Below are 60,948 nucleotides of genomic sequence, written 5' to 3'. Positions count from 1 at the left end.
CAGCGGCAATACTTAACATCCACCTCTGACTTTGTCACTCTTTCTTTTTCTCCGTTTGTTTTCTATTGCAAATCAAAGGAGCGAGATAAATGTTCAAGTGTGGCTGCCACCATAATATTGCCACCACATCTTTTATCATTTCAACGTGATATCATTTCATCAGCAATGACCAAGGAGTCACAATATGGCAAAGAAAAGGAGGATTTCGTATTAGTGATAAAGCTCTAATTATCACCTCAAAAAAATTAAGGTGGGACCATAAGGCTTAATGATTGAATGGTTTTACTGCAGAATCCGTCAGCATATTCTCAGTTCAAATATAACAAATTTCCTTGAGAGAGAAATGCCCTGTCCACAAATAAACAAGGTTATAAAAAGAATCGCCCGTTCGAAACTGAGCTTTTCTTATATGGTATGCGGCTGACTATAGATGAAGAGCAGCAGGCAGGTTCCATATTCCCGTAAAGCATATGACACTGTGTTACACTGCCGACTATTCGAAGGTACGAGCATATGGAAGAGCTTCCCAGATATGTGAATGACTCAAAGACTTGTTAAGTAACAGAACACAGTACGTTGTCCTCGAAAGTGAGTGTTCAGCGGAGACAATGGTGTCGTCAGGAGTGTTCCAGGGAAGTGTGATAAGACCGCTGTTATTCTCTATATACGTAAGTTATCTGGCGGACAGGTTAAGCAGCAGCCTGTGGCTGTTTTGCTGGTGATGCTGTGGTGTGGGGAAAGGTGTCGGTTTTGATTGACTGTAAGAGGATGCAAAATGACTGAAACAAAATTTTTTGTTGGTATGGTGGATGGCAGCCAGCTCTAAAAGTAGAAACATGTAAGGTTATGCAGATGAGTAGGAAAAAAAACTCTAATGTTCGAATACAGCATTAGTAGTGGGTTGCTTGACACAGTCGCGTGGATTAAATATCTATGCGTAACTTTGCAAAGCAGTGTAGACTGGAATGAGCGTGTAAGGATTGTAGTAGGCAAAGTGAACAGACGACTTCGGTTTATTTGGAGAATTTTGGGAAAGTGAGGTTCCTCTGTAAAGGAGATCGCAAATAGGACACTCGTGGGATCCATTTCTGAATACTGCTCGAGTGCTTTGGATCCGCGCCAGGCCGAATTGAAGGAAGACGTCGAAGCAACTACAAGGCGGGCTTGTACATTTGTTACCGGTAGGTTCGGAGAACATGCAGGTATTACGGAGATGTTTCGGGAACTGAAATGTGAACCACTGGATGGAAGGTGACGTAGTTTCGAGGGTCACTCTTGAGAAAATTTAGAGAAACGGGACTGGAAGCATACTGCAGAACAATTCTACTGCCATCGACGAATATTTCGCTGAGTACTATGAAAATAAGGTTAGAGAGGTTAGGGCTAGTACCGAAGCTCGTAGACAGTCGATTTTCCCTCCCCCTTTTCGCGAGTGAAACAGAAAAGGAAATGGCTAGTGTGGTACCGTGCTGTGTCTCGCGGAGCATGCATGTAGATGCAGATGTAGCTGTAGATGTAGACTGGTCATTCTCTACACATTCACTTAAGTTTTACTTGACTCATTTGGCAATGATAATTGACCTGAAGGAGGCATTGTAGATGGCTGCATCTTGGGCGCAAGGAAACGTTTCACAACGAGAAGTATTTCATCGCCGTTCTGTAATCACCTGGCATATTTCTTCAACCGAGAAGGGAGAAAGGAGATACTAGGTGCCATGTCAGGTAAGGGCGGTGGAAAAAAAATGGAAATGAGCGTATGGCATGGGTGGCAGGGAGGCCCTAGCCAGGGAAGTTCGGCCACCAAGTGCAAGTCTTATTTGAGTCGACGCCACATTGAGCGACTCGCGCCGGTTATGTGTGTAAAATGATGATGAGGACAACAGAAAACCCAATCCCCGAGCGGAGAAAATCTCCAGCCCGGCCGGGAACCGAACCCGGGCCCGCTTGCATGGGAGGCGAGCACGTAACCACCCAGCTAAACAGGCTAAATTATTTGATAGCCAAAGAAGCTACGTGTGTTAAATATCACTGTGATGGACTGTGCGGCTGGTCCCGGCGGAGATTCGAGTCCTCCCTCGGGCATGGGTGTGTGTGTTTGTCCTTAGGATAATTTAGGTTAAGTAATGTGTAAGCTTAGGGTTCAAAAAATGGTTCAAATGGCTCTGAGCACTATGGGACTCAACTGCTGTGGTCATCAGTCCCCTAGAACTTAGAACTACTTAAACCTAACTAACCTAAGGACATCACACACATCCATGCCCGAGGCAGGATTCGAACCTGCGACCGTAGCAGTCGGACGGTTCCGGACTGCGCGCCTAGAACCGCGAGACCACTGCGGCCGGCTGTAAGCTTAGGGACTGATGACCTTAGCAGTTAAATCCCATAAGACTTCACACACATTTGAACATTTTATCACTGTGTCTGGGGTATTGTCGTGGAGTGAAAACAGCCCATGACGCTTCATCTTGTCATCCTTTCCCAGCGTCTTCGGGACATTTCTGTAGTGTGGTCCGATGATGGTTATCCACTTTCAAGCATGATCTGTTGGCATCACACGGTGGCAATCCCAATATAACGCTCAGTATTATCTTGGATACATATTTGCTTTTACGGCGGCTTGGAAGTCACATATTTCCACTCTTTGTTTTGCTTGTTCGTTTCGCAGTCATAGCGATACAAGGAGCGCTCATCTCTTGTGGTCAGGCACCTGAAGCACTCATCTGGATTGGCATGCGACTGCTGCAACATTCCCGCCGCTTCTTCCTATTGGAAAGGATATTAGCGGTTGCAGAACTCACTGGGACAGCGACCTCATTCGCATTCGAAGAGTCGTGCAACGCAGACTGACCTACCACCGATCTTCTCTTCTTCCAGAACACGCCTGGCCAAACAGGGCTCCGCGAGCGTGACCGCCCTGGCCTCGCTTGTGGCTAGAGCTCCGAGAGCGGCGGCTGGTTGGGCTCCGAGGCGAGGGGGGAGAGAAAAATGAAGGCTCCAGCCGGACGCCGCTAAGGCTGAAGACTGATATCTCACCATCAGTGCCCGTAGATGGCCACAGAGTACTGCAGGTAGCCTTGCTTGGGATCTTACCACAGTCACTACAACAGTTATCTCCAGACGCACAGTCTACAGACAACTGAACAGACATGGTTTATTCGCCCAGAGACCTGCAAGGTGCATTCCATTGACCCCTGGTCACAAGAAAGCCCGTAAAGCCTGGTGTCAAGAACACAGTACATGGTCATTGGGACAGTGGTCCCAGATTATGTCCACAGACGAGTCTAGGTATAGTCTGAACAGTGATTCTCGCCGGGTTTTCATCTGGTGTGAAGCAGGAACCAGATACCAACCCCTTAATGTACTTGAAAGGGACATGTATGGAGGTCATGGTAAGATTAGGTGGGATTATGATTGGAGTACGTACGCCCCAGTATGTCTTTGACAAAGGAACTGTAACAGATCTGGTGTATCGGGACATCATTTTACACCAGTATGTCCGCCTTTCCAGGGGCGCAGTGGGTCCCACCTTCCTCCTGATGGAAGATAACGCACAGCCAAACCGAGCTGCCATCGTGGAGGAGTACCTTGAAACAGAAGATATCAGGCGAATGGAGCGGCCTGCCTGTACTCCAGACGTAAACTACATCGAGCGTGTCTGGGACGCTCTCAGTCGACGTATCACTGCACGTCTTCAAACCCTTACGACGCTTCAGGAACTCCAACAGGTACTGGTGCAAGAATGGGAGGCTATTCACCAGCAGCTGCTCGACCACCTGATCCAGAGTCGGTTTATCAGGCGCCAAGGAGTTTGCTCAGAAACTTGCGTTACAGTAGATTTACGTTCTTCTTTATGAGTACTATGGCGTCTACGCGTTTGTCCAAAAACGAAAAAAAAAAAAAACAAAAACTGAAGAACCACTCGTTCAGTGCCGAATAGGAATCGCTTTACTTTTCGTGTTGCTTAAGAGCCAAACAAAGGGTGTAATATACCATTGCACTACTATGAGCTAGGAAAACATATATTGGAACGTAATTACGTCAGCCACAAAGACGATACCATGTACTTGCTTTCTGATGAACAACGGTGAATGCTGGCTGAACTGAAGGCGGCCAATAGGTAATAAATCTGAGTTAAGTCTAAATAGAGAGTAGACAAAACCTTCTATTGTTGACATCTACAATTATTTGAATTCTTCAAATGTCTGATAAGGGGAGAATCATTTGGTAAAGGATGATGCAGACAATACTGATGATTTTGTTGAAGGTTTCTCGGGTCTCCAGCCGGGTGGTAGCGTTGATATCTCACAACGTTTCGGGAAGTGTCATACTACCCATCTTCTGGCGAAGTGTCGAGATTCGCGGAGGGCGGGCTATTTATATGCGCGGTCACCCCCTTCCACTAGACCCTGCAGTGGACCAGCGGCGTGCGCGCGGTGGTGGGGATGGCGGTCGCCCCGGCGGCGTAAGCCTTCTGTCAGCGTCCGTGGCGAAGGAAGTTGACGAGCGACGGATTGCCGCTATCGCAGGGTTCCATGCTGCGCTAAGTTTGTATCCCTCATGTCTGTTGACCAGATTGTTGTGAATCCTTATTTCTATGGATTCTTTGATAAATTTTTCCCAGAAGCCAGATGCTCGGCACAGTGTTTTCGTGTTTTCGAAGTAGAAGGTGTGTTCTTCATTTATGCAAAAATTCGAAAGGGCAACAGCTCCTTGACAGCTGTACTGTGGGGCAGAGACAAGATGGCAGCGGCTCCATTATGCTCTGGGGAACATTCCCGCCAGCATCCACGGGTCCAGAGGAACTCGTGCATGGCACTATGGCGGTCAAGAAGAATCGTACGCTGATTGCAGACAATGTACACCCCTTCAAGACGATCATATTCCCCGGCGGTAGTGGCATTTTCAGCAAAACAATGGGCCATATCACAAGACGGAGTGTGATGGAGTGGTTCGAGGAATGCAGTGGCGAGTCACAATTGATGTGCTGGCCCTCCAGCTCGCCAGGTCTGAATCCGATAGAGCATATCTGGGATGTAATTGAACTTGGCGTCAGAGCTCTTCGTCTTCCTTCCTGGAATTTACGTGAATTGTGTAACTCGTGTGTGCATATGTGGTGCCAACTCCCCCCAGCGACCTGCCAAGACCTTGTTGCATCCGTGCTACGAAACATCGCCGCTATTATTCGTGCCAGAGCTGGACCTAGGTAGGTGGTCATAATGTTCTGGTTGGTCAGTGTAAGGAGTCTACCACGCCATCCAACAAATCATTTCCTGCCACTAGGGGGCATTGATATCTGTCCTCCTTGAAAATATTTTATTTAAAATTTTTGTAATGATTGTTTACTGAACATTCCTAACTTTTTTCTAAACAAACAGTTTCAAGATAAGTGCTGATTACACTAGTTCGTCCGCAATAAAGGAATCAACACTGCGGCCCGACACCCCTCCCACTTTTATAACAGCTCTCTTTTTTTAGGTGTCTAATGTGCTCGTAATAGAACCGCAGGAAAGTAATGTTTTCCTTTTCCCCTCTCACTGCGTCACACACGGGTAAGACGCAGTGTCAGAAAGTTTTAGAGAAGTGAAGGAACACTTTCAGAGGATCGACTTATGCCGAGACCGACATTTGGTCAGCGGTGAAGACAAATGTAGCTTACTACATGGGAATATGCAGTAGGACCAATTAGTAATTACACTATTGGCGATCATTCATTGGAAAGTCATGACTGTAAGTAACTAACAGTATGTCTTCGGAATCATTCAAAACGAAACATCGACACGCAGTAACTTGTAGAAAGAAAGATGCCATAACTTGATTCTATGGGAATTTCGTAAGTAAAAGTGTTTGATACAGATAAATTATATTACAAAAACCTTTTTTGAATGGTTTCATCGTTATGGATTCCTTGCTATGTAGGACCGGTATAGGAGACACAGACTAGGCAAATGAGTGTTGTGCTTTTCGTCGCACGATTGAATATTTGTTGAATGGTAGTAGATGCGGCATAGACTACAAAAGATGCGTTGCCCGTCACGGAGAGGTGTATTGTTGAAATTGTGCGAAGTCATGTGAGAAGAAGAATCCATACCCCTGCTACGCTTATCTAATGAAATACGTATGATTTCAAAATAAATTTGTAGAAAATATGCCGGCCGGAGTGGCCGAGCGGTTCTGGGCGCTACGGTCTGGAACCGCGCGACCGTTACGGTCGCAGGTTCGAATCCTGCCTTGGTCATGGATGTGTGTGATGTCCTTAGGTTAGTTAGGTTTAAGTAGTTCTAAGTTCTAGGGGACTTATGACCACAGCAGTTGAGTCCCATAGTGCTCAGAGCCATTTGAACCTTTTTTTTCTTTTTTGTAGAAAATATACTGAGGATTATCAAAAGTAATTCTTCTCGCACAACAACGGCGAATGAAACAAGAGGAGGAACGGGGATCAGCGTTTAAAGTCTCGTCGACGACAGAATCTTTAGAGGCAGAGCCTATGCTCGAACACGGGAAAGATATCTGTCGTATACTTTATTTCGTAAGATCAGTTTGGATGTTAGGCCGTGTCATTACAGAACACTAAAGCAGCTATGCAGCCGAGGTTCTACCGAAAGAAGTGCCGCGTAATAACACAGAATCGAACGGCGCTGTCTGCTGCACCCATGAGTCACGGCCGCGTCCCTCCAGCCCAGCGAGCGATAACTCATTTGTGTCTATTGGTTTAGTCGTGACTCCCTGCGTCTGAGATGGCGGCCATTTTCCACGTATTGTTTAAGATCCTGAGTCGAGCCAGTATCGTGCGCGGAGGCGAGGTGACACTGGGACGCAGTTGAAAATTCCCGGACGCGATCCTTGTTGACATGGGCCCTCGAGTCACTGCGGCCGCTAGCAGTCAGCGGAAGGCACTTAACCTCGTGACACGCGGACGGCTACAGAACGGCTGCTAAAGGGCAGGAGGCAGCAGCCGTGCGATCACGCTAAACTTCGAGTTTCAACAAGCGGGGCAGTCATAGGTAGGTGGTCTGTGGTGGAACACTTGAGTCAGGATTTCGTAGCATCGTATACAATTTCCCATTAATGGAACTCTAATTGTGGTCGCCTTTCTCTCGTATTGGTTGCAGTGTGTTTCGTTTTCCTTTCCATTTGTGTTTACCTTTCCTTATGTCAACGTCTATAATTTTGCTGTCTATGTTCTCGCTACGATGTCGATCGAGTCAACCTGTGCTAAATGAGGGTTCGTGCTGAGTACTACTATTAAAACTGCATCTACGTTTAAACTTACTAACTGAAACAGTATTATGGTTCAGTGATTGAGTCACGGCTCTCGTATTCGGGAGGAGCTGGATTCAAATTCTTGCCTCGTTCTGCAATCTTAGGACCCCATTGGTTCCCTTATATCGAATCCCAAAATTTTTCCTCTCTTTCTAATGATTTTGTTCTCGACGGTGTCAAATAACCCCCAGTATTCCTTATTGCGTGCGTGCGTGCGCACTCTCTCTCTCTCTCTCTCTCTCTCTCTCTCTCTCTCTCTCTCTCTCTCTCTCACACACACACACACATTTATTTTATTTTTTAATGAAAGATGTCTGACGGCTTGACCTGTGCCCTAGCCCGTGGTCTGGGTTAAGTTCTAAGGTCATTATTTAGTGGTGAGTTGGCGAAGCCAGCGAATGATTCCTGCAATGTTTTTTATTCAGTCTACATTGCTCGGTTGAACCTGTTCATAACGTACATCGGGTAGAATTGTGGCGTAATAGTGAGGAGTAGCGTCATAGACGCGCAACCAGAGATAGAACAAAAGTTTCATAATGTTTATTTTGCTGCTACATTATTTATTTGGAATATATGTTGTTGCCACATTGGCATACAGCGTAGCCAGAGGTCTAGTGGCCTGTGACAGTCTGTTGTAAGTTGCCGAAGTCAACGATGGAATGTCCCGAAAATTACTAGGATATTTTTATATTTTCTACCGGTACTGGATTTCGATATGGTGTTTATTTGCACCCTGTTGAATCTTTGGTCCACAACAGTAAGTGGGTATTAATGCCAGTTTAAATATTTCCCTTCACATCTAGAGAAGGGATCACCGAAGAAAACTATTTTCTTACTGTGGCCTTACGTTTTCCAATAGTGTTGGAGAAGTCAGTAAAAAAAAAAGAGCATCACCTCCCACACTAGCCCGACTTCCCCAGACTTTCGTAGTTAAAATAGGCAAGACTGTGACAGCATAGTCGCCAAACTACTTGATCTCATCATTGATCAAACCTGAGGTTGTGTATCGTATTCTTCGAAATGTAAAACAAATCATAAATGATTAAATTTTTTTAAAACTTGTTCATGTATATTAGCACCTTTAATATACTGGAGAGGATTGCGTGTAATTTGGCTGGGTCTGATGCGGGAACAAGGTTTCCAACCATGGAAGTACTATTTATTCGTAGCATCGAACTAATGGAAAAACATTATTTGAAGTTCTCGATTATTCCTAATGACAAATTCCTGAAGTTCATTTCCTGTGAAAATATTTACAGGAGACGTAGCTGATTCAACAAATTTCCTCAGGATGTCCACGTTTCACCTTTATAACATTTTTTTGTACAGCACTCATGCGGAAGTGAAGAGTTGTACTAGAGAACTGTACCATTCTGCGTTAACAGATTTAAGTAAACAACTGTTAAACGAAATTTATTTCGACCACAGAAACCTCCAATAAAATGCAGAACAAGAGTTCGTGAACCTACTTGTCGGTAATGTCGTTTCGTGTTAACTTCACGTGAGTATACAAATAGCCTACAGGTACTTAAAGCATCATAACATATTACCTTTACTCCATAGCCTGTCATTATCGAAATTGTTTCGACTTTCACGGAGCTTCTTGAACCGTGTTTTATTTAAAGTATAGTAAATTCACAGAAAGCTATTGTAAATATCATTATTAGTCGTTTGGCGATGAATCTTTGCCAGACTTAATTGTGATACTTGTATCTTAGGGAAATAGTTTTACTTGATCCATGTAAAATAGGAGACGAAACAAACCTAAATGTAAACATTTTGTCGTGTTCTGTGTGGTATCCTTGTTGGTGAGTGTGTCCACATTTCACCAATAGCGAAGTTGTACACGGAAATATTTCTGAAGCACAGCTTGATGTATTTTACAAATCAGAACTATTTAGTACCATAATTCTCTCGAGTATCAAAAAATTATGTGTCCATGTTAAGTCATTATTCCGTTTCCATCAAAGTATCCAACACGATGTTTCAGCCACAGTGTTACAGGGTTTAGAACCTTAGTCTTCTGCGAAAGCCTTTCCAACGAAATACTGCTTCAGCTCGGGAAACACGCGTAGGGAAAAGAAAATGCTTGAGGGAGAACGTGTCTCATAGTGACTGTGATAAGCTCCCAACGAGAAGAACTGAAACAGTTACACGAGTTATGGGGACGGGCGTTAAGTTCTAGGTAATAAAATCCCAGCCACAGCGTTCCTGAGCGTTTGTTTTAAATATCGTGACAACCTTTTCCTGGTATTTCACAGTAGATAACAGAAATTAATGTGCCATCGAAGGAAAAAATCTACGAGAAATGATGCAAAGATAAAGATTTCTTTAGCTCTTTGGCGTGAATTGAAACTTTTGCATCCAAGTGGGGAGACAACCCGCAATCGGAGACAAACGGGGTTCAAATCCGTGCCCGCCCATCCTGAATTACGTTTCCCGTAGTTTCCGTAAATCGATTAAAGTGAATACTGTAATGTTTCCTCGTAAAAGGACACTACCTATTCCATCCCATTGTAGGCCTTTCACGCTTAAGCTTCGATTCTAATGAGTAACAAATCATTGGAACTATAAACCTTAATATTTTTTCTTCCCTGAATGTTTTAGCGTTTTTCGTTTCTAAGCGTCAGCGTATGTGGCACAAAGCCATTGTCACATATTCTTAAGTGTGTGATGTCCGCCCCCGGTCAGCCGGCACGGTAGCTAAGCGTGTTCGGTCAGAGGGTTACCTGCCCTCTGTAATAAAAAAACTGAGTGACTGGATCAGAAACGAACTTCAATGGGCGTCAGGTGACGTCCGCCACGAACAATTGAAACGAACAATAACGAACAAAATGAGATTACAAAAAAAAAAGTGGTCAGTGCGACAGACTGTCAACCAAAGGGCCCGGGTTCGATTCCCGGCTCGGTCGAAGATTTTCTCCGCTCAGGGACTGAGTGTTGTGTTGTCTCAATCATCATCATTTCATCCCCATCGACGCGCAAATCGCCGAAGTGGCGTCAAATCGAAAAACTTGCACCAGGCGAATGGTGTACCCGACGGGAGGCCCTCGTCACACGACATTTTTTTTAAATTGTAGAACTGCCACAAATATTGCACTCTAAGTATAGAAGCGAATTTTTTTTACCGAGTAGCTATTTGAAGAAAGAAATGATCGTCAAAAATCAGAGGAGAGGCAGCAATGAAAACATTATTGTTAAGATTCCAGAATGAGATTTTCACTCTGCAGCGGAGTGTGCGCTGATATGAAACTTCCTAGCAGACTAAAACTGTGTGCCCCACCGAGACTCGAGTCTCAAGGGCACACAGTTTTAATCTGCCACGAAGTTTCATTATTGTTAAGAGTTACAAGTGACGTCGATCAGACATTTAGTCATATGAATAAAGTACCTGACTTTCCTTACTTTACTACACATACATATGAATAACGAGTCACGATGTAAAACACTTGTGGTGTTTTAAGCGGATAAATTTGAACTGGGGACGGCGTCATTCCGTATATTACGTTAAAAATTAAAAGTCATGTTACTTGCGAAACATTGAACAGTGTCGCTTACGAAGGCCGATCACAGAACTACGTTAGTATTCATCATGGAATTAAGCATTATTTGTCACAGCTGTTAGCAGTGCCTTTGGGTATACAGGGTTTTTCACAGTTTCTATGGCAGGCTTCGAAGGGTTGTAGAGGGGATTAACCCTCGAGTGTGTGATGAGGTTCTGTAGTGTGATGGCTCATGTAAAGAAATTCCATAAAAATATTTCTATCATTTACACCATGAAGGTCGCTTTGGACGAGATTTGCATTTTAAAATTCCATAATGCACTATCTTCTCAGATCAACGACTCCCACACTGCAGTTGGGTATAGAGGGTGTTCCGCAGTTCCCGTTACAGGCCTCTAGAGGCTGTTGAAAGGCCTTAGTAGATACACTTATTGGATATATATGTTACGCCTTTTATACAAAACACTGTTCTTTTCGTGTTACCCAAACATGCTTCAGTGTCCCTGTGCCATCATCACTGATTTTTTTTATTTTTTATTGAAAATGTGAGCATATTTTAGATTGCAACTGGTCTAACGAAATGAGGCATAAAGACATTTTCTTTTTCGTTTTTGTTCTTACTTGGCTTTTACATTATATGGTTTTGCAGGACCATGTTTACTGTGTCCTGCGCTGATAGCAAATCAGGCGAGGTAAATACGAATTTTATCAGCGAGTTAACACATCCCTTGATTTTTTAAAACGTGTTTTTGGTGTTACTACTCACAAACACGGCACAGAGGAGCTCAAATATATTTGCATAACAAGCAAAAAGTGTTTTGCAAATAATGCGGTACCTCTATCAAATAATTTTAACTGCTGACACGAAAAAAAATTACATGGCCTGCAAACTCCAAAGATGAACGTTGATACAGTTATGATAAAGAAGCCATGTCGACAAATGTACTGTTTGGTTCTAAAATAAGCTTGAAGACAGGACCACTTTCAAATCTCTATTCGCGGTACCCCTACAATGGGGTCAATAATCTCTTACCTGTGTACTCACCTTTGTCCATGGCAATGACAATGTTTCGCGTAGCTGCTCGCCGTCGGATTCTCTTACGCGTGACGAAGGGCGTGCTCTTCAAAGTCAGTGTGACGCGCCTGTGGAGCACCGCAATCAACCCTCCGGGTTGCGAACGTACTAATTTCTCGGAGTCGTGGTTAGCCGGATGAAAATGGTACGTGATGTCATAACAGTGGCTCACGACGGGACCCACTTCTAGGCGCTTCAGTCCGGAACCAAGGGGCAGCTACGGTCGCAGGTTCGAATCCTGTCTCGGGCATAATGTGTGCAAAAAAAAAAACTATGGTACTTAACTTCTGAGGACATCACACACATCCATGCCCGAGGCAGGATTCGAACCTGCGACCGTAGCGTTCACGCGGTTCCAGACTGTAGCGCCTAGAACCGCTCGGCCACTCCGGCCGGATGTGTGGTGTCCTTAGGTTAGGTTTAAGCAGTTCTAAATCTAGGGGACTGATGACCTCGTATGTTAAGTCCCATAGTGCTTAGAGCTATTTGAACCATTTTTAAAGTTTCCTTATCAGAGCTTCGTGTATTAACCCTCGAGCAGGCGCGCCGTTTTATAACACGCGCGGATGCGTGGCGAACTTAGTACACCCGTGAAGAATAGCTGCCTTTGTGTTACCAGAGTAAACATAACCGAGCAAAATCACAGTTCAATCTTAGTTTACTTAAATAATGATAAAATAAACTTACTCCATACAAGTTAAATCGTTGTTTCATTTAACCATAACATAAACGTTCATTGTTTCACTCTGTTGCCGCATATGTGACCCAATCGAAGCATTAAATAGCGCAGCTGCATCAGATACCAGCCAGTGTCTAATTCGATTGCTTATTATGTCGTAGAAAACTGCCTCATTGTGGGATTGCGCTGCTAGCTTGGGATCTGGGCCATTTCCCTGCACGAATCTTAAATTTTGTTCCTCACGTAGCTCGCTGTTAATTTTGTATTACTGCTGCTCACTTTCACGTATGACGGCACAACCTATCACTGAGTTAGCTGAAGCAATAATGAAGGAATAGCTACGGACCCGCATTTGTAAAACAATAATGGAACGGTACCGGACAATGTCACGTGCAGTTGGCGTACTTTGTATACAGGCGTACCAGCTCGAAGGTTAATCCCTTCTACAACCCTTCGAACCCTGCCATAGAAACTGTGAAAAACCCTGTATACCCAAAAGCACTGCTAACAGCTGTGACAAAAATGCTTAATTCCATGATGAATACTAACGTTGTTCTGTGATCGGCCTTCGTAAGCGACACTGTTCAATGTTTCGCAAATAACATGACTTTTAATTTTAACGTAATATACGGAATGACGCCGTCCCCAGTTCAAATTTATCCGCTTAAAACACCACAAGTGTTTAACATTGTGACTCGTTATTCATATGTATGTGTGGTCATGTAAGGAAAGTCAGGTACTTTATTCATATGACTAAATGTCTGATCGACGTCACTTGTAACTCTTAGCAATAATGAAACTTCCTGGCAGATTAAAACTGCGTGCCCGACAGAGACTCGAACTCGGGATCTTTGCCGAGTTCGAGTCTCGGTCGGGCACACAGTTTTAGTCTGCTAGGAAGTTTCATATCAGCGCACAGTCCGCTGCAGAGTGAAAATCTCATTCTGAAATCTTAACAATAATGTTTTCATTGCTGCCTCTCCTCTGCTTTTTAACGAACATTTCTTTCTTCAAATAGCTACTCGGTAAAAAAAATTCGCTTCTATACTTAGAGTGCAATATTTGTGGCAGTTCTACAATTAAAAAAAAATTTCGTATGACTAGGGCCTCCCGTCGGGGAGACCGTTCGCCGGGTGCAAGTCTTTAGATTTGACGCCACTTCGGCGACTTACGCGTCGATGGGGATGAAATGATGATTAGGACAACACAACACCCAGTCCCGGAGCGGAGAAAGTCTCCCGACCCAGCCTTAGGATTGACATTCTGTCGCGCTGACCACTTTTTAATTTTTTTTAATAATCTCATTTTGTTCGCTTCATCTGCTCGGGGCGGACGTCGTAAGACACCCGTATAAGTTCGTTGTTGATCGATTAACTCAGTTTTTTTATTACTGAGAGCAGCTGACCCTCTGACCGAACACGCTGAGCTACTGTGCCGGCATACTCAGCTACCGGGAGCGGACAGTTCTACAATGAAATACTGCTATGTGGAGTGAGTGTAATATACAAGAAAAATGTTTAATCTGTTATCTACCAGTGACAACGAAAGGATGATTTCTTCCCGTATCATTCGTGGACGGAATGTAGAAGATTGATGACATACTCTCGTCTTAGCGAGCTGTTACTGCTTCACTTTCATTTTCATTGTTAAGGGACAAAAAAATTTCACAGACTGCACCCTGAAAGACTTAATTAGTCTAAAAATGTAAGTGTGGTTTTGGTTGTTGCTTTTGTTTTTCTCTTCTAGAGGAGCTTGTAATGTCTGCCTTTCTGTTATTCGTATGTGAACAGGGCTCCGTCGTCTTCGAGCACATCGTTATAGGGGAACAAATATCGTACAAAGAGATGAACCTGAGCGACCAAAATGGTCGCATAATCCTTGGCAGTAGTACGAACTTTCCCAGTACCCATGTCACCAGTAAATTACCACGCTATGGCTGCCTAATCATCACCGAACCCCGCCATGTTTACTCTTGGGATATAAACGCGGCCAGCAGTCTGAAACAGTGTGAAGCAAGACTCAAGAGCAAATGACTTTCTTCCACTGCTACACTGATCAGCTTCCCAGGCCTCGGAACCACGTTTTTCTGTTACGAGCACCTACGTCACTGATGAGTGGTGTTAGAATCTCAGCTCATCCCGAAATTCTCTATTGAAGAAGCTTCCTTCGTGTTGTTTTGGCACTGACAGGATTCACGAGTGCGACATTCAGTTCTGCGATGACTTTTGCTGTTGTCCTCTCATTTTTCGTCACAATCCTCTTCAAAAACAGTCTGTCACAAACCCTCAACACACTTTCGTGCATGCTGTGATTTAGCGGATTTCCGCTTTCCTGAAAGTGGTGTAAATCTTCGACACGGTACCTCACGAAATACCAAACACTTCGGCTACCTTGGTTATGGAAGCACTCACCATACGATCACCAACAGTTTGTCCACGTTCGAATTCAAATAGGTCCGGCATAGTGCACTCAGAACTACACAGAACGCTATTCTCACCACGACTGACACTTGCAGGGAATTGAGGACGTTGTACATGTGCCGTCCTTGGTCAAATGCAGCAGCGCAACCAACAAGCTTGGCTAAAATCTGCGTTCATGATCAAGCACACACTTCTCGCGGCGTTTCCACGATTTTGTCAAAACCTTTTGTATTTCCACACGCCGATACTCTTTGTTCATTTGGAATTAATCATGCAAACTGCCACTCATCAATCGTCAGCCCTGTTACTGATTCACATTTCATGACGAATACAATATTCTGAAAATAACCGCTTGGCTGTTCTTGTAGATAATTTATTTAACGATCTGTTTCGATGCATAGGAGGAAGTACAAAAATTTTCCGGGAAAATCAGTAATACAGAATTACAAGTGGCTGCGAAATGAAATAGTAAGTGCCGGGAAGCTAAGACGAAATGGCTGCATGAAAAATGTGAAGAAATCAAAAAAGAAATGATTGTTGGAAGAACAGACTCAGTACATAGCAAAGTCAAAACAACCTTCGCTGACATTAAAAGCAAGGGTAGTAACATTAAGAGCGTAACGGTAATTCCACTGCTATATGCGGAGGAGAGAGCAGATATGTGGAAAGAATACATAGAAGGCCTCTATGCGGGGGGAAGATTTGAATGACGTGCCAGAAGAGGAAACAGGAGTCGATTTAGAGTAGATACGGGATCCAGTATTAGAATCAGAATTTAAAAGAGTTTTGGAGGACTTACGATCAAATAAGGTTGAAGGGACATATAACATTCCCTCAGAATTTCTAAAATCATTGGGGGAAGTGACAACAAAACGACTATTCACATTGGTGTGTGTAGAATGTATGAGTGTTGAGACATATCATGAGAATTTCGGAAAAATACCATCCACACAATTCCGAAGAGTGCAAGAGCTGAAAAGTGCAAGAATTATCGCACAATCGTCTTAACCTCATCCATCCAAGTTGCCGACAAGAACAGTACACAGAAGAATGGAAAAGAAATTTGAGGATGTGCTAGATGTCTATCAGTTTGGCTCCAGGAAAGGTAAACGGACGCAAGACGCAATTCTGACGTTGCGGTTCATAATGGAAGCAAGTCTAATAAAAAATGAAGACCTGGAGAAAGCCTTCGACAATGTAAAGTAGTGCAAGATGTCCGAAATTCGGAGGAATATGAAGGTAAGCTATAGGGAGAAGCGCGTAATATGCAATGTGTACAATAGCCAAGAGGGAATAATAAGAGTGGACGACCAAGAACGAAGTGCTCGGATTAAAAAGGGTGTTAAGACAGGGCTGTAGTCTTTTCCCCTTACTGTTCAATCTATACATCGAAGAAGCAATGATGGAAGTGAAAGAAAGATTCAGAAGTGGTATTAAAACTCAAGGTGAAAGGACATCAATGACAAGATTCGCTGATGACATTGCTATCCTGAGTGAAAGTGAAGAATTACATCATACGCTGTACGAAATTAACAATCTGAGGAGTACAGAATATCGATTGAGACAAAATCGAAGAAAAACGAAAGTAATGAGAAGCAGCAGAAATGAGAACAACTAGAAACTTAACATCAGGATTGATGGTCACGAAGTAGATGAAGTTAAGGAACTCAGCTACCTGGGCAGTGAAATAACCAATGACGGACGGAGCAAGGAGGACATCAAAAGCAGGCTAGTTATTGGAAAAAGGGAATTCGTGGCCAAGAGAAGTCTTTTAGTATCAAACATAGGCCTTAATTCGAGGAAGAAATTTCTGAGGACATAAGTTTGGAGCACAGAATTGTAGTGTAATGAAACGTGGGCTGTAGGGAAACTGGAACAGAAGAGAATCTAAGCATTTGAGATGTGATGCTACAGACTAACATTAAAAATTCGGTGGACTTACAATGTAAGGAATGAAGAGGTCCTGCGCAAAAGCGGAGAGGAACGAAATAAGTGGAAGAAAACGCTGATAAGGAGAAGGGACAGAGTGATATGATATCTTTAAATACACGAGAGAATGACTTCCTTGGTACTAAAGGTAAATGCAAAGGGCAAAAACAGTAGAGGAAGACAGAGATTGGAATGCATCCAGTAAATAATTGAGGACGTAGCTTGCAAGCGCTACCCTGGGATGAAGAGTTTGGCACAGGTGAGGAATTCGTGGCCTGCCGCATCAAACCTGTCAGGAGACTAATGACACAAAAAAAGCCACATAATCAGGTTACATCTGTTAAATTATCGTATTTCTACAGTTCTTATTACTCAATTGGTTCTTGTCGATACTTTCCACATTTTAATAATTTTTAGACGCACTGGATGAATTGTGCCACTATATATAATGGCTAAGGGGAAACGACAGGGGGACCCTCGAAAAAATACTTGGAACTTTATATTACGGAATTCGAATGTATGTTGATATTATGCGCGAATTCAAAAAAGTAACGATTCTGTGAGTGTTTGAAGCCGAGCGTGCACGGAACGCCTCGGAGTTAAACTGCTCCGAGCTCACGCTCCTTTCGTTGCGTCGGTGAGATGTTTAGGTTTTGAGTAAACCTAATTTACTGTAGCGTTGTTTGGGCGATTTTACTTAAAATGTCAATGAAAGTTTAAATAGTCTCATTTGGAGATACGCTCGAAAAATAACATCCAGCCGAAGCGAAATTGTCAACATTGCTTCAAATTTGGTAATATGTCTATTTAGTGGAAGCCATACTGCATTAACGCACGTAGCACATGCCCTTCAAATCAAAATCGGCGATGAAACGCTTCGAGGACGAAAATGAGGGCTTATCAAGTCAAAGTAGCAGAATGCGGTCATCGACTAGCGGCGGCGATAGTTGTTATAGACCAGGTATCGAAAAATATCCCATAAGTGTCCAGCATTGTCTCTTTTTTTAAAATAAATACTTGTCAACATATAAACGCGTTTTTCTCGGAACCATGTTTTTCGACATGGTTGTCGTGGCCCACGCTACAAGTTTCATTAGATATTAATGGCCAACCGGAGTGGCCATGCGGTTCTAGGAGCTACAGTTTGGAACCGAGCGACCGCTATGGTCGCACGTTCGAATCCTGCCTCGGGCATGGATGTGTGTGATATTCCTAGATTAGTTAAGTTTAATTAGTTCTAAGTTCTAGGCGACTGATGACCTCAGAAGTTAAGTCGCATAGTGGTTCAAATGGCTCTGAGCACTATGGGACTCAACTGCAGTGTGCTGTGGTCATCAATCCCCTAGAACTTAGAACTACTTAAACTTAACTAACCTAAGGACATCACACACATCCATGCCCGCGGCAGGATTCGAGCCTGTGAGAGTAGCAGTCGCAGGGTTCCGGGCTGCGCGCCTAGAACCGCGAGACCACCGCGGCCGGCAGTCGCATAGTGCTCAGAGCCATTAGAAACATTTTGAGATATTAATGAGATTTGGTCTCCCTTGAAGGAAATTGAATTCTCTTCAGTTCATCGCAATCAATTTGTTGATATTGATATTTAGTATTTCTCGACCAAAAAGACGTCATTGTTTCAAATGTATATAATTTCGCCAAAAAAATTTTCTTTCGGACCCTACGGTGAACTAAAATGCATATGCAAGGATCAGGGTTATATGTTAATTTCAGGTTTCAGGTAACCACAACAGGAGTTACAGCGACAACCGTCGATATGCCTCCTTTCAGTTGCTGTCTCCGGAAAATTCCAGTGACAGTGAAGATATTAATATTTTTCAATAAAAAATACCAATGAAAACTTCAATGTATGCTTTATTAATTGCAGCACACATTCCACTAGAGAGAAAAAAAATCCTGAATTTGAGCAATATTTTCGTCTGTCACCCTGTCGTTCCCTCTTAATCGGTTATACGCAGCCTATCGTCGTTCGTACTGGATTCATGGTAGATTTTTGAGTTCTGAGCTGGATGTTCTAGCCTCAGCCCCATCATTAGCCTTTCATCGTATTAGGTTGAAAGGATATTTGTTGACGGATTTTACAGCCTTTTTTCTTAAAAAAAGGCGCTCTTCGGGAATCGTGGACACACGTTTTCAGCTTACATGACGATCCGCTGGATGAATCATTTATTCACAGACAAGGACTGTTCTGACATGTCCATGTTGTAACCTTGTCATGCCTAACCATGTAACAATCCCGCGTCCGGCCATCCTGATTTAGGTTTTCCGTGATTTCTCTAAATAGCTCCAGGCAAATGCCGGGATGGTTCCTTTGAAAGGATACAGCCGACCTCCTTCCCCCTCCTTCCCCCTCCTTCCCTAATACAATGAGACCGATGACCTCGCTGTTTGATCTCTTCCCCCAAATAACCCAACCCAACCCCACCCCCCTAACCATGTAACTAATTTGCTCCATTTCTTACTACTGATTATGACCATAATTCGACCACAATTCTAGCGAACTCGTTTTTTCTAATTTAACATATGTCTTGATCATATGGCTTATAGGCTATGAAATCGACCATTAAATAAATTATTTACAGGAGCAGCCAAGCGATCACAATTCATATCGTCTCCTTATGGCTGTGGCTGTACCTCACACTAAATAGTGTGGAACACATGCTGTATTTGTACATGGACGACGCGAGCAGGATATGGAAAGATTTGAACATGTCGGAGGCGTTTAGAAACTTAATGGCATTGAAAGAAAATGTATGTTTTTATTGCAATATAGATTTTTCACTGAGGCCCTCCAGGAAGGATGTAATTATAGTATACGAGGTGTTCAACTGGGTCATTGTTCAGTCTTATTTCATGTCAGCGATGCCACTGGTTGTTGGGACCAGGAATACTAGTAAAAGAAATGGGTGAGTCGGCTGCTGTGTGGCAAAAATTTAAGACATTAAAAAGGGCGAACGTTGAACAGGGGAATGGGCAGATGCAAGTTGCAAAAGAGGAAGGCAAACGAAAAGGTGTATTAAGAGGGAGACAGGAACAGGTAACTCAAGTCATCTGATCTGTAGGAGAGGTGTGGAGAACAAGAGACACAGCCGTCAGAGAGTCGTCTTTCCGTGAAGCATGTGTCAGACACAAGAGTGGATTTTACGTCTCTCGCACTGTAGGCAGACGTGAGAGGGAGTCATGTGATATTTCCCACGAATTTTGATTGGTTATTCAAAGAAATCTGGGCTATCTTCGTACTGGCTCTGTGATGCCCTTGGACTTCGGTCATAGATTGAGCAATCTTGTTGAAGCACATACAGCTGTCTAGGACTGGGTGGTCACTATTAAATCTTACTACAATAAGGCAATAGATACTATCACTTTATTGAGTTCCACGTTGCAATTGACCACAAAGGTTCTACACATTTCTCTATGTTAATACAACTAGTCGGTCTTTGAATGCTAATACGAGGCGTGTTTTTAAGTAAGCACCGTGTTGAAATTTAAAACAAGACGTGCTAAGATATCTGAATAATTTTATTTTTACATGAAAGCCTGTATCTCAATGTACTTTTCTACATAATTTCCGTCAATATTGAGGCACTTGTCATAACGTTGTATCAGTTTTTGAATATGCTCCTCATGTAAGTCTGCCGCCTGACTTTTGTTAACCACTCCATCACCACTTTTTTGACTTCGTCATCTTCTTGAAGACGCTGACCGCCCAGGTGTTTCTTCAAGATGAAACGTGGGTGGCCTACGTCACACCAGAATCAGAGTAGCAGTCCATGGAATGGCGGCATTCAGATTCATCCACAAAAGTGAAGTTCAAGCAAACAATTACTGTCCGGAAAATCATGTGCACAATTTTATGGGGCAGAAAATGAGTATTGCTAGTGGAATTTCTGCCTCGTAATGGGACAATCAAAGCAGCAGCTTACTGTAAGGCATTGCACAATCTGCGCCGATCAATTCAGAACAAAAAGACGTGGCAAGTTGAGCAAGGGCATCGTTTTTGCTGCAAGACAATGCCCGTCCGCATGTGGCAAATCAGACCAAAGATCTCATTACATCTTTTCGATGGGAAACTCTAGATCATTCTCCGTACAGCCCCCATCTTCGCGCCCAGTGACTACCATCTCTTCCTGCACTTGAAGAAAGACCTAGGCGGTCACCGTCTTCATGACTAAGTCAAAACAGTGTTGATACAGCGGTTAACAAGTCAGGCGGCGGACTTCTATGAGGAGCGTATTCAAAAACTGGTACAACGGTATGACAGGTGCCTCAATATTGACGGTAATTATGTAGAAAAGTAGATTAAGGTAAAGGCTTTCATGTAAAAATAAAATTATTTAGATTTTTTAGCACGTGTTGTTTTTAGTTTCAAAACGGTACTTACTTAAAGAACACGCCTTGTATTTTGCCTGGATAGAACTTGATATAGCTTGGTAGATGACTGCTTCAGCTACAAAAGAGTCACATATTGCAGCTTAGTAGTATCCTACAGAGTTTTACTCTGCCAGGAAGTTTCAGAGTTAATCCTTTCACACTTAGCTGGGACACACTTGAAATTACCGATCTGTCTACAAACGAATATCCTTCAGAAATTAAGTACTGTCTGCTGCCTGTTAAGTTTTTAAATATGCACAAAAATTTGGTTATGTCTGCCGTACGTTTATAGTCGTCAGTGTTCTTCTGAAGTTTTACGAATTGTTGAGACAAGGAACCCACCAGGTTACCTTACCTCTTCCCATGCGAATAGCACGAGATGAGTGTCACACTACCAGCGTTTCCGCAATCCCTGTTGATTGCAACGTTTTAATCTTCGATGTTTTCTGGTAGTTACTTCCTATATATACATGGTAGGCGAGAAGTCCCTGCACCTTGTAACCTCTATTTAGTATCAAGTGTTGTTATGAAGGTTGGTAGCTGTGATACTTCTCAATTACTGAAATTCATATTTACGTGTTTTCGTAGTCGCTGCCAAGTTTTAATTTGAGGGCATGGCAGATGTGAGCCGTAATAGATATATTATTGAGGAGTGCTTAGCGACAAGTGTGTGGTTGCTCAATGAGACTGATTATGGGAGCATTCCGCGAAAGATTTAATAAGTCTCCATCGCGATAGGCAACATTTCTGGATTGGGAAAGACATGCTTTTGCTTTTGGCAACGCAGGCCGCGGAGTGGCAGGAGAAAGATCCAAGAAGTAGCACGTGAAGTGTCTGCTTCGATTGAACAATCTCGTATGAAATCGACACGCAAAATTGCTTCTGAAATCGGTACACGGAGGACAACAATGCCAGATCAAATGGGGTAAAAAAGCCGTAAGGTCAGATCTTTTCGCCTGGAGTTCCTACAGGAGTTGTCGGGTACAGACCGGTTTCAGCACGTTTTAGTACGGCGTGCTTTGTTAACTCAGTTTCAAAATGCAGTGAACCATACCAAGATTTTGTTTTCAGATGAATGTACCATTTTTATCGCAGCTCACAAGCTAGAAATATTGTTATTTGGGTCATAGAAAATTTTCGTTACACATCAGATTTAGAAAGGAACCCGCCTCACGAAATGGCATGGGCAACCATGGCATCTCATCTGCGTGGACCATACATTTTTAAAGCGATTGTGAATTGTGTAAATTTACAGATTTCACAAACATGTTTAACACCTCAGCTTGAGGAAAAGAACCGCACACAACGAATATGGTTGCAGCAAGACGGAGCCCCTCACTCGATACAAGTGGATACGGCGTCTTCTCGTCCAGCCTGTATTGTACAACGCTGGCACAAATAGACTTGGGTTATCTCTGAGAACACTAATTATTGTGATCCTGATCGTCTTTAAATGTTGCCATAACTGCTTTTCCTAGATGGCCTGCGATTATATTATGTTATGGTAGTTACTAAAGGCTTCACACATTGCTCTTCTGAGTGCGAAGCTTTTCTAATTTACCTATAAAAAGTATTATGCTTTTATTTATAATGTCGTAGAACCTCGATCTATTTCTTAAGACGCTTCGTAAAATTGTCTGTGTTCAGAAAAGAATATCTACTATCTTCATTCTACTAGCTAGGCCTAAATGTTTGTCTGGGCTTTATCAACCACCCAGTTGAATTTGAGCCACAGCATTTCTACGTCTTAATTATCCATATTGGTTCTGGTTCAAACTCTTGAGGGGGAAGGGGTAGGTTTCGACACTATTCATTTTAGGCAATTTCAAAAAATTAAAAATATCATCGTTCGCCACTTGCAACTGGAAATTCAAAATATGTAGCACGATTGCTTATGGATAATAGGGAAAAATTGGCACTGGGAAAAATGGTATTAGAGAAAGTAAATCATCCCGTTAGCGGTCCTAGTTCCCTCCTCCCCCTTTCCCCAAATTCTTGGGGCTTTATGATTCGGTCACCCTGGATTCAAGATTTGGTGGCGGAATATTTCGAAAGTTTTGATGTTTCCAGTAATTTTCACTTTGTCTACTTTAATATCGTGACTATTGAACAGGCCCGTAAGAATAGAAACACTCACATCCAACGACATAGCGTTCCAGAAGTCGGGTTGATCCAGCAGGTGTCATTTTTTTCTTACAGATTCCACACCTGGGCGAGCATCTGTCCAAAACATACCTCTCGAAACAGGGTTTAGTATTTTTGCAGATTTGTTAGCCACCCTCGTCTATTTAAAGTATTATTGTCATTTACCATAAAATTTAGAACCTGCAAGTCTCGATGCTTCACTGGTCTTGGCTTAGTTTCCTTGTTGAGTAATGTTGCTGTTTTCGCTACTTTGTTGGATATACAAGCCTTCCATGTCTTTCAACAAACAATGGGCTTCAGTCCCAGTAACATAATTTCCAATTGTTGTCCGTCCTTAATCCTCGGATTTCACACAGACACGTATCAGTAATATAGTGAAAGCAAAGAATTAGTACAATCAGTTAGCTGCCACCCCTCCTCCCCCTTAGAAGATACCGTGTACGTCTCGGGCATGGATGTGAGTGATGCCCTTAGGTTAGTTAGGTTTAAGTAGTTCTAAGTTCTAGGGGACTGATGACCTCAGATGTTAAGTCCCATAGTGCTCAGAGCCATTTGAACCAATACCGTGTAACAATGCCTCCACCCAGACTTTTCTCTTGGATTGAGAGCCAGTGATTTACCGATCCAGTCGCTGTGCCGAAGTGTTAGGTAAACCAGGTGCATACATATACGTGCAGCCGCGTACACCCCCGTGGTGTGTGCCTCGCCCTTGCCTTCGGCTTGACTTGGCACATGGCCCGAAGGACTCAGTCCCTCCGGAGGCCTTCCGACGCCGCTTTTATTCCCTCCTGGCCACGTATCAGGGCTGTGGCGTTGTCTACACCGACGGTTCGATGGTTGCTGGTCTAGTCGGTTATGCACTAACTCTAGGGGACCATTCTGAACAACGTTCGTTGCCGGCTGGCGGCAGTGTTTACACTGCTGAGCTGGTCGCCAACTTTCCTGCCCTAGAGTATATCCGCTCCTGCTCAGGTGAGTCCTTCGTTATCTGTAGCGATTCCCTGAGCGGTTTACGAGCTCTCGACCAGTGTTTCCCTCGTTCTCGTCTGGTGATGGCTATCCTGGAGTCCCTGCATACTCTCGCCCGTAGCGGCAGGTCTGTGGTCTTTGTTTGGACCCCAGGCCATGTTGGTATAGCCGGCAATGAAACTGTTGACCGCCTGGCGAAAGAGGCCACCAGTGCGCCATCTCTGGAGATTGGCCTCCTGGCGGCTGATTTGCGGGCAGTCTTACGCCGCAAAGTTCTCTCGTTTTGGGATGCTGAATGGCGCGGTCTGACCACCCCTAACAAACTCCGTGCCGTCAAGCACACGACGACTGTGTGGCGGTCATCCATGCGAGCCAAACGCAGGGACTCAGTCGTCCTTTGTCGGCTCCGCATTGGCCACCCCCGACTCACGCACAGTTATTTACTGTGTAGTGAGGATCCCCCTCTTTGTCGTTGTGGGGCGTCCTTGACGGTGGTCCATATTCTGTCGGAGTGCGCCCTTTTAACCGTGCTCAGGCAGACTTTTGCAGTGCCTGACACGCTCTCTGCTCTTTTATCAGATGACTCTGCCATGGTGGACTTGGTTTTGTGTTTTATTCGGGCAGGGGTTTTTATCCTTTAATCTGAGTTTTTTAGCGTTGATTCTGGCTTTTAGCCTCTGATTTTAAACTGAGTTTTTAAAGTGTCCTTGGTGGTTGGCTTTTCCTCTTTTTCTCTACGGTCGGCCAACCACCGTCACACTGTGTGTTTTAATTTGTTTTGTCTGGTCTCTGTCAGAGTATTCATGTCCTGTTTTCGTCTGCTGTCTTTCCTGTTGTTCGTTTTTTATTCTCTTCGGGTGGTTTTAGTTTTTATGGAACAAGGGACCGATGACCATAGTAGTCTGGTCCCTTTAATCCCACAAACCAACCAACCAACCTACGTACAGCCTCGTGAGGACGAATGTTGTCACGTCAGAACACGGGAATGGGCACGGCATAAAATGCAGGGGACAGGGCAACCCTTGGTGACCGACAATGTTTAATTAAATACCTTGGTTAATGTTCAAGGCGACGTGAATGAATGGATCGATGTCATGGTACGATAAGTGTCCTCAAACCGTCACAGAACCCCCACCGACCTGAACTGTACTTTCCACACACTGCCAGTTCAAAACCTCATTCGGCCGTCGATAAGCGGGTCGCCTTACTTACTGTTAGTTTTAATATAGGCAACATCGCGATTCGTCCGACTACGCTATACCACTGCAGTTAGGCCCAGCTACTTCCATTTTCTATGTCTTTGGGCTCATTGAAGACCCACATGTTATTGTGCTACTGTGAGCTATGGCCTTCTGCAAGGTATCGGACACAAAGCACGCGTTGCATGCACCCGTCCTCAGTCCCCCTCGGTGAAGACTCATTTAGGAGCACTTACTTCATGTCGTGTTTTTGTTACAGACGCACAGACGCACAGAGTGCGCGCTCGCTATCACTTCACTACCAAGGCTTACGTCAACTGTAGTCAGTCCTACACTGTCTATAGCGTCGTAATGTGACGCGTGTGTATTTTAATATGTAGTCAGGTGAGCTTATTTCGCACTGCGTCACTGTCACTGCCCTTTCCAGCAGGAATGGGCACGGAGCCGCGCGCCACGTCGAGCGGCCTGCAGCGGCAGTTCGTGTCTCTGGTGCTGCGCGAGCTGTGGCAGGCGCTTGACTGGAAGTGCGAGGACCGCATGGCGCTGGACGTGGGCTGCGGCTCCGGTGACTTCTCCGCCTGCGACCTGCTGTCGCGCCTGCCGGAAGACATGGTCATCCTCGCCACCGACTCCTGCCCCTCGGCGGTCTCCAGAGCCGCCGACAAGTACGACGGCACGAGATTGTGTTTCCTTGAGCTGGACATAGGCGCTGCACACATCGAAGATACCGGTGTGTGGCGGCTAGCACCGTTCCCAAAGATCTTCTCCTTCTTCAGTCTGCACTGGGTTCAGAATCAAAGGTAAGCAGCTGACCTATTGGAGGTAGCATTTGGAACGATATGGTGTTGGTGATACGGTGAGATGATGATGATGATGATGATGGTAAGGCAACATAGTTACATGGATAGGATGATATGACAATGTCTGATTTAATACAGGTTTCCTCACTAGCTAATCATGTCTGAATCTCTTCATCTTTCCATGGTTACTTCATTTACACACATTTCTCTCTGCTTACTGCAGTCAAGCCTTGGACTCCCTCTACAATTTACCATCTCCCCACAACCCTTCCATTACCAAACAGGTGATTTATTGATGCCTGACGTTGAGTCCTATCACCCGATTCCTTCTTTTAATCAAGTTGTGGAATTTATTTCCTCATTTTCATTGATCACTCGATCTCTCCATTTAATCTTCATTTTTTTTCTCCATTTCCACACTTCAAAAGCTACTCTCATACTCTTGTACCGTTTTTCCTTAAGTCTTCGCATCTACATCATCTCTTTTAAGAGTCGATATTTTTCCCAGTTGTTTCATCTCTGCTTTCGCTAGTTGTTCTGCACCACATCTCAGCCACATAGACGCCATTATGTATATCCCTGGTCATATAGAATACTGCCTTCATCATCATTCTCTGTTGTTCTCCGACTGAATCTGTTCCTTCCTGTTACGTATTCTCTTAGGTGTTTACATTAGTCAACATTTTCCACTGTGCTTTATTGTATTCTCCCATGTGTTCCAATTTGTCAACATTTTAAACTGTGCTTTCCAATCCGCAGTGGTATTCAGTGACTCGTTTTGGGCAGAAGAGAGAGAGAGAGAGAGAGAGAGAGAGAGAGAGAGAGAGAGAGAGAGAGAGAGAGAGAGAGAGAGATTTTCTTCTGTAACGTGGTGAAAATTATTTCTTTTAGATGTCAGTACTTACATTCGACATGAACGTAATGAGGAAATTTCTTAATACGTTGTTACTAAGGCTGGCGCTTCTTAATTTAGATAGATACTGTACTACTTGTAAATAATTATTACAGTAATAATAATAATAATAATAATAATAATAATAATAATAATAATAGATGATGATCCGTCCTTTTCCTGTGGAGCACTATCTAGGGATTCATATAGTGGCTATTCGTTCAGAGACCTATCATACGAGTTGCAACAGCATAGGTAGACGGCTGGAGACTTTCTTATGAAGTATAAATGTCTGGAAAGAGCTTAATCCAATCGTCACTCAGGTGTGGGTAAGAAATTAACTCATATTGAAACCATATATTTATTTATTTTTATCATTTATGCTCTGACCTACAGAATTTTCCCTGAAAAAGACAACTCAGACTATTCATTCATTACCCACAATATACAAGCCCAACGCAGTCTGACTGCTACACAATGACAACATGATTTCCAATAATTACCACAAATGAATGGCCCAGAATTGCAAAAAATCCTAACAGTAACCCATACTTTCTCATAAGTCACCTACCTCACAAAAATCTTCATAACACGAACTACAGCAACTACAGCCAGCTAGATAAAGACATTCTAACTACTATAGAATCTGCTAGGTGCATATGGTTAGCAAAACAAAGATTTTGTTGAGTAAACAAAATATTTAGGAAATTTTACCTTATTCATATGACGACCAGTTATAAAAATTATGTAGTTGTCAATAATTTCACTACCCAAACATTACCAACAAAAATCCTCATACATTTCTTAGCGGTATCACTTTACAATGCATGACCTACAAACACAGTCTCCACTAAGAATATCATGTCCGTACACGTCCCTATCCACTCGCTAGCTGCTAGTCCGTCCAACCACAGAACCTCTTGCCGAGGGCGCAGAGCGCCGTCGGGATATTAACAGAGTCTACAACGCTGCCAGCATACAAACCGCTACTTATAATATGGACTACCCAGCTGTGGTGGGTACTAGCGCGCACGATCGCCTAACATGTTACCCGTCGAATATTTCTGGAAGATTGTTCTTAGGCGAATTACTCGTCACCGTGCAGCGATTGTTGCTATCTACACCCATTCGAACCTGCATGCTGCAGTCAAGCAATGGTCTTCCTCTAAACATTTTTCTAATCTTCCCCAGAAACGCTCACGCACGCATTCACTATACTTCAAACTGAGGATGCCTGGATGCTTCATAATGTGTAGTACCATCTCAACTGATCCCTTCTTTTATTCGGTTTGTGCCATAGTTTTTCCCCCTCCAAATTCGATCCAGCACCATATCATCAGTCACTCCATTTACCTTCTAATCTTCAGCAGTCTTCTGTAGCATGACTTCTCAAAAAGTTGTATTCTCTTTTTATCGGGACTGTTTATCGTCCACGGTTCACATCCACACTCTCCAGAAAAATACTTTCAGAAAGACTAATACGCACTTGAACTTTTATGAGACGAGTGAATCCCAATTGCTTCTCGTATGTGTGAGCACTTCATGTAAGCCCTCATCTCCGTCTTCCCCCTCTCTCTGTCCTTTTCCTCCACCCCCCTCTATGTGCATCTCCTCCCCCCTCCCCCTCTCTGTCCATGGCCTATTCATCCATCTCTGTTGTTCTCCTCCTTCCCTCCTCTCCCTATTCATCCCCTCCTACTGTTTTCGTTCCTCTGCCCCCCCCCCTCCCACCCTCTCGGTCCACCTCCTCGTCCCCCCTCTCTCTGACTTTGAACCTTTTTTATTGGCGTTGCAAATGAAACCTTGACTGGAAATTGCAGTAGCTTAACATCAATAGGTAAATCGGTTGGGATCATTGGTATATGGAGTAAGGCAGGGTGAGGATAGTAGCTTCAACAGTATTTAGCATGGTTGTACCAACTGCGAGTGGTTAGGATTACAAAGTTTCGGGTGATTGATTCTGTAGTGGTACTCTAACCATAAGCATATAACCCCTAAACATAACTTTCCTCTTCTCTGTTGGTTGCCATTTGCCCCAACATATTGAGTCTGTCATCATTACGGACCTTTTTATCACTACGTCGTGACAAGAAACAGTTTCATCCCGATTTTGCCAAATACTGTTACGAGATCAGCTCAAGTACAAAAGTAACGCCACCTGTTAGCGCAACATGTAAATGCAGTGTCAGTTATATTTATGTCAACAAGTTTATGCTGACAAGGTCGTCTCACAGATAGCATATCATGTTGCGTATCCTGCATCGACGATGCTAGCATCTTCTAGATCTATGGCATCATTCGAGAAAATACCAGACTTCTTCAGTAGTACGTGGCTGCCATTACACACATCGAAAAAAGTTTTGTACCACCCCAGTTCCCAGAATTACTGAAGATTGACGTTGACTGTGGATACTGTATCACAGACAGTCCCTTTGACTGTTAAGAGATGTCACTAAAACTGCCCAAAGATGTAAGCAACCATGCATGACCAGCGCCTATTAGACGGAGGGGGTCCGACAGCGATCAGTCCCAGTCATTCCACCAGGAAGGAGGTACACGGCTAGTGTTGCTGTAATTCAACCATGTCTAGACGGTCAATACCGCGGTTCGATTACGTCCGCGTTGTTACTTTGTGCCAGGAAGGGCTCTCAACGAGGAAAGTCTCAGAGTGAACCAAAGTGATGCTTTTCGGACATGGAGGACATACAGAGAGAGACAGGAACTGTCGATGACATGCCTCGCTCAGGCCGCCCAAGGGCTACTACTGCAGTCGATGATGGCTCTGAGGAACTCTGCCAGCAACACCACCATGTTGAAGATGCTTTTCGTGCAGCCAGGGATGTCGTGTTAAGACTCAAACTGTGTGCAATAGACAGCATGATGCGCAACTTGACTCCCGACGTCTATAGCAAGGCCCATCTTTGCAACCACGACACCATGCAGCGTGGTACAGATGGGCCCAACAACATGCCGAATGGACCACTCAGAATTGGCATCACGTTCTCTTCACCGATGAGTGTCGCATACGCCTTCAACCAGACAATTGTCTGAGACGTGTTTGGAGGCAACCCGGTCAGGCTGTCACACTGTCCAGCGTGTGCAGCAAGGTTGAAGTTCCCTGCGGTTTTGAGGTGGCATTGTCAGGCCGACATACGGCGCTCGTGGTCATGGGAGGCGTCGTAACAGCTATACTATACGTGAATGCCATCCTCCCACCTGTAGTGCAACCATATCGGCAGCATACTGGCGAGGCATTCGTCTCCATATACGACAATTCGCGCCCTCTTCGTGCACATCTTGTGAAAGACTTCCTTCAGGATAACTACCCCGCTCGACTAGTGTGGCCAGCATGTTCTCCACGCATGAACCCTATCGTACATGCCTGAGATAGATTGAAAAGGGCTGTTTATGGACGATATGACCCACCAACCACTCAGAAAGGATCTACGCCGAATCACCGTTGAGGAGTGGGACAATCTGGACCAACAGTGCCTTGATTAACTTGTGAATACTATGCCACGACGAATGCAGGCATACGTCAATGCAAGAGGACGTGCTACTGGGTATTAGAGGTACCGGTGCGTACAGCAATATGGACCATCACCACTGACGGTCTCGCTGTATGATGGTACAACATGCAATGTGTGGTTTTCATGAGCAATAAAAAGGGCGGAAATGATGTTTGTTGATCACTATTCCAATTTTCGTAACAGGTTCCGGAACTCTCGGAACCGAGGCGATGCAAAACTTTTTGTTTGGTGTGTTTATTATTCTGCTTAACATCACTGGTTGAACTAAATTCTTTATTCCTTTACTTGCTACTGAGAATCGTATTTGTAAAACGCTATTTTGTTTTAATGGTAGAAACTAATATTTCCTCTACGTTCGAAATGGATTGCCGGTAACATTGCGTTTCTCCATTGCAGAGTCGCCTTCCAGAACATCAATAAACTTCTGTCTCCAGGCGGTGAAGCAGTTTTTATCATCATCAGTCACTCTCGTTTGTTTACAATGTATGAGACGATGGCGAAGTCCCCTCGATGGAGTACCTACATGGAGGTAAGGCGGGAAGTACGCACTCCAAAGCGACTTGTGAGGAATTTGATCTTTTCACGATTTTTCACTGAAGCTGTGGTGTTCCACGAAAAACGGTACTACTGAAGATATTAACTTTCCCGTCCTCAAACACCACGACATTACTTTATGCTGGAATCCGCAGCTTAATGTGGAATCCGAACAATGGCGTAGGTTGCATGTCTTACACAGATCAGACAACGTAGGAAGCTCCACGTGCCTGTACGCGGACGATTACCTTCAGGGGATAGGCAAAATAATGTGCACTCCAATACTTATTTGGGAATAGGTTGTTAATAAGAGGCTGGAGCCCAATTTGCTAGTAATATAGCTGCGATTCTTCTTGGAATATTGGCATATAATGATTGTATAGTCTTCAGTGGAATGTTACGCCACTCTTCGATCAGAAGCTCTTCTATCTCCTGTAGTGACAAGGTATGTGGAAATCTGCTCTGGAGTCTGCGCTCCAATAGCTCCCACAGGGATTCGAACATGTTCACATCCAGGGACTGTGCTGGACAGGAAAGACGTTACAGTTCGGTTGCATGCTCCTCAGACCATGATTGTACTGGCCTGGCTGTGTGAATGGGTGCATTATCCTCCTGAAATATGGCATAGTTTTTGGGGAACAACACCTGATCACCAGAAATGTTCACATAATCGTTGGCTGTAACATGACCTTTGAGACTAATGGTGGGATCAGTAGAATGTCATGATATGGCTGCTCACACCATCACACTTCCACCTCCCTGCTTAAACGTTGGAATCAAGCAATCAGTATTTTATGTTTCTTTTGACATTCTCCAGACGTAAACCCGATCCGATGTTGGAAACAACGATAACGTTGATTCGTCGGACCATATGTCGTGTTTCCACTGATCAGCTGTCCAGGGTTTATACTCCTGACACCATGTTTTACGCTTCTTTGCGTTGGTTGTCATCACTAATGGTTTCCGTGTAGCAGCTCGTCCATGAATATTGGCTTTATGGAGTTTTCGGCGAACAATGTCGATAGATACGGGGTCTCGAAGGTGGCTATTGAGCTCTGCAGTCACTTTAGCCGCCGTAGTTTTGTGTTGTTTTGACAGAATTCGTGTTAGCGTACAGCGATCTCTGTCATTCAGTTTCCATTTGCGCTCACTGTTACGTTTACACGATGTTGTCTTTCCATGTTTTTTGTAGCCTGTCATGACAGTTGAAACAGTTGCTCTTGAAACATTCAGTAAGTTCGCTGTCTTGGTTACTGATGCTGCAGCTAATCGGGTCCGCACAACCTGCCCTCTTTGGGTAGGTATTTCATTGCACGCCGACATCGGCCTCTGAATGCAAGTGAGAAGTGTGCACTACAAGCATCCCATTACTACCACTGTTCACATTATTTTTCTTATCCCCTGTGTATGTTAAACAGATGTTGCAGCGAAATACAGTCGTTGCTGAATACAACAAGAACTCCAGAGGATCGATTCTTGCTGCATGGACTGACAGTTGAGACTCGACATAAGCAAATACAACGTATTACGTATAAACTAGCGGAGACACTCCTTATTCTTGAATCACTTAATAAACGCAAGGCCTCCGGTCCAGACTGTATACCGGTCACGTTCCTCTCAAAGTATGCTGATACAATAGCTCCATATTTAGCAATTACATAGAACCGCTCGCTCACAGATTGATCTGTACCTAAAAACTGGAAAATTGCTAAAGTCACAGCAATACCCAAAAAGGGAATTAAGAGTAATCCGCTGGAATTACAGGCCCACATCACTAACGTCGATTTGCAGCAGGGTTTTGGAACATATACCGTATTCTAGCATCATGAAGTACCTCGAAGAAAATTTATTGACACAGTCAGCACGGATTCAGAAACACAACTAGCTCTTTATACTCATGAAGTAATGAATACTATCGACAGGGGATGTCAAATTTGATTCCATATTTTTATATTTCCAGAAGGCTTTCGACACTGTTCCTTACAAGCGTCTTATAGCCAAACTGCGTGCCTACGGAGTGTCGCCTCGTGATTTCCTGTCAGAAAAGTCACAGTTCGTAGTAATAGACGTAAAGTCATCGAGTAATACAGAAGTAATATCCGGCGTTCCCCAAGGAAGTGTTATAAGCCCTCTAATGTTCCTATTCTATATTAACGACGTAGGAGACAATCTGAGTAGCCGTCTTAGACTGTTTGTAGATGATGCTGTCATTTACCGTCTCGTAAAGCAATCAGATGGCCAAAACGAATTGCAAAATGGTTTAGATAAGATGGTGTGGTGCGAAAATTGGCAACTGACCCTGAATAAAGAAAAGTGTGAAGTTATTCACATGAGTACTAAAATAAATCCGCTAAATTTCGATTACACGATAAGTCACGCAAATCTGAAGGTTGTAAATTCAACTAAATACTTAGGGATTACAATTACAAGTAAATTAAATTGGAGCGATCACATAGATAATGTTGTGGGTAGAGTAAACCAAAGACTGCGATTCATTGGCAGAACACTTAGAAGGTGCAACAGATCTAATAGAGACTGCTTACACCACGCTTGTCCGCCCTATTCTGGAGTATAGCCTTACTGTGTGGGATCCGCATCAGGTGGGACTTACAGATAACATCGAAAAAGTAAAAGGACAGCTCGTTTTGTACTACCGCGAAATAAGGGAGATAGTGTCAGAGATGTGATACGCGAATTTGAGTGACAGTCAGTAAAGCAAAGGCGTTTTTCGTTGCTTCGGGATCTTATCATGAAATTTCAGTCATCAGTTTTATCCTCCGATTGCGAAAACATTCTATTGGCACTCACCTACACAGGGAGAAATGATAATCACGATAAAATAAAGTTTTGGCCCGCACAGAAAAATTTAAGTGCTCGTTTTTCCCTTGCGCCGGTAGAGAGACAGCGTGAAGGTGGTTCATTGAAACCTCTGCCAGGCACTTTATTGTGAATAGCAGAGGAATCACGTAGATGTAGACGCAATTGCAAAAGAGACCTTGAAAACAGTCACATATCATTGTCTAATGAGATAGAGGAACGACCACATAAAGTTCAACTTAGGAAAGTCTGATTCCACACTGAGACCCATTAGAAGAAGCCTCAGGAAGTGTAGAGCACCCACAAAAGAGGCGAACTACACAAAAGTTTTCCAACCAACACTTGAATACCGCTCGTCACTCTCGGACCTTTGCCGAATAGGATTGACAGTGCCTTAACAAAATGTCGTAATAAGGCCCATGTGGCCCGCCACGGGTTTGTTTACCAATCTCAAAATAGTCATGGAAAAGTTCAACCGACTGCATGCTAGATGCTGCATCGCGGCTTGGTTTACTGATATGCTTGCTTTCCTTAGAAGAACCAACCACTCATTGCTCTCTGCCAAAGGCAAACCTACGTTTATAGCATTTGTAGACTTTAGAGAAAGCTTTTGACAATGTTGACTGATATACTCTCTTTTCAATTCTGAAAGTGGCAGGGGTAAAATACAGGGAGCGAAAGGCTATTTACAATTTGTACAGAAACCAGATAGCAGTTACGAGTCGAGGGACATGAAAGGAAGCAGTGGTTGAGAAGGGAGTGAGACAGGGTTGTAGCCTCTCACCGATGTTATTCAATCTGTATATTGAGCAAGCAGTAAAGGAAACAACAAAAATTCGGAGTAGGTATTAAAATCCATGGAGAAGAAATAAAAACTTTGAGGTTCGCCGATGACATTGTAATTCTGTGCGAGACAGCAAAAGACTTGGAAGAGCAGTTGAACAGAATGGACAGTGTCTTGAAATGAGCATATAAGCAAAACGAGGATAATGGAATGTAGTGGAATTACGTCGGTTGATACTGAGGGAATTAGATTAGGTAATGACACACTTCAAGTAGTGAAGGAGTTTTGCTATTTGGAGAGCAAAATAACTGATGATGGTCGAAGTAGAGAGGATATAAAATGTAGACTGGCAATGGCAAGGAAAGCGTTTCTGAAGAAGAGATATTTGTTAACATCGAGTATAGATTTAAGGGTCATGAAGTCGTTTCTGAAAGTATTTGTATGGAGTGTAGCAATGTATGGAAGTGAAACATGGAAGATAAATAGTTTGGACAATGAGAGAATAGAAGCTTTCGAAATGTGGTGCTACAAAAGACTGCTGAAGATTAGATGGGTAGATTACATAACTAATGAGGAGGTATTGAATAGGATTGGGGAGAGGAGAAGTTTGTGGCACAACTTGACTAGAAGAAGGGATCGCTTGGTAGGACATATTCTGAGGCATGAAGGGATCACCAGTTTAGTATAGGAGGGCAGCACGGAGGGCAAAAATCGTCGAGGGAGACCAAGAGATGAATACAGTAAGCAGATTCAGAAGGATGCAGGTTGCAGTAGGTACTGGAGGATTAAGCTTGCACAGGATAGAGTAGCATGGAGAGGTGCATAAAACCAGTCTCAGGACTGAAGGCCTCGACAACAACATCTCACGAAAGGTCACGAAGATAAAATTATAGAGATACAAGCTGATACGGATACTTACAAGTAGTTGTTAATCACGCGCGTCATTCGCGTATGGGATATCATATGGTGGCTGGCGGAGTAAATAAATTGGGCCCGAAATCCACAACTAAAATTTCCGACGTTTCAGGGATGTTTTCCGAGTATTTTGCTATAAGGGCCAAGTGACCTTGTAACCTAATTAATTTTATTTGTTTTGTTACCCTCGCCTATTGTCTTATGTCTGTTGCGCTACCTATAAAACATTTCAATTCTCGGCAGTATGCGCTAAGTCTAAGTGTTTCATTCATTCATTGTAAAGGGCAACTATAAATGCTTCACTCGGTTTCGAAGTTCTGTATTTTCCGTAGTATTACAAGCACAAATATGACTGATGCATGAATGGACTCACAAACCCACAGAGTTTGCATTGTGCCCATTAATTGGCGTTAAGAGTGCAGTGCCGTGACAAAATGGAGACAAAGCATGAAAATGGTTTGTGGGTGTTGGAATTTGCGAGATGTTTGTCTGTTAAGAGTATGCAGTATGCATTCAGAAGTAATCATGGCAGAGAACCACTATGCAAGAAGAGTATGGAGCGTTGTTACGGACAATTTAAGAGTTGTTTCTGTAAACAGAAAAGTACCGTTGGACCAAGCGAGTCAGATGCAATCGTGTAGAGGGCTAGGAAGAGTTTCGAACACAGTCCAAAACAATCTACGAAGTGAGCAGCCGCGAACTTAGAATACCGCAGCAAACTGTGTGGAAGATTTTGCGAGGCTGTTGTACTACAAACACATCCGGCTGCAGCTAGTACAGCTTTTAAAACCGAAAGATTGTAACCGGCGCCTTCAGTTGTGCATCACAATGCAGCAAGCATTTCAGGATGAACAATTCTCCTCCAACCTGGTACATAGCAATGAAACCATCTTCCATTTATCCGGAAAGGTTTATCGCCACAATGCGAGTGTTTGGGCACTGACAATCCTAAAATTGTGGCCATTAACGAGATTCGCCGTAGGTTGTTTCCTGTACATCACCAACTGAGGTGTACATACCATTTTTCATTTGTGTGGAGACTGACGGGTACGTATTACCTTGATATTTTGAAGTTGTATTTGTTTCTAGTATTGAGTGATAAGTCTGAAGATTTCTGCTTCCAGCGACATGAGGTACCCATCATTGGAGCATCGATATTCATCGCTACCTAAACGACGAACTTCGGCATCCTTCGATTGATATTAATAGTGAAGATAATGTGGGTCTGTTCCCTAGGTCTCTCAGGTCACCTGACATATCTTCTTGTGACTTTTTCCTGTGGTGGTAAATTAAGGACCTTGTTACGTACGCCCACTGCCAAGAACACTGGAACGGTTCAGAGAATGCATCAATGCTGCTGCGATGTCCACAGGCAGGATGTTGCTGCATAAGGTGTGGAACGAACTTCACTGCCACTGGGACATCTGTCTTGTGAACGGAGGACACTCTTAGAACTTTCGTAGAGTACAGAATTCAAACTTGGTGTGTTTACTATTCCATTCATGTATCAGATATATCTGTACACGTGATAATTTGGAAAATGTAACGTTTTGTTTGAAAATGAGTGAATCAATAGTAGTCTTGTACTTTTAGTTTCTAACTCGCATTTATTTTCGCGGCAGTGTCTGTTGTACGTTAATAGTGACACATGGTAGAATGGATCGGTTTAGTGATGAAGAGTTGCAGGATATTCACATCATGTATGGGTTCACTGAAGGCTATGGAAGAGTGTCACAATCACCCTTATGCTGTTTCCCTCGCGGCAGCAATCACATCACAATACTTTTACATCGGTGTGAGGCTTGCATTACTGTCTTTTTACTGTCTTGAAACAAAGGTAATTGGGATAACGAAGTGAGTATACCACAATAACATTATTACTGTGTAACGAGAGACCGTGGACAAGGGGTGCCTAACACCAACGTACACAGAAAATGTCACTGATCAGCCGCAGAAATTTTGTTAGAGTCGTTTCACGAAGTAGCAGTCACATGGAATACAATGTAAAAATCGTTACATGTGGTAGTCTGAACAGTGGGAGGTAGATGTAACCACTGAAATTGGTAATGGAACAATTCCTATCACGAAGGCGAAAAATAAACAGCTCAACCATTGCGATCATTCCATCTTCTCACTTACGCAGGTCGTCGATTGCTGTGAACTTTTAGTTTGACACCACGTATCGACTAAACGACAGAAATAGCTGTGAGATCTGAACAATTCGTTTCCGAATTAGTCGTGAAAGATGCTGGAAATACGCCCCTTTATCTTCTACGCATGCAACAATACGTTCTGCGTTGGTTCGGTATCAAAAGGAAGTATCTGGTATCATTCTAATTTGTAACGCTTGCCTTATTGGGAAACATTGATCTCAAAGGAACTTCATAATCAGTGCTTGCCTAGTTAATGGCGCAACGAGAAAACTTTTTTCAGTCAGACTGATTATTAAGCTCCTACAGTCAAGACAGTATTTGCGACAAAAAGGAACAAAGACTGTACATACAGTAGAAAAGACACACAATTTATGAAATTATTATACTCAACTGGTATAAATATGGAACGATGCGTGCTGGTGTAGCAGCCCACTTCAGCATCCACATGTAAGTGCAACTGCTTAAAATAACTGAAATGGCTGTGAGAACAAGCAATCAAGGAAGCATCATCTGGTCCAGACGATCACAAACGACATGGCGTATATCACGACTATCAAGGTAATGTTCCCGAAGTTGAAGCCTTGATGCTTGTAAATCAGACCACAGATAACACCCTGGATTGGCGATAAAAAAAGAGAACAAATAGCAGTTAACTGTTTTGTCTCATCTTCTTTGACCTCTTTTCCTCTTCATTTATTCTAGTCTTCTATTTCCTCTAGCATGAAGCTATTAAAGAAATGAGATCTTTAAAAGCAACAGCAGGCTACATACTAACTGACAGGAAAAAAATAGAGCCAAGTTTCCTTTGATTCACAGTCCACAGCAACAGAGTTCCAAACACGAAGTAAAAGCGACAGCATCCACAACTAAAATATGGAGTCAAAACACCGGTGCCCACCGCGAGATTGTATGTAGTCTAGTGGTATGCCTGCATGTAACAAGGCAAGATACTGTATACTGGATGTTAGGGGTATGAGTGTAGATGTTATGATCATTTCTACCTGAATATGTACCGACTTCTGTGTATTAATGTTGCTGTTTTTTTTCCTCTCTGTCTGCATTAACAGCCTTCCCGCAAACGCGTCACATAATTTACTACATAATGTTATCTGCAAGGTACTATATTTCCACGTAGTTGACTATGCCCGTCAGTATAGACTGTTTTGAGTACATGCATCCACATTTCAATACCTGACCTGCTGCCCAGAGGAAAATACGCATTAACGGCTTGCTTTTGCTCCATGTCCTTCGAAGTCCAAACCAACCTAAAAACTTACTACGGCTAATTGCTATAATTATTAGTCTGCAACTGAACTAAACACTGGTGTAACATTTTTTTCAGAACACTGTCCTCAGTCACCAATATAAACATCTACACTTATACCTACTAACAATCCTACCATAACAATGGTCAAAATTTAATAATGATAGTGGCGTTGCTCATGCTGCTAAATACTGCATTTTCGGGCAACAACAAAGTTATTATGTAGCAAGTGTCACTAGAGCACAGTTAATGAAGTAATTTCATGTAATAATGAATAAACTAGGCACTCATCTTTTCGTGTTTCCCACGCTGGTCTCGTTGTAAAATCATGGCTCAATCCTCGAAATCTAGGTGGTGATCATTCCAAGCTCGGATGGAAAGAGGCCTAGGTTTTATTCTGCTATATTCAAAAGTTTTGTAGATGCGATTCACAAACCATTCTTGAAGATTAAACCTTTCAAAGTTAACACAATGGTAATGTAAAAAAATAATCAGCACTCCGAGTTTAAGTTACACTTCCTTTTTATTGCTTTTGTTGCAATATCCCGTAACACATAAAACATCACTTCACAATACAAAACATACTTGAATACATCTTCCTCACTGTTAAAGTTCACAGTTTATAAGCTGACTACAATATGCGTCTTTCCAACATGACGTCCAAGACTTGACTTTATCAAGGTCCGACTCTCTAACTAAATGCTTACGCGCCTAAAAATCAGAGTTAAAAGTACGTCAAAGATCATAGTGACAAAAGAAAGAATACACACATGAATAATATCATTCGAATATAAACAAATCGATGTATCAAAGTACCTCTACATTAATGTCATCAAATCTGAATGTTGTTTCAGAAATATATTAATTACTTTACAAAAACACAGTAGAATATTGCTGGTATCTAGAGGTCAGGTTAGGTGCCGTCATGGTTGCGTAATTAAAGTACCATTACAAACTCCAACATGCTGTATAACTGGAGCAGATGAATAGAGACTCACAAACTGTACTAGCAATAAGACGAAACAAAACTGAAGAATAGCAATAAAAGTCACAAAAAATTAGAGGAATAACCGCAATATTTAAACCCAATAAAACGACAGGGAATAAGAGATCCCAATAAAGATCCGTTGTTGTCAAAACGATTCACTCTAGCGAGGATACTTGCTGCAAATAGGAAAACACACTGACGAGTGAATTTGACTAATGTCACATTTGCCAGTGCCTGGGAATGAGCATCACAGAAAGGCGACGAAACTGGTAGACTAAAAAAATGGCTCTAAGCACTATGGGACTTAACTTCTGAGGTCATCAGTCCCCTAGAGCTTAGAACTACTTAAACCTAACTAACCTAAGGACATCACACACATCCATGCCCGAGGCAGGATTCGAACCTGCGACGTAGCGGTCGCGCGGTTCCAGACTGAAGCGCCTAGAACCGCTTGGCGACACTGGCCGGCTGTGTGTCAGAATTGGCAGAAATTGTTGCCCCCCTGACTGTGTGGGACAGGTGCTGCACGTAGACCAGAAGATCTACATGCTCAGTCATTGCACACCACGCTTGGGTTTCCAATGCGCTGACTTGGGATGAGGTGTGATTTGTGGGTGGACTGTAACGTCTGCTCACGTTTAAAGTCGCCTTTTGGATTTGGCGAGACGCCTTGAGATTGGCGACGGGCGTTTTTCTGTTTTTGTAAAGGGAACAGAGGGCAGCTGTTTCGGGGTCATGATTGGTAACGATTTTGTTGCTAAGCCACGATTGGCAATTTTCGAGAGCAACGGGATGGGTGTCCCTGTAGGAGTGAAAAAGATCGTAAATCGGGGACTGACTTCTGGATGGTCGTAGAGTAAAGTCGTGACACGCGGTCGAAATTATCTTTTCACGTGGACGCGAATTAATCGTGATCCACTCTGGAGTGCGGCAGACGGGACACTGGGCAGCTGTCTACTCCTGTAGCTCCGACATCGTCACCATACACCCGTCGGATTCACACCATACGTCTGTGGTTTTGATAAAGTGTCGCAGCACCGGCAGGTAGGGAATTCCGAGCTACATCACCACCTCTCGCTACCTTGTTACCATCTGCAGTAGCGGCAGTCAGCCTGTACCTGGTAGCAAGCAGAGTCACGTCATTTCTGTAGGTATGGTCAATCGCCATTTTAAGTTAGAGAAATTCTATATTACTATTAACGGTCCTCCACTCACAGTAGTCCACAGCACGTTTGCTGTAGTCATAGTATGAAAACCGGCGTGAATTATTAGAAAAATAAGCAGCAAATGTCACTCACGTTCGTGATTTTTGTACAGTCTGCCTTTCTAATATTCTGTGTCAAGATCAAAGTTTAAATTTTATCCTTACAGAAATAAACCTATCTGTTATAGGTTATCACTTTATCTACTTGGTTCGTGATCGTAATTTTCTTCCCCAGCTCATGTTTTGGAGGGATTATAGCATGATATCTGTAGCAGCTGCATATACAAGAAAGTAGCTACCTTATTAGTGTAGCTATGAGGGCCGAAGTAAGATAGCGTTTGGTAACCCTCGCGTCACAGTATCAAAGTGCGTCCTGTTGAGGGTGGTGGGTATCAAAATTCTCTCCTTTTGATATTGACGAATGTAAATGTCAACCATAAATAGGACCCACCACACGCTAACTTCCAAACTGTCCGTGTCAAAAGACCAAATTCTTGTTAAAGCCGTTTGAGGAGCGTGATGGCCAACCCAAGTTGAAGAGCTGGGCACGAAATTCATTTGACACACGTTTGGGACGCTCATCAGGAGCCATCTCCCCGTCATATGACGTGTGGAATCCATGCCATGCAGACTCACTGCTTTTCTGCGTTCAAAAGGTATTCAAATGTGTTATTAAGCTCGTTGTCATAAAGTTTTTGCACCTCTGTATATAAGAAATTGGATAAACCACGTAGACAGGATCAACCAAACTCATATTTTTTTTAAAAATGGCGTATTCTAAGTGGACAACGGTCTCTTCGACGGTCAATTTCTCGATCTTCCCTTCAAACTATGCTGTTAAGAAAGACTGCATGTATTCTGGAAAACTTTGGCGATGGGGGTAAATGATTTTCAGGCGACATATTTCGAAATTGAGGTTTTACTGTGTTGATTATTGAAGATCTCGTCTTCTGCGCATCACACTTTGTATAACATTTAAAATTATAGTGAATGCGATATGTTGTTAGCTGCCATGGTACTTTTGTGCCACGTTCATGTGTGTATTAGCGTTGAATATTGTTTTCCAGTAACTTCACTACTTGAACAGCAATTGGTGCTCTTATCTTTGTATCGATTTGCCAGTCGAACGGCACGATTTACCTACTGAATTTTAGAGACGTATGTTGAGATTTCAGTTTTCTAAGTATTGCATAGATAATGTTGAGGCACGCTCGGCAATCGACATAGTACTGTGTTGCTCTTTGGGAAGTTAAAGTGGGGGATGCCTACGTACTCAAAAACAAACACCTGTGCTGTAAAGTAATATCGTGTCATGTCTTTCATTTGTTACAGGAATACCTGAAGTATGTAACACCGTACCAGGAACTGAATAATCCGGAACACCATTTCGCAATGCTCATCAAGGAAGTTGGGTTGTCCGTAAAAACATGTCGCAATCAAAGAGACATCAACTACGTCTCTACAGATGAGCAAAACATAATAGGTGAGTCAATCACAGTCGAGACAGCAGATGGTGCGCGCTTGTGTGTGTGTGTGTGTGTGTGTGTGTGTGTGTGTGTGTGTGTGTGTGTGTGTGTGTGTGTGTGTGAAGGAAGAGAGGATGATCCTCCCCCCCTTCCCCCCCACACAAAAAATATAATACATCAATTTCCAAAAGTTACGGTAATTTTCGGAGAATGGCCTCGGGAGCTACTTTTGACATAGTATACTTTGAAGACGTTTGTGTGAGGACGTGGCCGGTACATTCCAATAAGGTAAACACACATACTGACAGATTGTCCACGCTCGCCGGCAACAAAAAAACCCGGAACAGTTCGTGGCTTGTCTTGCAGAAACGGCAAACCAAAGAAAGCTGAGATACGCAAGACCCTCCTCAAAGAAAACGAAGTAACGGAAAGGCTGATTATCACAATGTAGGTAGACTGCTGAAACAAATATTGCTCTACTACACGTTCGCACAGCAGTCGGCAGACCACAGTCATGATGTTACTACTGTTGTTGTTATCTTCAGTCCAAAGACTGGTCTGATGCAGCTCTCTATAATACTCTACCCTGTGCAAGCCTCTTCATCTCCGAGTAGCTACTGCAACCTACATCTGAATATGCTTACTGTATTCATCTCCCTCTAAGATTTTTACTCCTTAAACTTCCTTCCAGTACTAAATTGGTGATCCCTTGATGCCTCAGAATGTGTCCTATTAGCCAGACCCACCTTTTAGTCAAGTTATGCCACAAATTCCTTGTCTGTCCATTTCTATTCAGTACTTTCTCATTTCCGCGACCTACCCATTTAATATTCAACATCCTTCTGAAACATCACATTTCAGAAGCTTCTGCCGGCCGCTGTGACCAAACTGTGCTTCAGTCCGGAACCGCGATGCTGCTGCGATCGCACGTTCGAATCCTGCCTCGGGCATGGATGTGTGTGATGTTGTTAGGTTAGGTTTAAGTAGTTCTACGTCTAGGGGCCTCATGCCATCAGATGTTAAGTCCCATAGCGCTTAGAGCCATTTGAACTGAAAGCTTATATTCTCTTCTTGTCTGAACTACGTATCGTCCATGTTTCACTTCCATACGTGGCTACACTCCATACAAATGCTTTTAGAAAAGACTTCCTGACACTTAAATCTATACTCCATATTAAAAAAGTTCTCTTCTTCAGAAAAGTTTTCCTTGCCATAGCCAGTCTACGTTTTTCATTTACTAGTTTAAGTCCCTCATTTCGTAATCTAATTCCCTCAGCATGACCTGATTTAATTTGACTACATTCCGTTATCCCCGTTTTGATTTTGTTGGTGTTCATCTTATATCCTCCATCCAAGACACTTCCCATTCCGTTCAGCTGCCCTCAAATGGTTCAAATGGCTCTGAGCACTATGGGACTCAACTGCTGTGGTCATTAGTCCCCTAAAACTTAGAACTACTTAAACCAAACTAAACTAAGGACATCACACACATCCATGCCCGAGGCAGGATTCGAACCTGCGACCGTAGCAGTCGCACGGTTCCGGACTGCGCGCCTATAACCGCGAGTCCACCGCGGCCGGCAGCTGCCCTCCAAGTGTTTTGAACAGCATTACAATTTAGTCTCAGAACTCAAAGTTTTTATTTATTCTCCCTGGATTTTAATTCCTAATCTAAATTTTTCTTTTGTTTCCTTTACTGCTTGCTAAATATGGAGGCTGAATAACATCGGGGATAAGATACAACGCTATCTCACTACTGCTTCTCTTTCGTGTCCCTCGACTCGTATAACTACCATCTGGTTCCTGTACAAATTGTAGGTAGCCTTTCGTTCCCTATGTTTTATTCCTGCCACCTTCAGAATTTGAGAGTATTTCAGTCAACATCTTCAAAAGTTTCCTCTGAGTCTACAAATGCTCTAAACTGAGGGTTGCTTTTCCTTAATCTATCTTCTGAGATAAGTAGTAGGGTCAAACTGCCTCGCGTGTTCCTACATTTCTACGGAATCCAAATCGATTTTCCCCGAGGTCGTCTTCTACCAGATTTTACATTCGTCAGTAAGGAATTCGTGTTAGTATTTTACAACCGTGACTTAGTAAACTGATGGTTTTTCTAATATACATACCTGCCATCACCTGCTTTCTTTTGGATTGGAATTTTTATATTCTTCTTGAAGTCTGAGGGTATGTCGCCTGTCTCCTACATCTCTCACCAGATGGTAGAGTTTTGTCAGGGTTGGCTCTCCCAAGGCTATCAGTAGTTCTGACGGAATGTTGTCTACACCCGAAGTCTTGTTTCGACTTAAGTCTTCCAGCGCTTTGTCAAATTCCTCGCGAAGTATCATACTTCCCTTCTCATCTCTACGTCCTCTTCGATTTCCATAATAATGCCCTCAAGTACATGGCCTCTCTGCAAACCCCCTATATACTCTTTCCTCCTTTCAGCTTTCCCTGTTTTACTTAAGATGGACTTTCCATCTGAGCTCTTAATATTCATATAGGTCATTCTTTTTTCTCCAAAGGTCTCATTAATTTTCCTGTAGGCAATATCTGTCTTATCCCCTAGTGATACATGCCTTTACGTACATTTGTCCTTCAGCCATTCCTGCTTAGCTATTTTCCCCTTCCTGTCTATCTCCTTTATGAAAAATTTCTATTCCTTTCGTATGCTTCATTTAATACCTTTTTACATTTTCTTCTTTCATCAAATTAATTCAATCTCTTGTGTTACCCAAGGATATCTACTAGTCCTTGTCTTTTTACCTACTTGATTCTCTGCTGTCTTCACTATTTCATCTCTCAAAGCTACCCATGCTCCTTCTACTCTATTCCTTTCCCTTGTTCTTGTCAACTCGTCCCTAATGCTCTCTCTGAAACACCCTACAACCCATCCTCTTGAATTCCAACCTTTTTGTTGTTTCTTCCGTTTTAAGCTACAGTTCATAACCAATAGATGGTAGAGTCGACACCTGTCCCTGGAAATGTCTTAAAATTTAAAACCTAGTTCCCAAATATCTGTCTTACCTTTACATATTCATTCTGAAACCTTCCGCTGTCTCCAGATCTCTTTCACGTTTACAACCTTCTTTTGTGATTCTTAAACCAAGTGTTAGCTATGATTAATTTATGCTGTGTGCAAAATGCTACCTGCGGGTTCCTCTTTCATTCCTCTCCCCCAGTTCATATTCACCTCCTACTTTTCCCTCTCTTCCTTTTCCCACCATCGAATCCCAGTCCCCCATGACTATTACATTTTCGTCTGCATTAGCTTTCTGTACAATTTCTTTTTTTGCATCATACATTTCTTCAGTCGCTCCGTCATCTGTGGAACTAGTTGGCATATAAACTTGTGCTACTGTGGTAGGTGGGGCTTGCATGTCTATCTTGGCTACAATAATGCGTTGACTATGCTGTTCGTAGTAGCTCAGCCACGTCCCTGCTTTTTTATTCATTATTAAACCTACACCTGCATTACCATATTTGACTTTGTATTAATAACCTGTATTCACCTGACCAGAAGTCCTGTTTATCCTGCCACCGAACTTCACTCATTTCCACTATACCAAGCTTTAACCTACCCATTTTCCTTTTTAAAGTTTCTGATCTACCTGTCTGATTAATGGATCTGACATTCCACGCTTCGATTCGTAGAACGCCAGTTTTGTTGCTCACGATAACGACGTCATCCTGAGTAGTCCCCGCCCGGAGATCCGAATGGGGGACTGTTTCACCTCCAGAATATTTTACGCAAGAGGATGCTATAATCATTTAGACATGCAGTATAGCTTCATGCCCTCGGGAAAAATTACGGCTGTAGTTTCCCCTTGCTCTCAGCCATTTGCAGTACCATCACAGCGAGGCCATTTTGATTGATGTTACAAGGCCAATTCAGTCAGTCTTCCAGACCGTTGCCCCTGAAACTATTAAAAAGGCTGCTGTAGCCCCTTCAGGAAGCACACGTTTGTTCACCATTAAGTGTTTATGAAATAGTGATAATTGTGTGTGCGCACTTCGTTTTTATATTATGTAAATTGCGATGTTAACAAAATTGTGAGAGTGGTATAGGTTTTAAAGTAGAGACCCATCCAGGCTCCTCACGGATGACACTAATAAGGGACCTCTCTCGAACCGAGCAGGAATTTACATTCTAATACTTGTACACAGAGACCTCTTTTATGTGTAACCACCCCTGCGACGACGAGTGATTGTGTTGCACTTGGTTTGCTCACAACTGTGCTTGTAGTCTTCTTGGAGGAGAGGGGGGGGGGGGGGGTTAATATTCCAGTCAATCAGTTACATCAGCAATTAGTTGACGCGTTTAGTATACGTGTATCAGTACAGTACAGGGTGATTCAAAAAGAACAGCACAACTTAAGGTATTTAAAACTCTGCAACGACAAAAGGCAGAGCTAAGCACTATCTGTCGGCGAATTAAGGGAGCTATAAAGTTTCATTTAGTTGTACATTTGTTCGCTTGAGGCGCTGTTGACTAGGCGTCAGCGTCAGTTGATGCTAAGATGGCGACCGTTCAATAGAAAGCTTTTTGTGTTATTGAGTACGGCAGAAGTGAATCGACGACAGTTGTTCAGCGTGCATTTCGAACGAAATATGCTGTTAAACCTCCTGATAGGTGGTGTATTAAACTTTGGTATAAACAGTTTACAGAGAATGGGTGTTTGTGCAAAGGGAAAAGCGCGTGACAGAGCACTTCATCACTGGCCTCCAAGAAACCCTGATCTTACCCCCTGCGATTTTTTTCTTACGGGGTATGTTAAGGATATGGTGTTTCGGCCACCTCTCCCAGCCACCATTGATGATTTGAAACGAGAAATAACAGCAGCTATCCAAACTGTTATGCCTGATATGTTACAGAGAGTGTGGAACGAGTTGGAGTATCGGGTTGATTTTGCTCGAGTGTCTGGAGGGGGCCATATTGAACATCTCTGAACTTGTTTTTGAGTGAAAAAAACCTTTTTAAATACTCTTTGTAATGATGTATAACAGAAGGTTAAATTATGTTTCTTTCATTAAATACACATTTTTAAAGTTGTGGTATTCTTTTCGAATCACCCTGTAATAGTACTATTTAGGACAGGATGATCCCACTTTCGCAGTGTGTTTGGTGGATCTGATTATTCAGAAACATGGATGTTCATTTGACTGCTCAACTGAAGATTCACTGGATAGGATAGAGAATGAAGGAAACGACTTTATAGGCGATAACACTATTAATGGAGTTAACGGTTGTAGCAGTAGTGGCAGCGGTGGAAACAGCACTCCACAAAGAGAAGCTAACAGTTCTGGTGACTATTAACCTCCCGCAGAAAATAAATTCAATGCTTTGAGTATTTTAATCAAATTTTCAGAACATTATCCTGAACGTATTCACAATGATTATGATACACCTCCCCGTAAGGTTGCGACCTACAGCTCGTTATTAAAGGGACATCCATCTAAAAAAGCGCATCAAACATCAAAGTAACATTTGATTATGTGGAGGGAAAAAGACGCGATGGACATTCATTTCGAGAAAACGAGTAAATCAAAGAGATGGAGATGAAACACGCATTATATCCTAATTTGACATACCAAGGAATGAGGAAAAATGTTTCCTTCACTGGCATCTGAACTTTTGTCTAATGCAAAAATCAAGAGAAATTGGGCACACAGAGTTAAAATTTTCGGCATTTTTCACAGCACGTCTCAATAAAGAATACAGAATGTGCGGTAGAAACTTCACTGCGCTCATGATAACCAGAGACGTACAGGAAGACCACGATATTCGTCAGGCTGCTGCCCGTTTTGTCGAAGACGTAAACTAGATAACTGCAGGATTCACTGCATTTGGAATACTGATTTTTAAATGAACTGAATAATTAAATAACTTCTGTTGCGACACTATCTAAAAAAGGGAAAGAATCTACAGTTGCCTTGGTCCAGTCTGCACACGATGTGTGTCAGTTCCTAAGGGACCAAACGGCTGAGTTCATCGGTCCCTAGACTTACACACTACTTAAACCAACTTATCCTAAGAACAGCACACACACACACACACACACACACACACACACACACACACACACACACACACACGCCCGAGGGACAATTCGAACGTCCGGCGGGGGTTGCCGCGCAATTCGTTGACATGGCGCCTCGCGGTCACTCCGCGCGGCTCTGCACCCAATATGAATTATAACTATACAATAGATGTTGGACTTCCAGTAAGTGGACATACAACAAAAAACGATGTATTTGTCTTCAGGAAAGAAAATTTCGGCCAGAATGTTAAAAAGACGATTGAAGACAGTCTTCCGCCGTGCATACTTTTGAAGGCTAGCACAAGCCGGAAAATGTTGAAAGACAAAATACTTCCGTAAGTATTGCTAATGACAATGTCGTTAATAACCGAAATTGGATACTATTTTATGATTCTTGCAGTGCTCGCAAGGACACAACAGTAAATGATTCATTTGTGGATAAACACATTGAATGCATGAAACTTCCTGGAAGATTAAAACTGTCCCGGACCGAGACTCGAACTCGGGACCTTTGCCTCTCGCGGGCAAGTGCTCTACCAAGTGAGCTACCCAAGAACGACTTACGCCCCGTCCTCACAACTTTACTTCTGCCAGTACCTTGCCACATTGAATGCATTATAATGTCAAAGAAAACAACACAATACGTACAGCCTATAGACGAATATTTCTTCTGGAAATATAAAATACTTCCCAGAAGGAAAACAGACTATACAAGGACACTCTGTAGTAAATCAGTAAATAATATAATGAAAATGCGTTCTATCGCTCATAACCAGCTGTCTGTTCCCGTGTACTCAGCTTATGCCTCCAGATTCCTGGCTAGTAGCTGGCTAGAATACTCCAGCACATGTTGCTGAATTCGAGAATGCGATTAAAGTGGCACACGATTTTGCAGCTCAAGAACGTGATTCTGTGGATTGTTTATATACTGCTTTCGCCAAAGATACCTGTTGTCTCATTCATTTTAGTGAGAAATCTCACATACAGATTTTAATGTCCGCTAACGGTCAAACTAAGAGTAACGCAATCAAATACCTTCACCAGTCTGATCACCATGGTAAGTAAATTTTCTAAAACAATTGGAAAACTGAATTTCTGTTAGAGCCGGGAGATGTTTCTTATAAATACAGGATGGTCGTAGTTAAACTTTCGCTACTTGAGCCAGTGTTGACTGAAAACTATTCATTGCATGGGTACCAAACTATATAGAAATGATGTTCATAATGTGCGCTGCAGGATTTGTGTTGTCAGTAATGTTAGTGTCATGACTTCTTGTTAGGCGCGGGTACTGGCCCGGCGACGCACAACTGAAACACAGGCACCAGTGTACATTACAGTTGTAGATTTTCAACGACTGTGTGGAAAAGGCGAGCAGGACTTCAGTCTTACAGCTGTTTTGATTAAACAAGAGCAATTGCGCTGCTGCGTATTAAAGGAATACGGAGAGGTCCTGTTTCTGCACTGCTGTTGAAGAACCTGATTCGGAAGTTCGAATTAACTGGAGATTTTGGAATTGCTCCTGGGAGAGGCCGACCGCCAATTGCGCCACAGATTGTTGAAGAAGTCACTGTTGTCACTGAGAATACTGGGCGCAACGTGCTACCATAAAGCACTGCACGAGCTGTGTCACGGCAGCTGAACATTCCACGGTCCACTGCTTGGAAACAGCTGCGAACTGCTGTATAATGGTATCGTACAAACTTCACATTGCTCATCCACTTTTTCCACGCGATGCAGATATTCGATAAGACTCCGTTCTTAAATTGCTCGCAAGAGTTGAAGTTGACAAGTGGCCTCGGAACATTTTGTGGAGTTTTTAAGCACACTTTATTCTTTATTTCTGTTTCGACTGTCCTTATAAATGTTTCCACAAAGCTTGTATCCTACGTTAACTCGTTTATTCATGGGGACCCTCTCAAGTAGCAACAGCTTGATTATAACCATCCTGCATCTGCTATTGGTGGGCTTGTCCTGACGTAACGGCGATAAACTATATACAAAAACTATCTCGTGAGTCAGACTGTATACTGTATAAGTGAAAATCGTATCAAAGTTCCTATAATAATTCCAGACATCTGGCTTCAATTATATACATAGAAACCCTGTGGGGGAACTTCAAGTTAGTAATATATACAGATTAACTGCGTGACACAAGTACTTCTGTAGTTTCCGGACGTATGCTTTTTAAAGGCTACATTTTTCAGAATTCTAATTTCTTAAAAATTATGCTGAAGCAGTACATTCTTCACCCGTGTGAATTTCATTGTTACAAAAAAATACACTACCGGCCATTAAAATTGCTATACCAAGAAGACATGCAGATGATAAACGGGTATTCATTGGACAAATATATTAAACTAGAACTGACGTGTGATTACATTTTCACACGGTTTGGTTGCATAGATCCTGAGAAATCAGTACCCAGGACAACCATCTCTGGCCGTAATAACGGCCGTGATACGCCTGCGCATTGAGTCAAACAGAGCTTGGATCGCATGTACAGATACAGCTGTCCATGCAGCTTCAACACGATACCACAGTTCAAGTGTAGTGACTTGCGTATTGCAACGAGCCAGTTGCTCGGCCACCATTGACCTGTGCGGCTGGTCCCGACGGAGATTCGAGTCCTCCCTCGGGCATGGGTGTGTGTGTGTTCGACCTCAGGATACTTTAGGTCAAGTAGTATGTAGACTGATGACTTCAGCAGTTAAGTCCCATAAGATTTCGCACACATTTTTTTAACCATTGACCAGACATTTTCAATTGGTGAGAGATCTGGAAAATGTGCTGGCCAGGGCAGCAGTCTAACATTTTCTGTATCCAGAAAGACCCGTACAGGACCTGCAACATCCGATCGTGCATTGTCCGGCTGAAATGTAGGGTTTCGCAGGGATCGAATGAATGATAGAGCCTAGGGTCGTAACACATCTGAAATGTAATGTGAACTGTTCCAAGTGCCGTCAGTACGGACAAGAGGTGACCGAGACGTGTAACCAATGGCACCCCATAGCATCACGCTGGGTGATACGCCAGTATGGCGATTACGGATGCACGCTTCCAATGTGCGTTCACCGCGATGTCGCCAAGCACGGATGCGACCATCATGATGCTGTAAACAGAAACTGGATTCATCCGAAAAAATGTTTTGCAATTCGTGCACCCAGGTTCGTCGTTGAGTACACCATCGCAGGCGCTCCCGTCTGTGATGCAGCGTCAAGGGTAACCGCAGCAATGGTCTGCGAGCTGATAGTCCATACTGCTGCAAACGTCGTCGAACTGTTCGTGCAGATGGTTGTTGTCTTGCAAACGTCCTCATCTGTTGACTCAGGGATCGAGACGTGGTTGCACGATCCGTTACAGCCGTGCGGATAAGATGCCTGTCATCTAAACTGCTAGTGATACGAGGCCATTGGGATCCAGCACGGCGTTCCGTATTACCCTCCTGAACCCAACGATTTCATATTCTGGTAACAATCAATGGATCTCGACCAACGCGTGGAGCAATGTCGCGATACGATAAACCGCAATCGCGATAGGCTACAATCCGACCTTTATCGAAGTCGGAGGCGTGACGGTACGCATTTCTCCTCCTTACACGAGGCATCACGACAACGTTTCACCGGTCAACTGAAGTTTGTGTATAATAAATCGGTTGAAAAACTTTCCTGATGTCAGCACGTTGTAGGCGTCGCCACCGGCGCCAACGTTGTTTGAATGCTCTGTATAGTTAATCATTTTCTTATCACAGCATCTTCTTCCTGTCGGTTAAATTTCGCGTCTGTAGCACGTCATCTTCGTGGTGTAACAATTTTAATGGCCAGTAGTGTATCTGATATATTTTATGGTAATTAAACAAACTATTATTACGAGGGGCGTTCAAAAGGCAATGCAACCGGTAAGCAGCTAGGTTTCATTCAGGATTCCAATACTCCGTAGTATTCCCTACCAATTCGGCTACAAAACTCTATTTCTCAACATAATTTCCGTTCAGTGCAACGACCGTAAGCCACCTTACTGTGAGGGCCTGTATGCCCGCGTCGCACCATTCGATTGGTCGACTTCGGAGCGAACGTCTTGCTGCATTCATCCACGTACTGCTTCCTGTGTAATGTATACTTCATCGGGCCAAACACATGAGGTCGGAAGTTGCGAGATCCTGGCTGTAGGGTGGCTGAGGAACAGTTCCAGTGGAGTTCTGAGAGTTCCTCACATGTGCACAGACTTGTGTGAGACCTTGCGCTGGCATGGAGAAGTTCGTCTTTGTGCCGATGAACTCTCTGAAGTTATTCTCCAATTTCGCAAGGGTAGCACAATACAATTTTGACTTGATCGTTGAACCATGAGGGAGGACATTAAACGGAATAGCCCCTTCATAATCCCAAAATACCATCGCCATGACGTTACCAGCTAACGCTGCGGCCTGGAACTACTACTTCGGAGGATAGATACTGTGGCGTTTTGTTTCCGGTTCGAAGGTATCCACTTATGTTTCATCGCCTATCGCTACAAAAAAAAGGACAAAAATTGTCACGATCAGCATCGTAACGTGTAAGAAACTATGCAAAGACGGTCCTTCGTTGCCCTTCGTGATCTTTTGTTAGGCGGCGAGGAACGCAGCGCGTACATTGGAGTACCCCAACTGGTGGACGAGAGTGTCAGTATTACCAACATAGACATCCAGTTGTGAGCCGTCTATCTACCTCGAATGAGTGTGTCCGCACGTTACAGCACTGCAGGAGTCACAGCTGTATACGGCTAACCGGTACGTGGGTGGTCAGGTTTATACGACGCTACTGCGTGTAATCAGAACAATTGCTGGAGCCCACCCACAGTCACCGATCGAGGTGGCGCAGTGGTAGCACACTGGACTCGCTTTCGGGAGATGACGGTTCAATCCCTCGTCTGGCCATCCTGATCTAGGTTTTCTGTGAGTTCGCTAAAATCGCTCCAGGCAAATGCTGGGATGGTTCCTTTGAAAGGGCACGGCCGACTTCCTTCCCCATCCTTCCCTATTCCGACGAGGCCGTTGACCTCGATGTTTGGTCTCTTCCCACAAACAACCAACCACCCAAGGTATCCTGCAGGCATCTATTTAAGAATCTAGGGATCCTCACAGTAACCTCAAAGTATATATATTCACTTATGAAATTTGTTGTTAATAATCCAACCCAGTTCAAAAGTAATAGCAGTGTGCATAGCTATACCACCAGGAGAAAGGATGATCTTCACTATGCAGGGTTAAATCTGACTTTGGCACAGAAATGGGTAAATTACGCTGCCACAAAAGTCTTTGGTCACCTACCAAACAGCATCAAAAGCCTGACAGATAGCCAACTAACATTTAGAAAGAAATTAAAAGAATTTCTAGATCACAACCCCCTTCTACTCATTGGCTGAATTTTTAGATATAAATTAAGGGAAAAAAATAAACTTAAACATTAGTGTCATGCAATATTTTGTGTAATGTAATATCTTGTACAGACATCTTTTATTAACCTGACACGTTCCACATCGTTACGAAGTGTCGTATTCATGATCTATGGAACAAGTATTAATCTAATCTAATCTAATCTGAGACGCCTCGCCCAACGACTCACCGTGCTTTTGTTCACTGCCAGGCACACATCCTGCAAGTGCCTGTGAATATCTGTGATGTTTTGTTTTTCCGCCAAAAGAAACTGAATAACACCCCTCCGCTTGTATCTTCGTTACAGACGCAATTTTGAGGGCTACGTATAGCTCAGTCGCCCAATTGGAACTTGATGAAACTATAGAGCTTAAGCGGCAATATTCCACGATATCCTGCAACAAATTCCACATTTTTCTGCGTAAACTGGCCGAGAGAAAAAGTGATGCATTATTTATTGAACGCCCCTGTTAACTTCAGCAGCAGTGGAATAGCTGAATGGAGGACGAGGTAATTTTTTTGTATCGTGGAACTGATAGAATGATCGTCGCTTTTGTTCTGCAGATACTGTGCGGTCGATAAACCCATTTGTGGGCCGAATGCCAAAGGACTTGAGGGAGTCGTTCATCCGGGACTGCGTGCGGGAGGCGTACCGTAACGGCACCCTGCGCTCTCGCCGCCTGCCCTGCGGGTCGAGCTACTGCTTCCGCTACGACGCGCTCGTCGCCCACGTGGTCAAGCCCTGGCTGGAAGGGTAGGGGGCGGTGGCTCACCGTCATCGTGCACGTGTTGCCCCCTGCACCAGGTTTCAGCGTGTGTTCCAGACTGAACCATAGGCTAATCTGAAAAGTTATGTGAACTCTTGCTGGAAACAGAAAAAATCACTAAAAAAAGACATTGATTGCGTTGAATGTTGACACACCAACAGTTTTAAATACATCGAATTTTTATCACTTATTTTTAAAAGAGAAGCGTTGCTTGTAAACTACACTACGCATTGAAGTGCATGGACCAAACGACACAAAAGTCCTTACAACTTGCATATTACTACAATATATTTACTGATTCAGATTATTTTCACTGAAGTTACTGCTTCATTTTTCTAAATAAAAACACTGTAGATGTCCTCCAGTACCATACTAATTTATTTAGTGAACAAGTTTTCGGCTTACAAGGCCATAACAGTAACGGGTTATGAGCGCGGTCTGAACGGTACTCGGCTTGGTAGTGACAATGACAATTTGTGCTTTCAAAGTAGTTTTATTTTTCAACATAATCTTTTCTAATATAAATATATTTCATCCGGCGGTTTTCCAATGCCGTTATCCCCTCTCTGTAGAGGTCTTCTGGAAGTGCTGGTGTTGTGTGATGTCCTTAGGTTAGTTAGGTTTAAGTAGTTCTAAGTTCTAGGGGACTGTGGCCTGAGATGTGCTCGGAGCCATTTGAACCATTTTTTGCAAGTGCTGCAAAACACTTGGGACGAAAAACTCTGACCAGTGAGGATTTTCTTCAATTTTGAGAACAGATAGAAATCCAAGGGAGCCAAATTTGAGGAATAGAGTGAATGTTCCAGCACTTCATAGTGCAAATATCTTAATTTCCCGATTGCAAGACACTTTTGTGAACAAGGACATTGTCCTGATGGAAGATTTTATTTCTTCTTAATGCCGGCTCTATTTTCACGAATGTTTGCATCCAGTTTCGTTGGAAGTTGAGAGTTGTATGCTCCAGTTATGATTTTTGTCTTTTTCAAGATAATCAATCAACAAAATTCATTTCACACTCCAAAAAATTGATGTCATGATCCTTCCCACCGATGACAACGTCCTTCCCTGTGAAAAACCGACAACTGTGCACTGAATAGACCGCTGTTTCGATTCGCTTGTACAGTGGAAAAGTAAATGTTTCGTCCACTGTCGCATATTAACTCAAAAAGTCAATTATGTTTTTCATAAAACACAGCGAACACTTCTTGGGAAGCATGCGAATGCGTTTGTAATGAGCAGTGAGCATACACGATACCCATCTTGGGCAAAGCTTTCTCATGTTCAATTCCTGTTGCAGGATGTTAACAACGCGTTCCTTTAATATTACAGAGCATTACCAGCTCTGCGCACCTTCATATACGTCGGTCTTCTAAAATCATATGATGCGATTTCTCCATATGTCCACTGTGCTTACACGTTTAGGACGCCGTTCGCTTGGGTCATCTTGGCCGCTTTCACTGCCAATTTGAACTGGACCTCTCATTTCCTCACGGTGGAAAATGAAGTTGAAGAGCCGCCACATACATTTACAAGCCATGAATTAATTTAGGTCGATGTAAACCTTCTTTTACGAAGAATTTAATTTTCAACACCATGCACACCACAGCTGCTTCAAACGACTGCATATAGTCAACTGCTGCCTGGAGTGACTTGCAATTTTATGTGGAATCCACTAGAACGTGCCCCCAGGGATCAAACCACTTTCTGGCGGGTTAGTGCTTAGCTGCCATGGGGTGCCAGCCTTCGCAGCATTTTTTCCCTTCCATGATGCATGTCTATCCTCTTGCTGTTCTTTTACCCCTCCCTTGAGCCACATGTCTGGGGTATTATTGGGAATGTTCTGCATACTGTAGGTGACGTGTGAACAGTCTCACCTTAGTTTCTCGCTCCCTTTTCCTTCCTTTATTTCCCTTCTCCTCTCGTTGCCACACTTCGGCGTTTCAGAATCTTTCTTCTTCCTCCCTTCGCGCTTCTGAAGGCCGGCCCACACGTCTGACGCATAACAGGTGACGGGGTAACGCGTAATTCCCAGCATGGACAAGTAGGGTTAGCATGTACCCACTGATACAGGCCAGGCCCAGGAAGGGGTGATAGCTTGAGCTGTAACCTTAGCAAATAGCCGATTGGTCCCTCCATCAGGTGTTCCGGAGGTGCGACATGAGGTGTGAACAATCATCTAAGGTGAGTGCGCCCCTTTCCCAAGGGGGCCCCCATTTGGAAGGAGCGCGCCATCGGAGACGCTGGAAATCATGGGGGATTTCCTTGTGATAAGTCAATCACGTTCTCACTCAACTTCTACAAAACGTAAATGCAACGAGGCTAATGATTAAAAGACCCTTCCCGCTACACCATGTATCCTGGTGGTCTCACGTACTGAAGATGGACAGTCCTTTGCCATGGTAAATCGGTTTATTATTCAGAAAGGTGTAGATCCAATTGTTGGCTTTTGAATCCAGCTATCATTTACGGAAAGACACTTTGGTTTCGGAGACCACTTCTGATTCTCAAGCACACAAAGTGCTTGCTGCCTCGCTTCTCCATGGTTCCCTGTTCGTGCCGATGACCACAAACTTTAAAGTCTCCCCATGGGGTAATTTACACCAGCCTGCTTGAAAATCTCACCGAGCCCCAAATACAATCTTACCTCTGATCAGGATGTCATTGCCACTCATCGTTAATGAAAAATGTAGATTCCTTCTTAGTGCCTACTCGCACTTTCTTTCTCATATTTGATAGAGTGGTGCTCTAAACATTAATGGTGGTGTCTGATTGTTCCATATCGTGTCTCCCTACCACATTCGCGCAACGACGCTCTGAGCGTGTTTTTTTAGGGAATTGACTAGTTTGAATCTGGGACCTGTTGCTGGTAAGGAGACGCCAGACCATAGATGACATGCAGAATTCAGAAGAGTTCAGTGAGACTAGCGATGATATAACCAAATACTAAATGATCTCAGCGTCAGCACCACTGCACTCCCTTTAAAAGAATCTTAATACTAACTAAATTTAGTGGAAGGGGTTCAAGGCTTTCCTATTTTTAGCTAGCTGTTAAAATAGCGTCGAAAAAGCAGTTAAGTTTACCATCGGAAATTTTATTCTACTCACAAAACATTGTTTATAAATTGCACTATTGATATAAGGAAATGTTTTAATACAGGATGGTAAAAACCAACTGCGTTCAACAAAAATGTTGTTGTTGTGGTCTTCAGTCCTGAGACTGGTTTGATGCAGCTCTCCATGCTACTCTATCCTGTGCAAGCTTCTTCATCTCCCAGTACTTACTGCAACCTACATCCTTGTGAATCTGCTTAGTGTAGTCATCTCTTGGTCTCCCCCTACGGTTTTTACCCTCCACACTGCCCTCCAATACTAAACTGGTGATCCCTTGATGCCTCAGAACATGTCCAACCACCGATCCCTTCTTCTGGTCAAGTTGTGCCACAAACTTCTCTTCTCCCCAATCCTATTCAATTCTTCCTCATTAGTTATGTGATCTACCCCTTCTAATCTTCAGCATTCTTCTGTAGCACCACATTTCGAAAGCTTCTATTCTCTTCTTGTCCAAACTATTTATCGTCAATGTTTCACTTCCATACATGGCTACACTCCATACAAATACTTTCAGAAATAACTTCCTGACACTTAAATCTATACTCGATGTTAACAAATATCTCTTCTTCAGAAACGCTTTCCTTGCCATTGCCAGTCTACATTTTATATCCTCTCTACTTCGACCATCATCAGTTAATTTGCTTCCCAAATAGCAAAACTCCTTTACTACTTTAAGTGTCTCATTTCCTAATCTAATTCCCTCAGCATCACCCGACTTAATTCGACTACATTCCATTATCCTCGTTTTTCTTTTGTTGATGTTCATCTTACATACTCCTCTCAAGACACTGTCCATTCCATTCAACTGCTCTTCCAAGTCCTTTGCTGTCTGACAGAATAACGATGTCATTGGCGAACCTCAACATTATTTCTTCTCCATGGATTTTAATACGTACTCCGAATTTTTCTTTTGTTTCCTTCGCTGCTTGCTCAATATACAGATTGAATAACATCAGGGAGAGACTGCAACCCTGTCTAACTCCCATCCCAACCAATGCTTCCCTTTCATGTCCCTCGACTCTTATAACTGCCATCTGGTTTCTGTAGAAATTGTAAATAGCTTTTCGCTCCCTGTATTTTACCCCTGCTACCTTCACCATTTGAAAGAGAGTATTCCAATCAACATTGTCAAAAGCTTTCTCTAAGTCTGCAAATGCTAGAAACGTAGGTTTGCCTTTCCTTAATCTACCTACTAAGATAAGTCGTAGGGTCAGTATTGGCTCACGTGTTCCAATATTTCTACGGAATCCAAACTGATCTTCCCCGAGGTCGGCTTCTACTAGTTTTTCCATTCGTCTGTAAAGAATTTGTGTTAGTATTTTGCAGCTGTGGCTTATTAAACTGATAGTTCGGTAATTTTCACATCTGTCAACACCTGCTTTCTTTGGGATTGGAATTATTATATTCTTCTTGAAGTCCGAGGGTATTTCGCCTGTTTCATACATCTTGCTCACCAGATGGTAGAGTTTTGTTAGGACTGGCTCTCCTAAGGCCGTCAGTAGTTCCAATGGAATGTTGTCTACTCCAGGGGCCTTGTTTCGACTCAGGTCTTTCAGTGCTCTGTCAAACTCTTCACGCAGGATCTTATCACCCATTTCATCTTCATCTACATCCTCTTCCATTTCCATAATATTGTCCTCAAGTACATCGCCCTTGTATAGACCCTCTATATACTCCTTCCACATTTCTGCTTTCCCTTCTTTCCTTAGAACTGGGTTTCCCTCTGAGCTCTTGCTGTTCATACAAATGGTTCTCTTTTCTCCAAAGGTCTCTCTAATTTTCCTGTAGGCAGTATCTATCTTACCCCTAGTGAGATAAGCCTCTACATCCTTACATTTGTCCTCTGGCCATTCCTGCTTAGCCATTTTGCACTTCCTGTCGATTTCATTTTTGAGACGTTTGTATTCCTGTTTGCCTGCTTCATTTACTGCATTTTTATATGTTCTTCTTTCATCAATTAAATTCAATATTTCTTCTATTACCCAAGGATTTCTACTAGCTCTCGTCTTTTTACCTACTTGATCCTCTGCTGCCTTCACTACTTCATCCCTCAAAGCTACCCATTCTAGTTCTACTGTATTTCTTTCCCCCATTCCTGTCAATTGTTCTCTTATGCTCTCCCTGAAACTCTGAAAAACCTCTGGTTCTTTCAGTTTATCCAGGTCCCATCTCCTTAAATTCCCACCTTTTTGCAGTTTCTTCAGTTTTAATCTACAGGTCATAACCAATAGATTGTGGTCAGAGTCCATATCTGTTTCTGGAAATGTCTTACAATTTAAAACCTGGTTCCTAAATCTCTCTCTTACCATTATATAATCTATCTGATACCTTTCAGTATCTCCAGGGTTCTTCCATGTATACAACCTTCTTTCATGATTCTTAAACCAAGTGTTAGCTATGATTAAGTTGTGCTCTGTGCAAAATTCTACCAGGCGGCTTCCTCTTTCATTTCCTAGCCCCAATCCATATCCACCTACTACGTTTCCTTCTCTCCCTTTTCCTACACTCGAATTCCAGTCACCCATGACTATTAAATTTTCATCTGTCTTCACTATCTGAATAATTTCTTTTATTTGTTCATACATTTCTTCAATTTCTTCGTCATCTGCAGAGCTAATTGGCATATAAACTTGTACTACTGTAGTAGGTGTGGGTTTCGTATCTATTTTGGCCACAATAATGCGTTCACTATTGCTGTTTGTAGTAGCTTACCCAC

At 43.1% G+C, this 60,948-nt stretch overlaps 1 protein-coding gene across 2 annotated transcripts; it reads left to right on the top strand.

The window, feature by feature from the left end:
• Nucleotides 1-6,753: 6,753 nt before the first annotated feature.
• Nucleotides 6,754-55,311, top strand: LOC126267287 (juvenile hormone acid O-methyltransferase-like). Of its 2 annotated transcripts, none has more exons than XM_049972361.1 (5): nucleotides 6,754-7,001; nucleotides 25,996-26,365; nucleotides 31,184-31,316; nucleotides 42,779-42,929; nucleotides 54,919-55,311. In XM_049972361.1, exons 2-5 carry the CDS (start codon nucleotides 25,998-26,000, stop codon nucleotides 55,110-55,112), a joined length of 846 nt encoding a protein of 281 aa, XP_049828318.1. In that variant the 5' UTR covers nucleotides 6,754-7,001; nucleotides 25,996-25,997; the 3' UTR covers nucleotides 55,113-55,311. The 2 variants fall into 2 exon arrangements, with proteins under 2 accessions (XP_049828318.1, XP_049828317.1); XM_049972360.1 differs by having other exon boundaries at nucleotides 25,993-26,365.
• Nucleotides 55,312-60,948: the final 5,637 nt, after the last annotated feature.

This window comes from Schistocerca gregaria, chromosome 4 (genome assembly GCF_023897955.1).
Source record: "Schistocerca gregaria isolate iqSchGreg1 chromosome 4, iqSchGreg1.2, whole genome shotgun sequence".
Taxonomy (NCBI): Eukaryota; Metazoa; Arthropoda; class Insecta; order Orthoptera; family Acrididae; genus Schistocerca; species Schistocerca gregaria.
Note: the sequence above shows the minus strand (reverse complement) of the source record. Positions and strands in the feature narration are given on the sequence as shown.

Bases quoted from the DNA above. Each gene is read 5' to 3' on its own strand.
- LOC126267287 (XM_049972361.1), top strand. From the start codon at position 25,998: ATGGGCACGGAGCCGCGCGCCACGTCGAGCGGCCTGCAGCGGCAGTTC. The intron at 26,366-31,183 runs GTAAGCAGCTGA...TCTCCATTGCAG, and splicing joins CACTGGGTTCAGAATCAAAG to AGTCGCCTTCCAGAACATCA. The intron at 42,930-54,918 runs GTGAGTCAATCA...TTTGTTCTGCAG, and splicing joins AGATGAGCAAAACATAATAG to ATACTGTGCGGTCGATAAAC.